The 72,089-nt window shown below is 34.3% G+C and overlaps 3 protein-coding genes and 2 long non-coding RNA genes across 5 annotated transcripts; 2 read left to right on the top strand and 3 right to left on the bottom strand.

The window, feature by feature from the left end:
* Nucleotides 1–12,607: 12,607 nt before the first annotated feature.
* LOC132040934 (uncharacterized) lies at nt 12,608–13,120 on the bottom strand. The gene is made up of 3 exons (XR_009410817.1): nt 13,033–13,120; nt 12,887–12,952; nt 12,608–12,688 (listed from the first exon to the last, which is right to left on the bottom strand). It is a non-coding gene; the product is annotated as an uncharacterized LOC132040934 (long non-coding RNA).
* Nucleotides 13,121–35,611: 22,491 nt separating this feature from the next.
* On the top strand, nt 35,612–47,186 carry LOC132040473 (NADP-dependent malic enzyme, chloroplastic). Its single transcript, XM_059431118.1, has 20 exons — nt 35,612–35,779; nt 36,858–37,129; nt 38,403–38,523; nt 38,632–38,706; nt 39,260–39,411; nt 39,508–39,613; nt 39,782–39,847; nt 40,914–41,009; nt 41,122–41,193; nt 41,278–41,361; nt 41,436–41,534; nt 41,666–41,713; nt 41,831–41,884; nt 41,980–42,078; nt 42,156–42,245; nt 42,338–42,415; nt 42,547–42,621; nt 42,743–42,833; nt 46,614–46,742; nt 46,823–47,186. Exons 1-20 carry the CDS (start codon nt 35,750–35,752, stop codon nt 46,909–46,911), a joined length of 1,926 nt encoding a protein of 641 aa, XP_059287101.1. The 5' UTR covers nt 35,612–35,749; the 3' UTR covers nt 46,912–47,186.
* On the top strand, nt 44,622–46,491 carry LOC132040474 (uncharacterized). The gene is made up of 2 exons (XR_009410696.1): nt 44,622–45,045; nt 45,436–46,491. It is a non-coding gene; the product is annotated as an uncharacterized LOC132040474 (long non-coding RNA).
* Nucleotides 47,187–48,567: 1,381 nt separating the features above from the next.
* On the bottom strand, nt 48,568–53,953 carry LOC132041120 (transcription factor MYBS3). Its single transcript, XM_059431914.1, has 3 exons — nt 53,534–53,953; nt 49,755–49,963; nt 48,568–49,425 (listed from the first exon to the last, which is right to left on the bottom strand). The coding sequence occupies exons 1-3, from the start codon at nt 53,811–53,813 to the stop codon at nt 48,853–48,855; spliced, it is 1,062 nt and encodes a 353-aa protein (XP_059287897.1). The 5' UTR covers nt 53,814–53,953; the 3' UTR covers nt 48,568–48,852.
* A 5,365-nt stretch (nt 53,954–59,318) lies between these two features.
* LOC132039710 (uncharacterized) lies at nt 59,319–62,979 on the bottom strand. The gene is made up of 4 exons (XM_059430223.1): nt 62,704–62,979; nt 61,142–61,243; nt 60,164–61,052; nt 59,319–59,978 (listed from the first exon to the last, which is right to left on the bottom strand). Exons 1-4 carry the CDS (start codon nt 62,908–62,910, stop codon nt 59,746–59,748), a joined length of 1,431 nt encoding a protein of 476 aa, XP_059286206.1. The 5' UTR covers nt 62,911–62,979; the 3' UTR covers nt 59,319–59,745.
* Nucleotides 62,980–72,089: the final 9,110 nt, after the last annotated feature.

Raw genomic sequence — 72,089 nt, 5'->3', positions numbered from 1 at the left:
TCATGATTTAGGACCATTTTAATATATCTACTTTTTTGTCGTAGTTTGTACACCCGTGGCTTGTCCCGATAGTACGGGAGTTGGAGATGCCATTCCTTGCTTCCTTTGTTCCCTTACAATATGTGCCTGATAAAATGATTGAGGGGTTGAAATTAGAATTGGCTGGAGTGACAATCATCAAAAGGGAATCAGTTGTGGTAGATGTTGGTAGTGGTGGTGTTGTTGTTGCTGGTGGTCAACCTGTTGTTGGTGATGTTGCGACAAAAATTGCCGATGAAAAAATAATAGATGATGATGTTGATGTTGGTAGACAAACTCCAATTGGTGGTGTTGTTGGTGGACAAACTCCAATTGGTGGTGATGTTGGTGGACAAACTCCAATTGGTGGAGATGTTAGTTGTGGTGGATTTGGTGGTAGATTTTCCTTTGTTGGTGCCGGCACATCGAAATGTGCTTGTGAATGCACCTATTGCAAGCGGCGAATGGATGATTTGATAAAAAATGTTGAGGAGTTGGTGAAGGCACAAAAAGACACAAATTACTGCTTTACGAGTTTATTATCCAAGAAGGGTGTTAATTCATCGAAGAATGCGACCTCACCCTATACTCCTATTCGCATTCGCAAGAAGGGAAAATAATTTCCAAGGAACTTGCCGATGTTAGGTCAAGGAAATCTTCTACACCCCATAAGGCAGCTGCTATTGTTGATCTTAAAAAGGCAAATGTGTACAAGCATGCAGATGCTCAAAAATTGAAAAAGCTTGAAAAATTCGTCAATGCCAAGAAGATCAAGGGTACGATGTATTCATTGCATGAATTTAAGGCCGATGACTTTAAGATAATGGCAAGCATGGAAGATTGGTGGCTGGCCAGTGTAAGTTTGAAAACAACACTTATTTTTGTTGAAACAAGTCTTATTTTGGTTGTATCAGTTGCAACAAGTTATATATTTGTTGCAACAAGTGGAACACTTGTTGCAACAAGTATTGTTCTTGTTGCAATAACTCACTTAGTTGTTGGAGATTGCTTACAGCAGTTGGATGAAATAGACCACCTTTAGCAAGCAATCTCCAACAACTAAGAGAGTTGTTGCAACAACTAAGAGAGTTGTTGCAACAACTCACTTATTGTTCAGGTGACTGACATTTCTTATACTTTTAATGCAGTATGTTGATGAAATTATGCTCCTAATGCGTGTGAGGCAAAGAGCTTTCACTGAGCACTATGCTTCTACAGATATAATCTTAGATCTCAACCTCTACAATATCATGCTCAAGCGGTACACAGAGTTGTCGGATGAAAGCACACAGCCGGAAGCTATTCCATTCAAGAAAATGCTTGATGATTTTATATGGGATGATGATGTTATTGCTTATTGTAGAGGTACTATACCCGACGGTGGTCGCGAGTGGGTTGGTGCCAAAAGGGTGCTTACTATCGCCAACATAAATGTCAGACAATTTGTCACCCTCGAATTCATAATTGAGGAGGGGGTGATAAATATTTATGACTGTAACCTCCCAAAAATCCAAGATGATGAGTTCTTCATCCACATCCAGCCATCATTGAATTATAGCCGAAGCTCTTTGAATCGAGTGGCATGTTTGAAAACTTGCCTGAAAAGCTGCTCAACGAAGCTTCGGAATTTGTGCGGAGGGAGAATCTCCCCTGCAATGGAACTGCAATGGCATGCGGATCGTATTCACTTGCTTTTATTGAGCACTTGCTTACCGGCACTAACATGATGAAGCCCGAGACTCTATTGTGCAACAACTCAGTGGCGAGGATGCAGTGGCGGGGGCAATGGGTGTGATAGATAAAGTTTTGGAGCCCTGATCTGGCTGTTTAAAAAATTACTACTTGAACAATTTTTTTTTTTGTCCTTGTTATTATTTATGAATGTTGTTGCAACAAATGCAACAGATAGTACAGTTGTTGAAAAAGTTGCAAAAAATTACTAATCTACTAATCTGTTTAGACAAGTTGCCTAAATGATTGCAACAGATCATACAGTTGTTGAAGAAGTTGCAACAAATTACTAATCTGTTTCAACAAGTTACTAATCCATTCCAACAAAATACTAATCTGTTTAAATAAGTTACTAATATGTTGCATTAGATAATACAGTTGTGGAAGAAGTTGCAACAAATTACTAATCTGTTTCAACAAGTTACTAATCTGTTCCAACAAGTAAATAATCTGTTTAAACAAGTTACTAATTTGTTGCAACAGATCTTACAGTTGTGGAAGAAGTTGGAAATTACTAAGTTGCAAGTTACTAATAATTGCTAAGTAACTGCTGTTTAAACAACAAATATGTTTCCTCATACGTTGTGGAAAAGTTGCAACAAATTACTAATGATTGTAGTAAATATATATATATATATATATATATATATATATATATATATATATATATATATATATATTGATCAATATATATGGTTGAGTTTTTATCACTAAATATGGGTTGAATCAAGTAGTTCACAGACGCTCCGTGATCACTCCATTTAGTGCGTATTGGACTTAGTTAATCATCTATCCTGCAACACCATCAATTACTAATATATATATATATATATATATATATATATATATGGGTGAATCAAGAAGTTCACATCAATTCACTCCAATTATCACTCCATTTAGTCCGTATTGGACCTAGTTGATCATCTATCGACCAAAACACCATCAAATTGCTTAAGTATATATATTGATCAATAAATATGATTGATTTTCATTTTTTATCACTAAATATGGGTGAATCATCCATTGTTTATCACTAAATATGGCGATTTCTTAGTTGATCATCTAAACATCAAATTGCTTAAGTATATATATTGATCAATAAATATGATTGATTTTCCATTGTTTATCACTAAATGTGGTTGATATTCATTGTTTATCACTAAATATGGCTGATTCCCTTTATTGATCACTAAATATAGGTGAACCAAGTAGTATCTAGTATGTATCTGACGTGAATTGTAGTATCTGTTGCAGCAAATGAGTAAGTTGTTGAACACGTCCTTACTCTTATTGGATAAAACACAACAAGTCACCCATTTTCTGTAACAAGTCACTCCACTTGTTTGATTTCCATTGTTTATCACTAAATATGGTTGATTTCCATTGTTTATAACTAAATGTGATTGATATCCATTGTTTATCACTAAATATAGCTAATTCCCTTTATTGATCACTAAATATGGGTGAACCAAGTAGTATCATTTACCTTGCAATTTGTAGTATCTGTTGCAAGTGTAGTATCTGTTGCAGCAAGCTGAGTAAGTTGTTGAACAAGTCCTTACTCTTGTTGGATAAAACACAACAAGTTACCCATTTTCTGTAACAAGTCACTCCACTTGTTTGATTTCCATTGTTTATCACTAAATATGGTTGATTTCCATTGTTTATCACTAAATGTGACTGATTTCCTCTACTCAATAATTAAAACTTGAGTCACTCTACTTGTTGGAAAAAACCCAACATATAACTTAGTTGCTGCAACAGGTTTGATTCTACTTAAAAACTCTGATTTTTTGTAATATGTTCAACGACTTACTAGTGGTTGTCACAAGTCCTGTTACTTGTTGGGTTTTAACCCAATAAGTTCTACGGAAACTATTGCAAACAAATTCATTACTTGTTGGAAACTATACAACAATTTATTAACAAGAATATACACGTTAGTGATTTGAACACGAACAACAAATCATATAAACCAAGTTCACAATCACCAAGAATATAAATTACCATGTTAAGAAAGAATAACATTAAAATGTCATAAAGATCCAACAGATAACTATTATTACAACACAATGCAATTTACAACTATGGAGTATTTCGGCTTGGACATGTTGTTTTTTTGTGGCCAATTGTTTTGCATAAGGAGCATTTGTTTTTCCGCATAACCCTCTTTGTCCACCTTCTTCCGTGTTTGCTAGAACTTAAAAGCTTCACATCCCTCGGCCACCACTTGCACTTCAGATGTTCACATCTAAAGCAATACACACTTCGCGAATTGAATGACATTCCTTTATAAAAACCTGTTTCATGATCTTGAACATGGCTGGATTGTGACGATTGTGTAGCACACGGTGTATTACTCGTAAGTTCGGGTATAGGGATCGCTCACCTTCCGTGGGGCTTCGCACTTCCGTTATCCGGAATATCCATATCCACTTGTTGGTCTTGAGCTAGATTATGGTTCTCGACCTTTCAACCACGTATACCCTTAAAATGGGCCTAGCTACATCTTTCAAATAAGTACGCGAACGATCCTGATCGGTTATCTTAAAAGTCAAGACCCTCTGGTTTTCAAAAGAGCTATGCATGTAAGTGATGACAAGGTCTTTTAGTTCACAAGTTAGTTCACAATAGTTAATGATTAAGTTCACAAAATCATCAAACTCAACATCTCTTGGGACAATCATCGCTATCATCTCTAACATGTGACTACCCTTCCATCGCCAAATATATCGATTGTTCACCTCGATCCATTCACCATGGCAATCAACACCTATTACTATTGAGTCCCCCATTAATGGTGCCCGAAGATATTTTGTTTTAAGAAAATCGGTCATGACCGAGCGCAAGTCAAAGGCCACTTAAATTTATGATTAAGTTAATTATTGAGTGGTTTTTTACTGAAATTTTGGACCAAATTAGTTAACTTAATCACAATTTTGAGCGGCCTTTGAGCTTGGATGTTCAAAGGCTGTTACATCTAGTAATTACAACGCTTGAATGTCAAGTGTTGAAATTACTCTAGGTGAACCGGACCACCCCAAGCCCAAAGGCCACTTAAATTTATGATTAAGTTCATAATTGAGTGGTTTTTTCGTGTAATTTTGGACCCAAATTAGTTAACTTAATCACAACTTTAATGACTTGTTGGAACAAATAGCACTTGTTGCAACAAGTAAGTTACTAGTTGCAACTCGCTTATTTGTTGGAGACAGCTTCAGTTTTTGTCTCTGTCTCATATCAAAATGGAACAACTATCTGACTTGTTGGAACAACTAACGTACTTGTTGCAACAAGTATGTAACTTGTTCCAACTACTTGGTAACTTGTTGGAGACAGCTTCAGTTGTCTGTTTCATAACAAAATGCAACAACTAAGTGACTTGTTGGAACAAATAACTGACTTGTTGCAACAAGTAGGTTACTAGTTGCAACAGCTCGCTTATTTGTTTTTGTCCCTGTCTCATATCAAAATGGAACGACTATCTGACTTGTTGGAACAACTAACGTACTTGTTGCAACAAGTATGTAACTTGTTCCAACTACTTGGTAACTTGTTGGAGACAGCTTCAGTTTGTCTGTTTCATAACAAAATGCAACAACTAAGTGACTTGTTGGAACAAATAACTGACTTGTTGCAACAAGTAGGTTACTAGTTGCAACAACTCACTTATTTATATCAAAATGGAACGACTATCCGACTTTGGAACAACTAACTCTTGTTAGAACAACTAACGTTTCACAACAAAATGGAACAATTATATGAATTGTTGGCAACGACTAAACAAATACTTGTTGCAACAAGTATGTAACTAGTTCCAACTACTTGACTTATTTGTTGGAGACAGCTTGATTTTATGTCTTTTCATAACAAAATGGAACAATTATATGACTTGTTGAAACAAATAACAAACTTGTTGCAACAAGTATGTAACTTGTTCCAACTACTTGATTATTGTTGGAGACGGCTTTGTCTGTTTCATAACAAAATGCAACAACTTCATCCAAACAAATAGAATGACTGTAAAAATATATGTCCAACGATTCCACTTATTTGATCTGTTAAGTATCAACATTTGTTGCAATAAATAACTATCATACTTGTTGCAACAAGTAACTCAGTTGTTGGAAAGAGTAGGAGCTCTCCAACAGATTTCACAGTTGTTGCATAAAGTACAACAAAATTGTAAATTATTTATTCACATTTTTAGTAATTGTTGCAACAGATTAGTAAATCTGTTACAACAACTTCATAATTTATCAACAACTCTTGCAGAAACTAGGACTACAACAGCTGATGCAAAAAGTTCAGAAGCTCTTAGACAACAGCTTTAGAACTTGTTGCAACAACTATACTGCTACTGTAACTACGAATCTGGGAAAATCAGCAACTAAGGCAACTATACCCAGATGAACAATTGAAACAAAACAGTATTGTTTAACTTACCAATGGACCGGAAAACACTTATGAAGTAATGCCAGTGCTACACCAATGACATTCAATCAAAAAATTGTAAAATCGGATGATTTTTTTTCTCTTGAGCAATGGCGGATGAAGAAGAAGAAGAAGAAGAAGAAGAAGAAGAAGAAGAAAGCAGCAATAATGGCGGACCAACAAGAAGAAGAAGAGAGCAGCACGAAGAAGAGAAGATGAAGAGATGGGAAGAACAAAAATGGAGAAAACGGCGCTGAAGAGGATTTTTTTCCCCCGATTTTGGTATTTTAGGGTTTATAGTGGTTGGGTCAAAGTGTTAAAAATTAAAACTTTGGGGCAAAGTGTTAAAAGTAAAGTGTAGGGTCAAAGTGTTAAAAATAAAACTTGAGAGCAAAGTATTAAAAATAAAACTGAGGGCCAAAGTGTCAAAAATGAAACTAATGGGCAAGCTCAAAGCCCCTTAATCACTAATCAAATTTTATCACCTCTACTCAATAATTAAAACTTGAATCACCTCCCTTCAATTTTAAAACTAAAACATCACCTATAATGAAATGCCCCTAGTAACTTTGCATTAGGAATGGAGCTTTAGAAAGGAAGCAAATTATAGGCTATACAAAATGAATTAAACTAAATCATATTACAGCCAAAGATCAGTAAAAGAATGGAAGGTGACCTTATGAAACTCATTTTTCCAGAACCTAATGTCTTATCACAAAAACAAACACGAGTTTGGCTAAATGAATTTCCCAGCAAGTCTTCACAAAAGAAAAAAATTATTCGAAATGAAGATATAATTCAACCTTAAATAGTGGACGGAAAAAGTGTGGGTTTACCAATGAAAGATTTACTTTCAAATTCAAATTATATTACAGATAAGTACGATTTTAAAAGATTTTCGTCTCCTATTTATATTCATAATAAAAGATATATTTGTCAACTCAAATTTAAATTGCAGATAAGTATGATAAGAATTAAAAAAATGTATTTATCTTCAATTTGAAATAAAAAAGTTTTTCTTTTAAATCAAATTCAAATTGAAGCTAAGTAGGTAATGTGAATAGTTTAAAATATATTTATATTCAAGTTAAATTCTTAAAATATTTATTTGTCAATTCCAATTTAGATAGCAGATAAGTTTTAGCTAGGTAGAGAAAACCTGATAAGATTAACAAAGATTTCATATTTGACTATTCCAATTCAAATACGGATTTTCTAACAACCACGAAGAGCTGCCAGATTTATGGTAATTTATGTATGCAGAACATTTGATATATGTTAACTTAAGATAATATCTTGATTTTTTTCTATTTAATTCATGTAGTAATAAGCCATAATTCTAAAAGTATATATAAGTATTTAATCAATTTGTTCTCTCTAAAACGATTGTACAAATTATGTTGGAGATATTATTTGGATGAATTTAAATCAAATTAAAATTAAAGAGATAATTTGAATTTGAAAAGTCCTAAAATTACGATGCTAATGATAAAGATGAGTAGTTGTTTTAGATAATTATGCTAGCTTTATATTAAAAAATTTAAACTTTATTTCCAGTTATAAAATTAATTCATCAATTAAGGAATTTGATAATAATTATAAAAACCTTTGTCCTAAAATTGCCAAGTGGCTTGTTATTAGCTTGCCACTTGGCTTAACCACATTACTTATACCTCTCCTATTTTATATATATAGATATAGATATAGATATTGTTTTATTTTTTATTATAATAAAATAATTTATAATCACACAAATATATATGACTTATTTTATATCACAAGTTTCAAAAGTTTTTTTTTTTTTAAATTCAAAGCCAGTCCAACACCACCCTATAAATTAGAAAAGACCAAGTAATTAGTAGAGGTTGGCCATGAATAATGGGGAGGGAGAAATTAGTAGAAAGTAGAATTTTCAGGACTGAAATCCTTGAGCTACAACTCCAATTCTGCAATCCTTTTAAGTTACAATGCAGTAGTTCTCTTTATCAGTTAGTAACATTACGCACGACAGGTCAGATGATCCATATGAATGTGATTAACTTCTCCCTAAAGAAATATTTTGTAGATATTGTCAATTTATAACTTTTGGTGCTTTTCTCAAATGGTGAATAAACATATGTAGGATTATTATGTGTAGAGTGATTGAAACATTTGTACAATAAATAATTCTCTTTTTTAGGAAAAATAAAATAAAAAAGTGTCCCTTACGGGGTTATGCAGCCGAAGCTAATATTTGTGGTCCTTTTATGGATGAGGATGGTGAGTGTACATGCCATGATCCAAAAAATTAAATTTGGACCCTTTCGCATACTTTAACGAAAAATACAACCTTCTTCTCCACTTCTTATGTATTATCGTACTTGCTATCCAATTTCTATATCAGCCTATTTTAGCATCATAAAAGAAAATAATATTGCTGGCCTGGCGTAGCACTATGTGTACAATGACTTTGAGCCTTGCATTTCGGATCATATATTATCTGAAAGAAAAATGTATATTATCTGCATTGACTCAGAAATATCCACCACTCTCGACTCGGATATTTATATTTTCCAAAGAAAATATATGTCACATTTGAAGTTCGTATTTATTGTTAAAATAAAATAAAATAATGAAGTGTAATGATATTTGAATTGCACTTGGATAAGAGTTTTAAATCTACTTCTAATTAAAGAATACAAGAAGCGAAGAAGGGGTTGTCCATAGGAGGTTAACCTATATAGCGATCTAAAAAATCAAAATTCATATTCCAATAGAAATGTATTACGTTGAGTTTTTTTACTCCTGTTCAAATTTTGATAAAAAAATTTATTTGATTTTGTGCCACTGCAACATATTTTATAAGAATACACGATAAATTAGTCAATGTGTCTGTAAACTAACTCGAATACTAAATGAGCAAAAAAAAGAGTTTGGTTATTTTAGATAATAAGAATTTTTATACTATATAGCCACGCACTAAATAATAATCAGTAAGTATATATTTTTTGTATAGTAATTATAATATATATAAAATAAATATTTTATACATAATTAGTGTATATTTTTATATATGGCTTAGAGATTGTAATTATTTTTGGTCAAATGGCGAAATTTGTTAAAAGTCCTACAAAATAATATATTGAAGTTTTTGCGCGGATTTCTTTACGTTTTGTCCCTCGTATTTGTGGTCTTTAATTTTTGTCCCTGTTGCTTATTTAGCGAAAATAGCCAGATCTGCTTCGCTCGGCATAAGTGCTGTAACATTTATCTTCGGAAACTGAATTTTTTTTTCGCACGGCATAAGTTCTGTAAGAATTAAGTTATGCAGTCTCAGTTGTGTAGTACTTTTAGAATTTGTTGTAGGTTCAGAAATTAGAGTTATGTTTTTTGGGACATATGTTCTTTTATCTTTTTTAAGTTGAATAACGTGTCTGGCTTTTGGAGTTTGATGTATTTTTGGTCATTTTTATGTTGAGTTTCAAAAGTTTTGTCGTGTCCTATATAACTTGTAGGATATTATGATACGAAAATACAAACTTATGTCGTGCGATATATAAACTTATAACACGGGAAAAGTGCCGAAGGGCAAAAAATGAAGACTGCCTCGAAATAGAGTCCGCAACTTAAATGACCCCAAAAGTAGGATTTTGATCCAAAATAACCCACACAAAAAAAAAGTTACAAAAGTACCTTTTGCGCACAAAATTAGTGCGCAATAGGAGTTAACTGTGACGGCTACAGTTAAGTCCTATTGCGCATTAATTTTGTGCGCAATAGGGGTTAGTTTTATTTACCCCACACTTTGTATATATAATTTCAAAGTTTTGAAATTCACAACTTTTTCATACTTAGACCAAAGATTAGTCATGTTTCAAAACTCCGGAATATTAATATTTTATATAGAACCTGATATCTTTTTCTGCGAACAATAATGTAGGCTCAATACACCAAGTATACCTAAACGTTTGGATCGTCATTTTAGGGGTTGTAAAGTGCCCCGAAGTAAGTTTTGTTTGGAAACTTGTTATCGTTAGGTTTAAGTGTTTTATTTATAAGGTTTTGATTTAAGCATTTTATTATTTAGTAAGGATTATGACATTATTATTGTGAGTGAGATTTGTGTTCATGTGTGGCAGCTTTGATTATATATTCTTGTTGGCATTGTTATCATGCATTCACTCTTTCACATATTGTTAGGATTAGGTTGCGCGCCGCAACACTAACTGGGATTGGGTTGCACGTACCACAACACTGACTGAGATCGGGTTTCACGTACCGCAACACTGACTGGGATCGGGTTGCACGTTCCGCAACACTGACTAGTGGATCGGGCTGTGCGTTCCGCAGCAGGTACACAGACTTAGCGGTCCCCCATGAGCCATGACTGTCAAGGCAACAAGATATTCCGCTCGAAGCGTGTGTGTATCATTGCATATGCATTGCATTCATACCATATACATGATGCTTTGTATCTTATCATCTCTCATTCTTGATTATGATATGGATTTGTGATTGTACTTCTCTAAGACTTGTAATAATTGGGTTTAGTTGCTATAACCATAGGCTGTGATTGTGATTTATTGAGTGTTTTACTAGATTGTCCATGATATGCAGAAATGACCTAGTGGGCGTGATTATGTTCAGTATTTGAATGGTGAGAAGTTTTGTCGTTCCTTGTTAGCCAAACCTCTCGAATAACATGTTAACTACTAAGTGGTTAATATATGAGCATCCTTGAGGGCAGTAGTAAATGATGTGGGGATTGCGAAAGGTTGTCCTTGTGGCATACTTGTTAAATGTAGGGAAATCTCATAAATGGTTGGTGTTAGTGTCACGCCCCAAAACCCACCCTAGACGTGACTGGCATCCGACGTCATGAACGACATCGGAAGAACCTAAAAGATGCAATAATAACACTTGAACCCGCCAGGTTCAATAATCACCTCCGCTTTATAAAATAAATTCAAACGAATCATGAGATATGAATTAAATTAGCGGAAGTCTTTAATATTATAAAACTAAATCAAACGTATCACGTGCCTAAGAGTTAAATAACTCGACAACTACCCACAAGAATGTATACTATCTATGGAGCTTCTAAGATAGTAAAGAGTGTCTTAAAACATCGGGACGCAGCCCGAAACTAAAATACCAAAAGTAAAGATAGAATGGTGCCCTACAAACAATCATGTGGGCTCACCGAATAGTCTCGAAAGCAACAAGTTCTCTTAAGTCGTAGGCGTATCACGAACCTGCTCCTCAATGATACCTAACATACCATAAAACACAACAATGGTATGCCTGAGTACTGGGTACTCAGTAAGTGTCTAAGGGGCAATAGTTAACAAAACAAGATATGATGAATAAAATCGATAAAATGATATCAATGAAAATATCAGTTCCAAACCCAGGAATAAAGTAAGTCAGCAACATTGAAGAGTCATCACAGAATCCAACAATGAAGGACACATTAACTTAACTCCTTACCATTTACCAGGCCAAGGATTTCACTTACGAATTCACTATCTCCACAAGCCACTCACAGGAAACAAGATACGAAACAAGCCACTCAGGCAACAAGATACGAAACAAGCCACTCACAGGCAAATCAATCAATCGATACTCCGGGTTAGGAAACCACGGAGGCTAATCGTCCTCTGGACTAGCACAGCAATAGATACTCCAACGGAGGCTAATCATCTTCTGGACTAGCACAAAGAACATATGTATCGGGCGACATACCTCGAAGTTCAATCGTCCTCTGGACTGACACAACAATAGATACTCCGGGCTAGGAAGCAATGGAGGTCAATCGTCCTCTGGACTGACACAACAATACTCGTATCGATACGTTAGGATCCATAACGGCTAATCATCCTCTGGACTAGCACAGCTTGCCCATACAGGCCCAAACATAAACAAAATACAAATCATGGCATATTACCGAATCATCAATCATGGCTTAGAGCCGAATCTCACTTCTCAAGTCATCATCTCAAAATAGAGGCATTTCAAGTCATAACCGATTTAGAATCTTATTCAAATCTCTTACTTAATTTCAAGTTCAAGAAACCCATTCAACAACAAAATAAGTTTAAGGTCCAACCTTTAGAAAAATAAGTTCAATCATCCAATAATGGGATAAGCGAGTTTCACAAAGTAGTATAGTTCATATAAGGTTCGATGAGGGCTTGACCCTACACACACATGACCTTCTCTAAAAGAAATCATCTTTAATTCCAAAAGAACTTCCACCAAACAAGAGTTATAACTTATACAAACAATCAAGGAAGGATTCTCAAATACAAATCATGTTTTCACTGTATAAACGTACTTCAAAAGTAGACATACTTGAAAAGACGATTTTTGAAATATAGACATACTTGAAAAGACGACTTTTGAAATATAGACATACTTCAAGAAAGATTTTTGAAAATCTAGACATACTTGAAAAGATGATTTTTGAAATATAGACATACCTTAAATCCCGCTCAAACACACTTTCCAAGATTCAATAATCACACTACAATGGTTTTAGATGAGAAAGATTAGAGCTTTAATCTAATTCTACCCATATACCCCCTTTATAGAAAAACTAGGATTTTCATGTCTAGAACGTGTTCTTGAACACTTCATGAATCAATCATGGATTCTAATCCCATAGGATAACCTACACTAGTCTAAACCCTTTCAATAACATCAGAAAAGTCAAGAATCATACCTTATTGAAGGAATCTCAACGTCTCCAAATGTCCCTTTCTTTTTCTTTTTCTTGGGTTTCAAGAATCTAGGGTTTTTGGAAGATGAACTAGTGTTAATTTGATGCTGGATTGATGAAGCAATGATGGGAATTGATCAAGAACTTACCTTATATGTTTTGGGGAAACCCTAGGGTTGTTTCCTCTCAAAAAGTAAGCCAAAATGAAGTGGGAATGAATATAACGAAGTTAGGCTTTTATAAAATTCGAGAAAAATCGCTTCAGCTATAAAATGGCCTGGTACGTCGCCTGGGGCATCACCCAGGGCGGCGCACACAGTATATATATTTTGACGGCGTCAAAATTTTGAATTTCATGAAAATTTGGCCTGGGCCGCCGCGCACGCCTAATTTTTACACTGCACAGACGATGTTCAGTAAAATAGGCATAACTCCTAGCACAGAGCTCCGTTGGAGCTGGGCGACCTACCGTTGGAAAGGTATTTTGAAGACCTACAACTTTCGTCGAGAAATGTTTCCCAAATTCCCAACCTATTTTCACAAACCTGGCTTAGACATCAGACCGACTGAAATTTAGATGGGTTTGAGAACTCTTACGAACTTCACTATTTGGGTTGACTTCAAAACGACTGCTTATCACCCAAATTCATCCCGAATGGATTAATATAGCTAAAATATAATCTTAGTACTAGTTTTACACTTTCACATCTAACCCGAATTTACGGGGTGTTACAGTTAGGGAAACTAAATACCTTGAACTACTTGCTAATTTGTGAATCAAATTGAGTTAGGATGAAGCTTGTTTTGAGATGCATAGAGTTGGACTTAGAACCTTCCTACCATGGTTATTTGTGATATCTAATTGTCATTATGTTATTATAACCATTGTCGGCCTATGATGCTTACCAGTACTAGTGTTGTACTGATACTACTCTTGCTACATCCCATTCGGGGTGTAGAGTCTTACAGGTTGGTAGCTTGATTCGAGAGTTTCCAGAAGATGCGCGGTGCCTATCTTGAAGACCTCCATCATCCTCATCCCTAGATGGAGGTTGAGTTATCTTTATTTATTTTGAGCATCGTACCTTCAAATCTTAGTCTCTCTTGTACTAGTCTAGACCAGATTTTGGGAAGGTTGTTATGTTTAAGCCACCTTTGTAATTAATTTTGTTTATCTATAAAAAGATTTATTTCCGTTTGATTATGTTTATGACTTAATATTGAATGGATCCTTTTTTATGTTTGAAAATGACACGTGATTGTGTTCAAGGGGTCGCCTACCGAGGTGGGAATGGTAGGTGCCCGCGCGATCCTAAAATGAGTCGTGACAACGGGCTTCTGAGAGGGCTTTTGAGATGGCTGATGAGAGGACTCCTCAGCGGTCTCCCGAGCGGGCCCCGGAGCCGGAGCTGTAGATAGAGCTGGAGCTGGATCCTAAGAAATAGAAAATTATATAATAATCAGTAGAAGTTTTTTAATTTGTTAAAATAATTATTTTAAACACTTACATCTTGCCTCTGAAACATGTCAAAGTCCGTGAATGTGTAGTCGTACTTCAGCTCTTTGCCACCCTGTAGATCACGAACTGACCGCTCACCCTGTGGATGACAAACTGGTGGTCGCGCGTACACCGACGCCTCACCGATCCCCGCCCACGTGATCTGAATATAGTTGTGCCGGTGTATATAGAGGTGTCGATGGTCGGTAAGAAGTCAACGGGCGCTCTGAAGTCAATGGGAGCTCCGAAGTCGACAGATGCTGCTGGGCTGGAGCGGGAACAGTAGCATGCTCGTTAGGCTCATCTACTAGACGCAGGCCCCCACCGCCACCACCTCGACCACCAGCCTCTCTAGCCCAACCTCCTCTGTCACGAGCCCCTCTGTCCCTACCCCCTCGGCCACCAGCCCCTCTGGCCGCATCCCCTCTGATACCCCCCTTTTGCCACCACCACCTCTATCACCACCGCCCCCACGAGCACGATGACGACCCCCAGCTGCCTGAAACGGGATCTCTGGAACACGCTCATGGATACGTCTGAGCTCTTGTGATAGTCGCATACTACTATCAGCTAGCTCAACGATTCGGGCGGCAAATCCCGTTATCTCGGGGGAATCCATATGGTCCATGCCTACCTAGCGTATCGTCTGTATAGTCCGTAGCTGCATTTGTTTACAAATATTAATGATTGAATAAATTTGTAACGTAATATATAAGACGATTAATTAAGTTTAAGTGGGGTAAATTTACCAACGCTTCATACTGTCCCGCGAGTGCTACATATTCCCGGCCATCTGCATAACGCATCTTGGAGTTGCCAATCAAGCTGTGTGTGAACTGTCGGTACCACTCCATGTACTCTAGAATCGGAGTCGTATATCCGACTACCGCTAACGTCCACATCTTATGATCCCAACGTTGGATCTGCTCCTGCATAAAGGCCAGGTATGCACGAGTGATGGCCGCACGCTCGTCCCGCGTATAGTAGTCGTTCTCCCAAAGAACCGGCTCAGGTATATCCTGTACATGCCCGAACTGTCGTAAGACGCGGTGGGGCGCGTGATCCTTAACGATATCCATGTGTATCAATGGATACCATGACCTCCACATGGGCTCACCAGCCCTACAAAGCGCCGGTAATTAATCCAAAATCTGATCATACGGCCTCCATATAAAAACTGTAAAAAAAAATGAATTAGTAAACAATAAAAGACAAAAATAGTAAAACAAAATAAAATAAGATAATAATGTAAAAGACAAAGATAATAATGTAAAATCCAAAAAACTTACCATGTCCGCCGTCATACGATCTAACTGATCCCTAAACGAAAGACATCTGCGGTGCGTATCCACATCTCAGACTACGCCTCCCATCTATCTCCGCGTGTAAGGCATGCCCTCAGCAATGACGTCAAGCTGAGGCTGCACAGCTACGGGCTGAAAAGGCCTCATCCTAGACCACACCCATATATGAAAGGGTCATTAAAGAAAAATGTTTTATTAGTCGTCGTTTCAAAAAGATATATTTAGAATAAAATTACACACACTTAAATATATTACCTGGAGGAGCGCGTGAAATCCAGAGACATCTTTCTTATTACCCATAGACGCTCGACATAATGCTCGATACATGTAAGCTAGAACAGCAGCGCCCCAACTATAACATCCCAACTCGCCCAGATCCTCCAGAAATAGCAAATACTTTAAGCTCACATGGAAACCCGATGTGTTCAGGAACAGGATGCCCCCAAATATGATGAGTAAGTACAGATGGGCATGACGGCCTACATCCACCTGAGGTGTGCCGTTTATAATAGGATGCTCGATGTCTAAGAGGCATAAGCGAGTACAAAGGGCAACCATCGACATCCGAGTCCGTCATCCACAGACGCGTCCGTCACCACAGACGCGTCCGTCACCACAGTCGCATCTATGGCATCCACAGACGCGTCCGTCACCACATTCGCATCTATGGCATCCACAGACGTGTCCGTCACCACAGTCGCATCTATGGCATCCACAGATGCATCTATGGAGAAAAAGTCAGGCATCCATTTCTATAAGTAGCTACTCTGAAGACAAAAATCATCCAATTTTTAGCAAGATACAGGAAAGAGTCTTTGCTGTATTTCTCTTCTTTTTATTTTATTTTTGATTTCTTTCTTACATACTCCTTAATGGCGTAGTTTCTTTTTGTTGGGATAGTTGAAGAAGCTTGGTATGATGTTATAATATTGTCTTTACTTTAATTTTTTTTTTCATGTCTTGATATTCAAATCTTTGATCTTGCTTCTTTTAGTCCTAATTCTCACGGAGGGATTAATTCAAGCTAGTTTATCGATTCAAAAATCTCAATATTATTTATTTTCGTCCTAATTCTCATAGAGGGATTAACTCAAATAATTTTGTTGGTTTAAAATTGTTATCTTATTTCTTTCGGTCCTAATTCTCACGGAGGGATTGACTAAAATAAGTTTAATGATTTGAGGGGTCTCTATCTTATTTCTTTCGCTTCTAATTCTCGCAGGGACTGACTGAAATAAGTTTAGTGATTTTAAGGGCTAATCGCAAGAGGTCTTTATTCCTCATAACACAAATCAAGTCAAATAAATTTTTCTATTCTTCTGTGGAATTTAATAGAGTGAGATTTTATTGTAATTGTACCAAGTGGATTCAACGACTCCCAACTCTTTTCTTTTTAAATTTTCTAATAAGTTGTTTATTTTATTTTAAGTAATTTATAATTTCAAAACCTCTCCTTTCATCAATTTGATTCTCTCAAATAGTACCCAAGATAATACACATCTGTAGCCTAGGTGATTCCAATCTCTGTGGGACGATATCTTAAACTTTACTATAATTTGACAGAGTAAGAGCAGAAAAATCTATACACAGGCCTCGTCAAATTTTTGGCGCCGTTGCCGGGGATTGGTAAACATCTACTTCAGATTAATTATTTTATTACTACTTTGACATTTTATTTTTTTTACTATATATTGAAGTATTTATTTCCTAGTACCTAACAAATGCTAGGGTACTAAAATTCGAAGCTATTATTATTATCATTATTGTTATTATCATTATTATTATTATATGATTATTAATATTGTATTATTATAATATTATTATATTATTATTAGTATTATATTATATATTTTATATATTTTTATATTATTACTCTATATATTATCATTATTTAACTATCTTCATTTTTTTTCTAGCACATAACAAGTGTTAGGGAGAAAGACTTCAGGAAAAACAAATTCCTGAAGAGAACTCATTTCATGCACCTTCAAAATGAATCTTAATCAACCACGTAGAAATCTTGTAGGAAGTCATTGTCAAGTGATTATCACTTGTAACCTTTGTGGTGGGAACCATCGAACATTGAATTGCTCATCAGTTATTTATGAATATGAGGATGATTGCGAACTCTTCGATGAGTTTTCATATGGTGATTCCGAGAAATCAAAAGACATTGAAAAATTACCAATTAGAATCAACCAAAGGTCAGTTATTTGTGGTTATTGTGGTGAAAATCACCTCAGTCATGAATGTCAAGCAGGTAATACTTTCTCATAAGGTAGTTCTTGGAGACTGAAAGACCTAAAAGAATTAGTTGATAAAATAAGTCAGAATTCAGTCACATGTGATTTTTGTAGAGGCAACCACCAAAGCTTTGAATGCCAAACAGGTAGCACAATCTCATACGATATTTCTCAAAAACTAAAAGACATTGAAGAATTAATCAATCAAAGGTCTATTATTTGTGAATATTGTGGTGGAAGTCACCTTAGTCATAAATGTCAATCAGGTAATCCTATCTTTTTTGATATATTTTATGAACAATCTCATGATGTTTCAAGTTCTTACAGATGCAATGATTTTTATGGGTATAATTGCAATTCGGAAAGCAATCAATACCTAAATATTGTGTCGAATCAAAGCAACATGAGTCAACCACTTCCAGAGGATAACAAGAGCTTTGAAGAGACGACTTTACATAATTATATGAAAAATATAGAAGAAAAATACGCACATAATTATATAATGATTTCTGACCTAACAACGCATCTAAATCAATTGGTAAGTCTGGCAATCTCCTTAAGCTGTGATGATGAGCACTTAAATGAAACAACATCATGTGAGGATGGATCAAATCAAGAAGATGAGCTTTATGAGAAAGAGGCAATCACACAAGAAGAAGGGTCAGATCCAATTGAGATGGCTTACAATGAAGGTTTGGTTGAGCTTGAATTATCAGGTGATGAGTGCATACCCAATTTTTTCTATCCGTGCAAATTGAATAGTTTGAAAGAAAATGAAAATGAAGAGGACATAAGCACAAATGACAATAATGAATATTTCTTTGACCATTATTTTTCAAATTGTTTAGATCATTATGACTTTGTGGATTTTGTTATTGGGAATTTTCAGGAAAATACATGGAATGATTTGGTAAAAGAATGCAAAATTAAATTTGGGATCACCATGTATGAGAGATTTTCCCCTCAAGGTATGGCCAAGAAAAAACGAGATTTGAAAAAAAGAAAAATGTTTTATGATGTTCTTAGCCAAATGAACTCCATGAGGAACAGAAAAAGCAAAAAAGAAAACTTGATTCACAATTAGGGGTGGAGTACACAAGTTCTCGGAGAAAAAAAGAAATATTTAAGAGGGATTCTTTACCCCTCTTGTTTTTAAAGTATGTGTCATGATGACACGACACAATTTAAGTGTGGGGGTAGAAGAAAATATTTTTATATATGCACTTTTTTTCTTTCTTTAAATCTTTTTTCTTCTTATATATTTGATTTTTATGATTTTTTTTTTTATCTTCCCGTAGCCATTGAGGGTGAAGCAATGGAACCTTATAAGTCCAGTAAGAAGGAGTGAAAGTGCATTTGATTAATTGAGTTGGTCAATATCCAAATCAATGTACAACCAGAATACAAATGATGGCCTCTGCAAAAACAATGTCACTTATACAGGAGTAACTCCATAGTGATTGGCATGCCTGAATGGCTGGTTAATCAACTGCATTTTTTTTTAAAAACAAAAAATTATTATTGGCACAGGTAATTTTCTAGTTTATATTCAAGCTAGGCTCTAAAAGTTAACAGAGTTAACAAATGAAATTATTGCACACAGAAGGTGTGTGGTTGCAGTTTCTTTCAAGCTTTCTTCTGCAGTTGTATATTTGAAAGCCAAAAAGATTTTGATTTTTTCTTATATATATAGAGAGATAAAAAAAAATTCCCTATTATAATTATACCTTTTGTAAATTGGTAATTTACCAAAATAATTTTTATCATCCTATGTCAAATATATATTTTCTATAGTTACCACATAACTTTCTTGTTTGTGAGTTTATTTTTATGAAGGCAAGAACAAGTATCTTCAACATTTAGTAGGACATTCTGAGATTGAGAAGCATTATGGTCAAAAGCAAGGAGAATTCACAATCTTTATGCTAGAACTTGCCCTGAATGTCTTTCAAGGCGAAATTCTAGACAACACTGATTTTTGAAAAATGAAATTAGGCTTTCTTTGTTTACCTCAACCTTTTATAAGTATTGCAAAAAAAAAAAAAAAAAAAAAATTCCCTTAGCACCCATTTTGAAGACTATAACCAATTTTTTTTTTTTTTGAAAACCTACACATTGCCCAAATTTAAATACACAAATTCATCCTTATAATTTGAAAAGTCCTTTTTCAGAAAATAAGTTTGGAGCTCATTTCGAAAATGAATCAGAATTATTGAAAAAAAAAAAAGAGAGAGAGACGGTTTTATGTACAAACATTAGAAAAGTACCTCGAAAATAAAGAAAAAAAAAAGAAAAAAGAGGGAAAAGATGAAAGATAAAGAAAAAAAATGTATCCGAAAAGGTTGATCTTAGAAATATTGTACTCCAAAGCTGGAAAAGGCAAGTCACTATAAATATAACCTTTATCCTACCAGCCTGAAGCCAACATTACCAGCTAGAAAAAGACCTAAAAGATTTTAAAAATCAGTGTTTAGACTACATTAGTGGAGATAGACATAAGGGCAAGCCTATGGACAAAAGATGAAGAATAATTAGTGTAAATGTTCATAAAATTATCAATTTCGGAGAAGCTCCAAAAAGTAAGAAGATGCAGCTCTTGTTGAATAAAAATAAAAGCAGAAACAAGGTAAAGATTGTATAAGTATAGAAAAATTATAAAGTTTGAAAGTATGATAAATTTTATTTGATTAAATTTTTATTTTACAGGAGTTTATATATATATAAACTCTTCTCCTCGAGGACGAGTAAAAATTCAAGTGTGGGCGAATTTGATGGATATAAATTATTCATGTAATTTTGTATATAAAAAATAAGATTTATAAATAAAACATGAATAATACTATCATATTCCCACATATCTTCTAACAAATCTTGCAGGAAAACGAATACAAGAGAAATAAAGAGAAGGAATAAATTGACAAAGAAAAGAAGAGAACCACTTATGCATCTACAACTCCGTAGACACATCCGTGAAAATTCACAGTCGCATCTATGGCATCCACAGATGCGTCCGTCACCACGGTCGCATCTATGGCATCCACAGACGCGTCCGTCGTCACGTACGTGTCCGTCACCACAGCCGCATCTATGGCATCGCATCTATGGCATCCACGACGCGTCGTCCGTCATGGCATCCACGAACGCGTCCGTCACTATGGCATCGCATCTATGGCATCCACAGACACGTCTATGGAGAAAAAGTCAGGCATCCATTTCTATAAGTAGCTACTCTGAAGACAAAAATCATCCAATTTTTAGCAAGATACAAGAAAGAGTCTTTGCTGTATTTCTCTTCTTTTTATTTAATATTTATAGGAGTAGTATTTTATTTTTGATTTCTTTCTTACATACTCCTTAATGGAGTAGTTTCTTTTTGTTGGGATAGTTGAAAAAGCTTGGTATGATGTTATAATATTGTCTTTACTTTAATTTTTTTTTTCATGTCTTGATATTCAAATCTTTGATCTTGCTTCTTTTAGTCCTAATTCTCACGGAGGGATTAATTCAAGCTAGTTTATCGATTCAAAAATCTCAATATTATTTATTTTAGTCCTAATTCTCACGGAGGGATTAACTCAAATAATTTTGTTGGTTTAAAATTGTTATCTTATTTCTTTCGGTCCTAATTCTCACGGAGGGATTGACTAAAATAAGTTTAATGATTTGAGGGGTCTCTATCTTATTTCTTTCTCTAATTCTCGCGGAGGACCGACTCAAATAAGTTTAGTGATTTTAAGGGCTAATTGCAAGAGGTCTTTATTCCTCATAACACAAATCAAGTCAAATAAATTTTTCTATTCTTCTATGGAATTTAATAGAGTGAGATTTTATTATAATTGTACCAAGTGGATTCAACGACTCCCAACTCTTTTCTTTTTAAATTTTCTAATAAGTTGTTTATTTTATTTTAAGTAATTTATAATTTCAAAACCTCTCCTTTCATCAATTTGATTCTCTCAAATAGTACCCAAGATAATACACATCTGTAGCCTAGGTGATTCCAATCTCTGTGGGACGATATCTTAAACTTTACTATAATTTGACAGAGTAAGAGCAGAAAAATCTATACACATTGGCCTTGTCACGTATCTGTATTAATATTTTTTAATTAATCATTAACATGTAATATTAACTATGTAATCCTTTATCGAAAAATTATACTAACTAACTAATCCTTTAACGAAAAATTATATTAACTATCTAAATTTGTGAATTAATAATTGTTAATTAATTATTATACTAACTATAATTAACTAACTAATATTATATTAATGATATTTTTAATCCTAAACTGAGGATGTTCAATCCTAAACTAAGGATTAAATATTTCTAATTAATAATTGATAATTAATTATTATACTAACTATAATTAACTAACTAATATTATATTAATGATATTTCTAATCCTAAACTAAGGATGTTCAATCCTAAACTAAGGATTAACTATTTCTAATTAATAATTTTTAATTAATTGTTATATTAACTACAATTAAATAACTAATATTATATTAATGATATTTTTAATCCTAAACTAATGATGTTTAATCCTAAACTAAGGATTTTCAATTTCTAATTAATAATTGTTAATGAGTTATTATACTAACTAGAATTAACGAACAAATATAATATTAGGGATTAACTATTTCTAATTAACAATTGATAATTAATTAGATAACTAATTAGCACATGAACACATAAAATTAGATAACTAATTAGCACATAAAATTAGATAACTAATTAGCAAATAAAATTGGATTAACACATACAATTAGATAACTAATTAGCACATTAATAATTAACATGGATTAAACAATTTTACAAATAAATAAATTAAAAATTAGATAATTAACAATTAAAGATATTATTAGGAGATTAGTATATTTTCCTATAATCAAACAATTAACAAATCATTAACAAATAATTAACAATTAACTAATCAGATAATTAACAAATAATTTTTTTTTTTTTAAAAAAAACATGAAAAAAGGGGCTGGGTAGTGCGCAGACAGCCCTATTGCACACAAAAAAATTGCGTAATTTTTTTTCGAAATCCGCGACTATTAAACATTAATCATGCTTAGGATAATAATATATTTAACAATGTAATTAGAAAATTCATAGTAAAATAACTAGATTAAAGGTTGTTTTTGAGCTTTTTGAAATCGAGTTTTACGGCCGCTTATTCGAAATCGAAGCTTAAACTTTTTCGATCAATATACCGAGAATATTGACTTTCGGGTTAAAAAATAACAAGAAAATTACACTTTTGGAACGTGGGACCTCGGAAATTAGGTGTTAATGGCGTAAATATTTTAAATAATGGTGGGGGACCGATGATGGGGAAGAGACGGTCGGGGTCATTATTAAGTGCCTTTTGCGCACAAAATTAGTGCGCAATAGGACTTAACGGTGACCGTCACAGTTAACTCCTATTAGGTACTAATTTTGTGCGCAAAAATCACTTTTGTAACATTTTTTTTGTGAATTATTTTGGATCAAAATCCACTTTTGAGATCATTTAAGTTGCGGACTCCTCGAAATAGGGCATTTGTGCGAATGACCAATGTATACTTGGGTGTGGGCCCACTGTGACATTATTTTTTACTAAATGAACGGAATGAACGAGTCGACGCGGCTGCTCTTCCACCAAGGAAGTTGCCATTAAGTCAGTATCCCAAAAAAGTGGAACATCAATTTATTTATCTATTTAAAAGCTCAAGTGGACGTGACAAATTGACAATTCTACTGTACATTATTTAAATATCGAGATAATGTTTTGAAAGTATATTTCAACTTTCAAATGAGATATTACTTCCAGGTCACAAACTTACTTTTACAAGTTAAGTTCATATCTAAACACAGGTTTAACTTCAAACATTTATTTTTCATTTCAATTATAATACTGTACAAATATTGTCCAAACGCGTGGGTTAGCAAGCAACTTCTTTAGGGTTTCTTTTAATAGAAATAGTCCAAATTGGCTCTTGTACTTTTAAAAAAAATCATTTCGCCCTGCATTACACTTTTGATCCGTTCGTACTCTTATCCTCTTGTCGTTTGTAGATGGTATTATATTTTTCCTCACCGCTGATGGAGTTTCAAAAAAAAAAAAGTGTGGATTTCATGTGTTCAAATTTTTCGAGAAAAAGATTCAAATCAAATTTTCTATAGTTTAATTTTACCCTCAAGTTGGAGTCTGTTTAGGGATTAAGAGCAAATAAAAGTGGTTAATGGAAAAAAAAAAAGGCCATTCAGAAGAAGCCAACCCAGACATTGGCATTAGCTATAACTATGACCCTTTCAGGTGCAACTTCTGAATTAGAGGCCAATTAATAAGCCATATATTCAATTGCCTTTCCACCTAACTTTTCAATGTCTCATCGACCAACCTTTTCTTTTCTCGGAGTAACTATGTTCGATAGAACTTAATAGTTTTGCTTCAAAGTTTATATTTTTATATTAACAAAATTTATTTAATATATAATTAAGTTATTCAAAACTAAAAAAATGAAAAAATATTATAATTCAAAACTCACAAGCTAAAAATCTTGCGGCGCCTCTGATTTGAGGGCATTTAGAACCTACCATATTAACTTTAACGTTAATATCATTGATGTTACAAGATTTAGGAGCATGGATGGATATTTGCTGGCCACAGAAAATGGACCATCAAAAAAGCATTAATGTTAACGTCAGACGGATTCTACGATGTGGGAATTCCTATTTTGTCTAGGTCACACTTTCAAACATGCAAGTCTCACTCTAGGAAGGTAACGAAAAATTTTATGATAGCAGAGCTCAATCAATAAAAGTTGCGTGAGGCTCCACTCATTACTTGCCAAGTGAAATTTCGGGTCCCACAATTAATTTTGTTTGCACACCCTTTCTGTCTCTTATATAGTACTTTTTTCACTTTATCATTTCCTATCCTTTTTTAGAGTTGTTGTGGGATCCACTGACAACTTTGCTCCCAAACCTTTTCCCTCTTTCATCGTTCTCAATTTCGATTTTCCAATTTATGTTTCCTCTCATCTCTCTCTTCCTCATAAAATTTCTAGCATAGGGATAAAACTTTTTCTCTCTATGAAAAATACCAATTATTGTAAAAATATCTTGCATGATTTCCTTTTTGATTTTTTTCACCAAACCATGGAATTTGTTTTAATTGAATTTCACTAATGCATACTTTCAATGTCTCAATTTATATAGTACCATGTCATCTTTAATATGTTTTAAAAAAGAATTTTCTTCCTATAATTTGAAATAACTTAACTTTAAAATTTTCTTCTTTTACCCTTATCGAAATAATTTATAGTCACACAAATGTCTAAAGTTTATTACACCGCAATTTTAAAAAATCTTCGTTTATTTCTTGAACTTAATTTGTGTCAAGTTAAACGATACCACATAAATTGCGACGGAAGGAGTAATTTTTATTAGAATTCTAAAATATGCAAAACTGTATATGCGAAATGCGACATACATGCATATTAGGTTAATTGACGTAATAAATCATTTGAAAAATAATTTTTATCTTAACTTCTTAACTCACATTTGTACGTAGGTGTTTGGTCATAAAAATCAAATATTTTTCACTTTATCTGAAATTTTTGAAGTTGGAGTTAGAGATCGAGTTGTGTTTTGGTTATACTTTTGCAAAGATTATTTGGTTGTTTGAATCTACCGAAAGTGAAAAAAAGGAAAAAAAAAAGTGAAAACAAGATTTTTAAGTGTTCTCAAAATTCCACATACAATTGTATTTGAAATTTTAGGCTAAACGCTGATTTTCAAAGGGTATGTGAAATTTTTTTTTTTTAAAAAAAGAATAATTCTCATGACCAAACGGGTTTGTAAAATATAATTTATAGATCACCTTTCTAAAATATGAGTACAATTTTCAAATCCCATGTCAAAAATGTAATTTATTAAAAGAAATTTCAAATTGCGTTAACTATTCCTTGTGTGTAAACCACTTTTACTTATACGTTTTGCATATATTTAAAATTTTGCAAAAAAAAAAAAACTTCTTTTTTTTGTAGGGTGAGAACTGGAAGCAAATTAAAAATCAATTTATTACTGAAAACTAAATGTTTGGTTGAACTATGAAATTGTATGGCTTGATAAAAAATAAAAAAATCGTACCACATAGTAACTTTTTCTCTTGCTATTTTACTTGAGGTAAAAAAAGAAAAAGAAAAAAGAAGGGACATGATAAAGTGAAAAGGAGTACATAATAAGAGAGAGAAAGGGTGTGCAAACAAATTTACTTGTGGGACCCGAAATTTCACTTGACAAGTAATGAGTGGAGCCTCTATCACCGTAAAATTTTCCGAAGGTAACCCCACAACATCCAGTTGCACGACATATGTTATTCACCGTTCATTTTTTCCCCCATTAAATTATGATGAGTCCGCAACTTTTTTAACCCAAAAAATATTAAAAGGCATCAAAATATTTCACTAAAAAAAAAAAACTAAACTTCCTTTTTAGCGCATTAAGTGTGTGATAGGGCAAGCGTAAATTTACAGATTAATTACATTACTAAATTAAATTAGTCGTAATAGAGGTTTTTTTTTTTACAATTTTAAAGTTTTCAAATTCACATTTTTTCATGTTTTGACCAAAGATTAGTCATGTTTCTAAACTCCGAAATATCAATATTTTATATAAAACTTGATATCTTTTTGTGCGGACAATAATGTCGGCTCATTACATCAAGTATACCTAAATGTTTGGATCGTCGTTTTAGGGGTTGTAAAGTGTCAATAAAGTAAGTTTTGTTTGATTGAATCTTGTTATCTTTAGGTTTAAGCAATATATAGATACTTTTTATGTTTTATAGTGTTCACTAATGCTATTTATCTTGTTTTCTCAAATCGAATTTCCAACATTGAAATTGACATTCAAAACTTCATTACCACGGCATTTTCGGAATATCAATATTTTAACTGATTTCTTTTTTTGCGAACAATAATGTAGGCTTAAATGTTTGGTTTGTTGTTTTAGGGGTTGTAAAGTGCCCCGAAGTAAGTTTTGTTTGGTAACTTGTTATCGTTAGGTTAAGTGTTTTACTTTATAAGTGTTTTATTTTATTAAGTTTTAACTTTTTTTTTTTTTAGTCAAGGCAATTTTATTTTGAGTAAAGGGAGAAAAATCAGTTGTAAATTGATAAAAATTTAAACGGTCATAACTTTGCGATCGATTGTCCGTTTTACACGATTTTTTTTTTTATTTTGGGTATTTTTCCGAGATCTAGCAAGTCAAACGGCCGCAAGGCGGTTTGGCCAGGCCGATTTTCCAAAAAACACCCATTATCTCATTCAATTTGAATTTTCCCCCAAATTGGTGCACAATTTTCATTCTTCTCTGGTAAAAATCTGATGATAAAAAGTAGATTTCAAGATGGAAATCCCGTGGTGATGAAGTTTTGAATGTCAATTTCAATGTTGGAAATTCAATTTGAGAAAACAAGATAAGTAGCATTAGTGAACACTAAAAAAATTAAAAAGTTTCTACATATTGCTTAAATGCCAACTTGGCTTGGTGGTCTAGCTATTTGACTACTTTTTTACCTCAACCACTAGGGATCGAATCTTGGAGGTACATGATAAATATTTAAAAATATTATTTTAAATATTTTGGTATTATTTTGTTATTGTATTTTTGAATTATTTTGAACCTCTCGTATTGGATGAATTATTTTTTAATATAATATTTTTATTTGTACATTTGAAATAAAGTAATGTCTTGACTAAATAATAAGACACTTAAATCAAAACCTTATAAAATAAAACACTTAAACCTAAAGATAACAAGATTCAAACAAATAAAACTTACTTTGGAGCACTTTACAACCCCTAAAACGACAATCCAAACGTTTAGGTATACTTGAGATAATGAGCCGACATTGTTATCCGCAAAAAAAGATATCAAGTTCTATATAAAATATTGATATTTCGGAGTTTTGAAACATGACTAATCTTTGGTCAAAGTATGAAAAAAAACGTGAATTTGAGAACTTTAAATTGTATTAAAAAAAAAAAAAAACCTCTATTGCGCACTAATTTAGTGGGCAATAGAACTTAACTGTAAATTTGCAGTTTGATCCTATTGCACACTAATTTAGTGCACAAATAATAGTTTGGTTACTTTTTTTTTAATGGGGTATTTTGGTGCCTTTTGACACTTTTTGGTTAAAAAAGTTGTGGACTCAAATTATGATGATGGAAAATGATGACAAAGCATTAGCTAATGAGTTGGTTTTCACCTTTTCTTTGTTTCTATAATAAAATAAATAAACGTGGAGTAGCTTTTTCCAAACTGAAACATTAATATGATAGTCCTAGATCTCTTACGCACTGTCTCTATAATGGGATGCTTAATTAGCCTTAATTCTTGTGCACTCTTAGCATTTTGAATTTCACACATGCATCATCCGTAAAATTAAGTATGATGATTGAGATCCTAACCCTCTTCCTCTCGTTCTCTCTTTATATACTCCAATACATACTAGTTTCTCAGTATATACATGAATTGTATATGTATACCAAGTCGGCAAGTCATATAGTATTATTGCAAAACATAAACGTATAAAAAATTAATTTAATATGAATTTAAACGGGTATTCTTAATTTTGGGGGAAAAAGTTCAATTCCTGAGATAAACACATGCTCGTACTTAATAGCAGCTTGCGATGTATATTATATACATGTGCTAGTTTACTACCGAGGATGTAGGCTTGGTTTAATCTTGTTAAATCCTTACGTTGTTTAATTTTCTTCTTCTCTACTTGCATTGCATTATGTGCTAGTTTACCATTGGTATTTCTCAACAATAATATGATTTGTTATAGGCAAAAGACATAAGTTGACACTTAAACTATACCCCAAAAGTCATTTTCACACTTAAACTATACGGGCGACCTATTACACACCTAATATATGAAAAAGTGATATTATTTAACCCCTGACGCACATATAACCAGTCTCAGTGTGGAAGTGTACCACACGCGCGCGACACATCATTTATTATTTCACAATTTTTCTTTTTTATTTATTTTATTTATTCTTTCGCAATTTTGCTTTTTTTACTTTATTAACAAAATTAAAAATTTTAAAAACTAATTTTCCCTCTTCTTTTTCATTTCACCACACCCTCCCCCCCCCCCCCCCCCCCCCCCCGCCCTTCCCTTCCACCTTCACGCTACCCCCCCACCCCCCCCAAATCCTTCACACCACCGTCGCGCCGCCCCCGCCCCCAGACCCCTCTTCTTCTTCTTCTTCTCCCCCCAAATCCTTCACACCACCAACACCACCATCATGCCGCCCCCACCTCCAGACCCTTCTTCTTCTTCTTCTTCGTTTTTTATGCCCCCACCGTCACGCAGCTCCCACCCCCAACCCCCAAATCCTCCTTCTTCATTTCTGCACCGCCGCACTACCGCCCGCCATAGACCACCCACCGTCAATCTTCTACCACATTCCAATCTCTCATTCTAATCTTCTTTCTCTTAGAATGTTCATGGTGGAAAAAAAAAAAACAAAAGAACGCCGGAGACGAGCTAGTCGAACTAGGTGGAAGTAAGAAAACGAGGGTACGGCGTGGTGAAATATGTATATTTAATATGAAGGCGCTGGGAACGCGAGGGGAGAGAGGGGATGTGGTGTGGTTAAATGAAAAATATGAAGGTTTTGGTGGGGGGTGGTCCGGTGGCGTTGTTGTGAAGATGAAGAAGAGGGCGTGGGGGGAGCCGGGGAGGGGAGCCTAAAATATGTATATTTAGCCAAAACAAAAAAAAAATCAACAAAACGCGCCCCTTTTAAAATTATTTTTATATTTTATGCCACGTCAACTCTCAGGGGTTAAATACTATCACTTTTTCATATATTAGGTGTGTAATAGGTCGCCCGTATAGTTTAAGTGTGAAAATGACTTTGAGGGTATAAATTTTTGTCAACTTATGTCTTTTGCCATTTGTTATACACATTGAGAATGTACATAAATATTTGCTGCTTTTCCATATTACTGAATATTTCGATTCCTTGTAGTCTCGTTGAAGAAAAGAATTACCCCTCTGTCTATATTTGTGTGATACTTTTCGCTTTTCAAGATTCAAACTGCATGAATTTTGATCAAAATTTTAAGATTTATTTTTTCACCAAATTAATATGAGAAAAGTTGCAACTTAGAGTACTTTTCAGAGAAAAGGCCATAAATAGTCTCTTATCTAAGAAAGAGGTCTAAAATGATCCCTTAACTATACACTTACGGCTTTAGTCCTTTAACTATCCAAAAACTTATCAAATTTGGTCTCCGTCTATTTTTTTATACAAACAAAAACTCATAAACTTTCGTGAGATTAATCATTAAATCATTCTTCAGATTTATATTTCTCTCTCGCTGCTTGTTTTTTCTCAAGTTTCTCTTGTTAAAAAAAAAAAAAAAAAAAAGAGCATTCTGGCACTGGTGTCGCCTTGAGTCTCTAAAATTCAAAAGACAAACTCGTGCACAAAATTTCTGTAACCATCTCTTTCCGAAATACTAAAAAACAAAAACCGACGAAAACCTTCAATAATTTTTTTTTTTTTAAGAAAATCGACGGACTGCGTCGATTATTTTTTGCACAAAAATGCGCGAAAAAATATAATTATTTGTTATATTATTTTCTAAAATAAACTGATGGAGTCCGTCAGTTTTTCATTTTTATTTTTTATTTTTTTATTAAAAAAAAACCGACAGAGACGGAGTCCGTCGGTTTTTAGAGCGAAAAAACAGTATAAATTAAATCAATGTAAGTATATGAACAAAAAATATCAGTGGTCTAGTGGTAAAGCCCTTAATGCCAACCAACATACCCGGTTTGACTCCAAGTTCCTACATTTCATTCTTTAATTTTCAAAAAAAAAAAAAACCACTTGAGACAGTTAGTTTTTTTTAATTTTTTTTTTTTTAACAAAACCGACGGACTGGGTCGGTTTTAACCAGCGCAGTCCGTTGATTACGAAACGCGAGAGAGAACTTGAGGAAAAAAGTTGAGGTTAAAGAATGAACTTGAGGAAAAAAGAAAGCAGGGAGAGAGAAATATAGGTCTGAGGAATGGTTTAACGATTAATCTCACGAAGGTTTATGAGTTTACGCTCGTTTGTATAAAAAAAATAGACGGAGACCAAATTTGATAAGTTTTGGATAGTTAAAGGACTAAAACCAGTAAGTATATAGTTAAGGGACCATTTTAGACCTATTCCCATAGATAAGGGACTATTTATGGCCTTTTCTCGTACTTTTCATGTAGTTTTAAAATATATAAATTTTAATCTTAAAATATTGAGTTAATTTATTTAATTTAGTTTCAAAGTTTAGTCAAATTGATTATCGAAAAATGAAAAATATCTCATAAATTGAGATGGAGGGAGGAACAAAAAATGAAGGCGACGTGACTTAACGTTGATGTAGAAGCAAGTGGCGTAACGTGTAGCCAAAATGACAATTGAGTAGAAGCATAACTCAAGGAATTTTTTGACATTTCTGTTTTCCCCAAGGGTACTTTCTAACAAGTTTAACATATCTTACCAAAGAGGATTTCTCGCATCGAAATATTCCAAACTAGTTTATCAGTATGGAAAATCACAAAAACTTTAATTAAACTTTGACAGGTCAAATATGTCAGTTTAAACAAGGGGTGCCCAAATCGATCCTTTGTGGCTTTGTCTCATTATTAATGCCCAAACGAATTCTACGATGTGCAATTTCATGGTGTTATATGTGGATGCAGTTCCAAACAATTGGCTTCTTTTTTTTCGATTGCATGGACTCCAATTGTACAACATTACATCTAGCTTACCTAGATAAAATGCCTGGCATGTGTTATTCACACCCCATTATTTATCTATGAAACATCAATGACAATGATGCCAAAGCAAATGAGTTTTTAAAATAATTATTTGTAATTGAAACTTACTGACAATGATAGATGCCAAAGCATCGTCCGTAAAGGCAGAAACGTTTTCTAACTGAAATTTTCAATTTATGAAGCTCGAATTTGAAATTTCTTACTCTGAATTTCTAATTAAGAGTGAAGGATTCAATCGATTCCACCGTATGCATTGGCGGTATTAATTAGTTAGTTTTTCACTTTTTTTTTTTTCTCTTAAGAGTTTAGATACCCGCTTCAAAATTTTATATTTGTTCAGTGAATTTTTGTTTTTATTTCATATTCCTAGTTGTCTTGTTGAAGGAATGAGAACAAAATCCAGACGATGTGGTGCAGCGGATGAGGCTGCTCATTTTTTAATCAGAAATCTCGATTTCAAACTCTTGATAAGGGGCGATTTCCCAAATAAATCCTACACGGTGCAAAGTCAAAATAATCAGACTATAGTGCAGATACCAAACACCGAATTTAAAAAAAGAAAAATCTAGAAGGCAGGCGGAAATAGACATGAGCATGACATACATTGATGTTTGGGCAAGTGGTGCACCGTCTAGCCAAGACGACCATTGAGTAAAAGCATAATTCTAAGGAAAACGACAATTTTTCTCACATCGAAACTTCCTAGCTAGTTTAATACTTTTTCCATCTCATAATAAGTGTCACTTTAGCTAATTTTTTATCCCATCATAAGTGTCATCTTTGAAAATTAAGATATAAATTGGCTAGTTTTTTTTTCAATTCTACCATTAGACAATAAAGTAACTTCTAAATGATGATTAGAAAAGCCACATATTAATTTGGTATTGATAGATTTCCAATGTTAAAAGGTTTACTTCTTGTGCATGCTCTAATTAAAAGGTAAAAATAATTTATTTTTATTATATTAGAATAATTTGGTAAACTTCACATTAAATTATTAATTTTTTAATATGCGTATTTTTTATTAAGGTGACACTTATTATGGAATGAAGGGAGTAACACCAAATCACAAAATCTTTAGCATAACTTTTGACAATTCATATGTCAGTTTTCCACAGGGGTGCACTTACACATCCTTGTCAGCATCATTAGCATCCACCTTTTATTTTTTCCAACCATTGTTCTCCTGATGATGCTCTAAGCAAAATACTCATTTTGTTTGATACTACTAATATTTAAATGAAAGTTTTTATTGTTAGACAAATGCTTATAAAGTCATAAAGCTTCACAAAATTATAGCTATGTAGATATTACATAAAACCATAAATTTTCAAAGTTCTTCTTTTATTATTACTGTGTCAAGTTAAATTATGACAAACATGAAAGGGGGAGTAAAACTTACCTTGGTTTGTCGGTCAATATACGAGAAATTCATAGTTATATACTGTGCGCTCAGTTTAATTGTCTTTAGTTCAATAATCCCAATTTCAAGAATATTAAGACATCAAAATCATTTGTTTTGAATATTTAGATATTTAAAATAGTTGGCGTAAATACTCACTGTAAAATAAGCTTTTACCATTAACTAGACTAGTGGGATGAAATTGGAAAAAGTAATACACTATTAAATATTCTTTAAATTCTTTTTAAACATCAAGTATATAACTATCATAAAAAACGAAGTAAAATTTAGAAACGGAATAAGCACGGATCTCCATTTTCTCCAATTTCTTGTTTAGAGATGTGTGAAACCAATGTTTCTTAAATATTAAAGGTCTAGATTAATTAGTTTCTTAATAAAAAATATATACTAATTAACCATAATTAAAAAGGAGATGTTGCTATTTAAGTTTTCCAATTTTGGTAAGAAAATATCCATCTTCCAAAATTTTGGGACTGAATGGAATTATTTCAATTAAATAGCATTAAATTTTTAATATAAACTGTTTTTCCATATACAACTGTTAAGTTAATGTTTTAATTAATTTTGAAACATTTCATCTGATAAAAGTTTTTCAAACTAAATGAATGTGAATTTGAAGATACATTCTTCATTTAGTATTTCACGTTTTAGGTTATTTGAAAGTTACATGAAAGTTGCATGTATTTTAAGAAAAATTCATGAACCTATTTTAAATCCTATTTAATGAAAACTTTTATGTTATGTAATTTTTATTCTATAAATAGTGTTTCATTCTTTTGGAAAATAAAAGCACTTCAAGAAAACAATTTCCCCTAAAAACTTTAGAGAGACATTGATCAAAAGGTGAAATCACCAATTCAAGAATAGAAGAGCAACTTTCTTGAATAATACTTGTTGTGGCTTAGTTGAATCCCGAAGATAGAGTTGTTATTTATTCTTCCGTTTGCTCGTGGAGAGGCACTCCAACTATCTTCAAGAAACGTCTTACCATGCCTCTAAGCCAAGCAAGTTTATTTTGGATTTCTTTTATTATTATCATCCTTGTTCTAACAATTTGAAGATAGTTGTCTCTATGGCTACTACATCAACATTGAATGGTGTTCCATCTCTGCCTAATCCTAATTTTGAAATATTCGATGGCAAAGACTTTCCTAGATGGCGGGAAAGATGGAATTCTTTTAAGACGATTGAAGTTGGCATATGTTCTTGAACAACCTTGTCCTAATGCTCCTGGTTTTGAGGTAGTAAATCGACGAGGCTACTTTGATTAAAGAACAAATTGCCAAGTAAAGATGATGATTATTTATGTAAGAATTATATTCTTGGAGGAATGTCCAACAAATTTTATGATCAATATTGTACCAAGTGCAAATTTGCTAAGGATATTTGGGACACTTCAAAATATCTATTTGGCGGAAGGGCGAGTTAAAGAAATTTCTTGTTTCAAACTATACGGAGTTCAAAATGGTTGATGATAAGTCAATCACCAACAAGTGCAAGAATTCCAACTTATAGCTAATAAAATTGCTATCTCGAATTGCTATTGATGAAAAATTTCATGTTGGTGCTATTGTCTCGAAAACTTCCTTCCTCTTGGAAAGAATACGAAGCAAACTCTTACACAAGAAAGAAGATTTGACTCTTGAGCAATTGTTGCAACATTTGCAAATTGAACAAGAGACTCGATATCGTGGCAATAATATTTTGAAGGAACCCGTCATGAAAGCTCATGTGGTTGAAGAAAAATCAACCAAGAAGGAATCTGTTAATAAGAAAATTCCAAAGGCAAAGAGAAGTACGAATTTCAAGAGTACTAGTACCAATTCTAAGCAGTTGAATGTTACCACTGTCACAAATTTGGTCACTATGCGCGTGATTGTAAAATTCTTAAAGCTGAAAAGAAGAAAGAAAAGGCAAATAACCATGGAAAAGATGAATTTGTAGATATATTTATCAATCATGTTTACCAACCATTTGTATTAAATATTAATCTGCAAGTTGGTAAAATATATTTACCAATCATGTTTACCGTGTGGAAGGATTATATTAAAAAGTAGTTACATTACTATTCATGTTAAATTTTTTCCTTTTTATTGAACTAAAGTTTGATCAATTGATGTTATATTTTTAAAGCGGCTAAAGAGCGTATCAATTTTATTATGAACTATGATTTACTCATTTGTAGAATTATATAAGAATTAGAAAATTTTTGATAATTTTTACAACTTGTAAGGCTTTTATATTTATAAAGAAATTATAATTTAATAAATTCAAATTACATGTCCAAATAATGAAATATGATTTCATGCTCTTAAATAACAAAAGGTACCTCAAGGGTCGAGAGGGGTAAATAGTGGAAAAAAAGTTGGAAATTTCCTAGTTTGGTTGAGCTACAAAATGCCCTGATCAATTGCAGTCTTCCGAGAACAAAGTAGAAAAGAGAGAGAAGAAGAAGAAAGAGAGAGAGAGAAGCAGATCCAATCCACTCTCTCTTTTTTTTTCCTTCTATCTTTCTTCCCTACTAAATATACTCTTCATCTTTTCTCAATATGTTCTCATTGAATGGCACCACCTTTACGGTAATTACTTACTAACTTATTATTATTGTACCTCATTTTCAGGGCTCTGATTTTCTTGTTGGATAATTCTTGATTCTGGTTGGTTTTCATATATTTCAATCTAGAATAAATTGAACTGAAAGTTGTTAATTGGCCTTTTTTTTGGATACTCTTTTCTCTTTTATAGTATTGAGTTGTCCAGAAAAAAAGAGCAAACTTGCCGTGATTCTTGATTTATTATCTCAGAGAGTCACTTTCTTTGTTGAAGAAAATTGTTTTGTATTATCTGAGAGAGTCACTTTCTTTGTTGAAGGAAGATGACCATATGAAAAATCTTCTTTTTTCCAAAACAAGAAATTGTCAAATTGTTGGCTAATTCTTGATTTATACCAGACCCGTTTTCATATATTTCAACTTTAAAATTTTCTATCAATAAATTGAGCTGAAAATTGTTAATTGGGCTTTCTTGATACTCTTTCTCCTTTATTACTTTTGAGTTGTCCAGAAAAATCTTGATTCAGATGGGACCCATTTTTCATTAACAAAGAATCATATTTATAATTTAGCTGAAAAGTTGTTGATTGTGGGATAAGTTTTTATTCTGGTTGATTTGGAAATTGAGCTGAGAATGGTTAATTGGCCTTTTTGGATACTCTTTCTCCTTTTGAGTGATAGAGATAGGATGAGGAAAAAGGAAGAACACCCAAATTTCCTTGCCCAGAAAAAAACCTTGATGTGATTCATGAACATTCTTAATTTAGACTTGACCCACTTTTCATATGTTAAAGAAAAATCCCATTTTTAGAGTTAAACTGAAAAGTTGTTGCTTGTGGACAATTTTTCCCCTTTCCATATTTTTTAGTCAATTGAAAGAATAAAAAAAAACCAGATTTATATTGCAAATGTGTTCCATATGCTTATTGTTACTGCCTCATTTTCATCGTTCGGCTCAGGATCTGTCGGAAACAGCCTCTCTACCTTCTCAAGGTAGGGGTAAGGTCTGCGTACACACTGCCCTCCTTAAACTCCACCTGTGGGATTACACTGGGTTTTGTTGTTGTTGTTGTTGTTGTTATCTAGTAAAAGTTGTTATTTGCAGAACAATTCACTATGTGGGGTTTCAAGATGCTTGACTCAGTCAAACAGAAGAGTTTCAGCTCCTATGGTGGTAGCAGCCGTGAACTCAAACGGCAAACCTGGAGACAGAAATGTTATGGCGAATGCTTTGACGGAAAACGCTTTGACGGAAAGTCCTGCACCAGTAGAGTTGGAGACCAAATCTACTGTCACTGGTGGAGTTGGAGACGTTTATGGTGAAGATAGTGCCACTGAAGATCAGTCCATTACCCCTTGGACCCTATCTGTTGCTAGGTGAAAGATCAATTCTTTTGATTTCGAATCGATAATTCCTATGCTTTAAAGGGGTTTCAGTTCAGGATTTAGATGAGTTTTAATTAATTGAATGAATCAATGTGTCAATTTGAAAACTAAGGGTGTGCTTGCTATGGAGTAAATGTTTTCCACGGAAAATTAGTGGGTTTCTTGCTTATGTGTTTGGTATGTAAGCAAATTTTTTTTATCCCAAAAGCATTTGTATAAAATCTAGAAAAATACTATGAGAGGTGGGGTGGGGGTGGGGATGGGGCGTGCTGGAGGATGGAAAGGAGACAATCAATGTGGAATGCCACTTGTGGAAGTTGTTATCCCTAATTCCACTAGGGAAGTCCTTTTCCTTATTTTTAAGGAATTAGTTTTCCTAAAGAAAATGTTTTTCAAAAATTTCGACTAACCAAACATGGGAAAATTGGAAAACGCTCCATACCAGACACACTCTAAATGGATATCCATCTAATTCCTCTATATATTCTGTTTTATTTTGATCATTTCATTCCAATGCAAATTAGAAGTTATCTAGTTTTAGAGGCTCTTCTATTGTGACCTTTTTTATGATTTAAAAAAAGAGAAAGAAATTGAGCCTTCATCACAACTAGACTTACGATCTTTGTCTACATTTGCATGATCTTATTTTCTAGATTCTTTTGTTATCTCAATAAAGGCACTTGCTTTTCTTTTATAGTCAAATTATAATCTGTCGGGGAGGAAAGAAAATATAAGAATTTGTCTTCACTTAACCCTTTTTACTATTATTGTTATTATTCTTAAGAGCTATTGGGTTTGTCTTTTTGGTTAATTAGGGTGAACATATGTTGTGTTATACTACATTTTCTAACTATGTTGCCTCTGTGTTCCAACAGTCACCAAGGGTGATGCCAGAAAATTTGGGGCTATTTCTATAACCCTTGCTGTGAATTTTGAGATTTCCATATTAACCAAGAAAATGTTATAGTATATTGTATGTCAATTTCTTAAATTTTGAAGTTGTTAATTTCTGATTGAATCTTTTTAAGATACACAGACGCAGTTTCCTCCTTTTTTCTGCCTTTCCCCTTTTACCAGCATTAAAGGAAAACGGGCTGAACTTCCATGCCGTTTTTTTCTTACAAAGATCATCTCCTTTCAGCATTCATTTAACAACTCCTACTTCCATGTTGATAACGTAGGCACAAGTATTAGTCTGACACTTGACTACCTCAGAAGTGTTTGTTACTTACATGCACTGAAACGTACTTTCTTTTGCTTGCAGTGGTTACTCATTGTTGCGTAACCCACACTACAATAAAGGGCTTGCTTTCACTGAGAGAGAGAGAGACTCCCACTATTTGCGTGGTCTTCTTCCTCCTGTCGTAGTTAATCATGACCTTCAGGTTGGTATATTCTGCTTTTTGCAGATCCTACAATTTCAATGTCTATCTTTTTCTGATCAGATGAAAGCTCAATGTCTAACAACATTGTTGTGCCACTCCTTGTTGCAGGTCAAGAAAATGATGAACAGCATCCGTCAGTATGATGTACCACTTCAAAGATACATGGCCATGATGGATCTTCAGGTAGGGAAAAAATTATTTTAGGCTCTAAATACATTCTGCAATTAAGGGGGTTGTTTGGTTGGGTGTACTAGGTAGAATAATGATGGTTTAAAATTTTAGTACATTGTTTGGTTGCAAATCTCACCTATGTACAACTAATACCAGTATTACTTATACACCCTATTCAGTACTATTCTTATATATAGTAAACCATGACATTAACAATACCAGTACTATTCTTATACTTATACACCCTATTCAGTGCTATTCTTGATAATGCAGTGCATGTTATTTTAATACAACAAACCAGACAGTGAATAAGAAATAATGCCAGCATAACTTGTCTTCGTACCAAACAACCCCTAAAGGTGTTCTTGTATCAGCTCCTTTAAGTTATACTAAATTGAAGAGAACACAGATGATTAGTATATAATAATCTTTCAAGTATGTTGACATTGAGAAATGTAAAACCATTTGTTTGTTCAGCTCAAGTCCAGAAGTCCTTCCGCAGGCATCTGCCACATTTAGAGTATTCATAATACTGTTGCTTATTGTTGTATGTGTTGTGGTGCAGGAAATGAATGAAAGGCTATTCTACAAGCTTCTTATTGACAATGTTGAGGAGCTGCTTCCTATAGTTTACACTCCAACTGTAGGTGAAGCATGTCAGAAATATGGTAGCATCTTCAGGCGTCCTCAAGGTCTTTTTATCAGCTTGAAAGAAAAGTAAGCATTAGAAAATTTTCACTAGATAGCTTCTCAAATTAAAGGCCTGGCACTTCTTATTTCTTGTTAAAACTAACATGTGCAAGCTTTTTGCAGAGGCAAAATTCACGAGGTGTTAAAAAATTGGCCTGAGAAGAAAATTCAAGTTATTGTTGTTACTGATGGAGAACGAATTCTGGGCCTTGGGGACCTTGGTTGCCAGGTATATTGTGTATTGATTTTGTTGAAATTCTTAAACCCTTTTTGAAGGACAACTAAATCCTCTGTCAGTTTAACTAATGGTTCCAGCTCTTATTTTGGACATATATATATCTTTTTCCATAATGTATTTCTCTGTGACTAACATATGATAACAATCATTATTTACCAGGGAATGGGAATACCAGTGGGCAAACTCTCTTTATACACTGCTTTGGGAGGCATTCGCCCGTCAGCTGTAAGTTTCTGCTGGACAGATGTAACAGATACCTTTATTCTATGTTGCTCAGACTAGTGTCGGATATGGGTACGGATCTAGAGGTCGGATTCGGCATAAGCTAAATTTTAAGATTCGGGGGTACGGATCGGGCTAAAATAATTCAAAATTATAAGAAAAATAACTCTATGCCTAGAAATAAAAAACAAAAATAATTTTTTATAGTTATGTTTCATTTATAATTAAATATTAATTTTTAATTAACTTGAAACTCTTCTAGATACAATAAGTGTCCACTCTTCAAGAGCTCTCTGTTTCTTTCAATTTGGCCTCAAATTTTTTTCTCAGATTGGTCCATGGATTTGGTCAAAGTATCCAATGTCGTTTGACCAGATCCGACACGAATCCAGTGTCGGTGTCGTGTCGTGTCGGACACCGGTGTGGCAGCAAAAGTGAAGGGTCCGAGCAACATAGCCTTTATTCAATAAATACTACTGTATTGATATGGAGTTCTAGTATTTCACTTTATCACACTATCCACCAACACCTTGTCATAGACTCATATTATGTGGTGGTTCGTTGTTTAAAATTGTGAATTCCTTCTGATTGATGTTTGTCAAATGAAGTTGTAATTTTGAGAATAAATGTTTTTAACTTTACAGTCTGAGTGGTTTCAGACAGTTTCCCAGTCGTCACCTCTCGTAGTTTCCTGTAATAGCACTGTGCTGTATATGCTATGAGCACACGTTGCTTAAAAATCATATATTTTCTATTTTCCCAATTTGTGTGGCACTATTACTAATTGTAAAGTTGGACAGTCGAACATTTGTTTCTTTGACGATGATTTGCACAAAAATATGTCTTAAATATTAAGCAACAAAAATTATAATTTATAATAATGTTTATCGAGTTTCATAACTGTTTACTTTATTTCAAATATTAAGGATCTTCGTACTCCAAACTCTACCAATCATTGGGACGGTTCGAGTACTAGATTTATAGTCATATAATCTTATCTGCGTGCTCTTTGCTTTTTTCTGCCTATCAGATTAGATCTACTGAAAGCCTGATTATAGTTTCTTTTCAGTGTTTGCCTGTTACCATTGATGTGGGTACAAACAATGAGAATTTGTTGAACGATGAATTTTACATTGGGCTCAGGCGAAGAAGAGCTACAGGACAGGTTCAAACTTTTTTTATTTTTTATACTTGATCATGCTTACTTTACCTTACAATTTATAGAAGATGTAATATCTCCTTACTGTACTTTGGTTGATCCTCTTTTCAATGTTCAGGAATATGCCGAACTTTTAGATGAGTTTATGTATGCCGTCAAGCAGAATTATGGGGAGAAAGTGCTGATCCAGGTAGATGTTTTTCTGGCAAAATAGCAGATGAGTGCACTTAAAGATTTTACTTGATAATCTAACTTTGTTTATCCACATCTCTAGTTTGAAGACTTTGCAAATCATAATGCATTTGACCTCCTTGCAAAGTATGGAACTAGCCACCTTGTTTTCAATGATGACATACAGGTAAATCAAGGACCTATCAGTTTGTTATTGTTTTCTTTTCAATGATGACATATATTATCTTGTTTTTGTTCCAGGGGACAGCATCTGTGGTCCTTGCTGGGCTGATGGCAGCATTAAATTTGGTTGGAGGAACCTTGGCTGAACATACATTCTTATTCCTCGGAGCAGGGGAGGTACATCCATCACTTTTACTGCAAATTTATCTTCTTCTTGCACTTTGAACTGTAACCTTTCTTTTGCCGCTATTTTCTTGAAATTCAGCAATTGTTCATTTTGTGACCCATTCATCTTGTTGTCAATGCAGGCTGGTACAGGTATCGCAGAACTCATAGCTCTTGAGATGTCAAAGCAGGTTCAGACTTAAATAAAACAATTCATCTTTTTACTATTAGCTCTTTCAATTCTAGTTTCAACTCCGTCGAAAATGAAGATATTTGGCAAGCCTTTTACTTTACTCTTTCTTGTGCAGACTGGAATCCCTCTAGAAGAGACTCGCAAGAAAATTTGGATGGTGGATTCTAAGGTATTAAAATTTCCTTTATCAGACTTCTTATTTCTTTCCATCATTGCCCACAGCTTGTATGCTATTAAAGCACCCATATGTCATTCTCTCTATAGGGGCTGATTGTTAAGTCTCGCATGGAGATGCTTCAACATTTTAAGAGGCCCTGGGCACATGAACACGAACCAGTAAGAGAACTGGTGAATGCTGTGAAGGTTGGTACCTCTATTTTCTCCTCCCCCTCCCCCCTCCCCCTCTCTCTCCTTCTCTCACAATTCTTGTTTTGTGCCAGTCAATTAAGCCTACAGTCTTGATTGGGTCTTCTGGAGCTGGCAGAACGTTTACTAAAGAAGTTGTACAAGCTATGGCAACCTACAATGAGGTAAGATAATGAATCCCTACTTGGATAGAAAAAGTAGCTAACATTTGAAACAATAAACTGATTCTTTTTCCCTTCAATTTTATGTGTTGCAGAAACCAGTTATTTTTGCCCTCTCCAATCCAACATCACAGTCTGAATGTACTGCTGAAGAGGCTTATAACTGGAGTGAGGTAAGATACTGGCCAGTTTACTTTGCATGTTTGAAGTTCGTCGCTTACACTATCAATATTTCTCTCCCATGTCCATATGCTTGTGTTATGATTTTTTAAGCTGTGTAATTATCTTATCATGTCTCCTTCAGGGGCGAGCCATTTTTGCTAGCGGTAGTCCATTTGCTCCAGTTGAGTACAAGGGGAAGGTCTATGCGTCCGGCCAGGTCAGAGATTTCAACCTTAGCTACTTCCCATTATCACCTTTTTTTTCTTTTTGATAAATCGCTTTACGTTATGAGTACTCATAAAAGATCCGTACTAAACTTATTTCTTTTCCTTGTCTAGGCAAATAATGCATATATCTTCCCTGGGTTTGGTCTAGGACTGATAATTTCTGGTGCAATTCGCGTCCACGATGACATGCTCCTTTCAGCCTGTAAGTTGTGGAAATTGTTGTGTTCAATTTTACCCCCTCCTCTTTTTTCTCAAAAATACGTAAATGAGAGAAGAGAGTCCAACATTTCTCCTAAGCCGTGGTAAAACAATTGACAGCCAATAGCACCCAAAGGTGTAGCCTAGAGGTTAATGAAGTAAAATTTCACTTTTTTCCGGAATCAGCGTTTGCCCATGAAAATTCCAAATACAACTGTATTTGGAATTTGAAAAACCAAGAAAAACTTGTTTTTCAAGTTTTTCACTTTTTTCACAACCAAAACAATTACATTTCAACAAAAAAATACAATTTCAAAAACTATGGCCAAACACAACTCCCAACTACAATTCCAAAATTCCAAAAAAAGTGAAAAAGTTTTTGATTTTTATGGCCATACGCCTACTAAGTTTCAGCCAGCAGAGACAAAAGCACTAGGTGAATAACAGTAGCTTCTAAGCACTTTGGCTTAAAAGCATTTTTGAAGTCCTGGGGTGAAACTAAAAAACAAGCAGTTATGTGTTTTGATAGAAGTGTTGAAACTGAAAATTAGCAGTTGATGTGTTTGGTAAGATAGTGCTGATTAGTGATTAGTACCTATTAACACTGAAAATGAATTTATACCTGTTAACGTTTTAATATTAAATTAATTCAAATACAAATTAGTTTATGTCTCAAAATTCACTTTTAAGTTATTGATTTAGATAAAATTATTTTAATAAAATTGATTATTTTTTTTTAAATAACATACAATAATTAATAATTCTTCATAAAAAACATACATTGATTAATAATTTGACCAACATTTGCAAGTAAAATGACATACTTAAATAGTTCAAAAGATCATATAGAAATTATAAACTTTCAATAGTACAAATATCATTAGTAATTACATCACTAATAGCGATCATTTACAGTGTTAGAACTCTTCTCATGTTTAGTTTTTCAGTGTTACCTTGTTAGTAATTGATCAGCATAAACATTCAACATAGACATTTGAATAAACAAAGAAGAAAAAGATATTAAATATGAAATGAACAAATTCTGTACTTTGATTTGTATGACAGACGATCATCCCTTTTTTGCCCCTAAAACAGCCAATAAATTAAACAAATAAAAAGACAGTGAGAGATAACTGCCATTAGAGTAGACCTTGAATTTGTATTTTACCAAAAGAAAACAAAAGGACGCCGAGTTTGTCGTTCAAACCTACTAGGCAAAATATATCAAGGAAAGATAAGTACCGTAGTGCAATCATCAGTTTATAGCAAAAAAAATGAGGAAACAATTCTCTAAATGAAGTATCGAAGCCCTTCTATGGCGCAAACAGTAACTACAAGAGATGGAACTGGAAAAGAAAGAATGGCGAGTTAGGACTGAAAAAGGGTTCTTTAGGAATTACAAACATGCTTAAGGGACAGTGTGGTAAATTAGATGGTCAAACTTAAATCGCATTTAAGCTGAAAAGCTATAAGTTGGGGTTGTCCAGCTTAGGGATTTTGGCTTGTTTGAAGCACTTTTTAACTTGCTTTAAGCACTTTATCAACATTGCCAAACACTAAAAAAAGCTAGAAAGAGCTTAAAAGCTGGTTTGACCAAGTGTTTGGATTGGCTTATTTTAAGTGCTTATTGGCTTTTAAGATCTTTTCTACTTTTTGTGGTGTTTGGGAAAGATAAAAAATGCTTTTAAGCACTTAACTTTTAGGCAAAAAAAGTACAAAAATAAGCCAAAAGCCAAAAGTTGGGTATTCCTAACTTATGGCTTTTAGCTTTTGGCTTATAAGCTACTTTTGTGGATTGGCTTTTAAACTGGTCAAACCAGCTTTTAAGCTCTTTTTAGCTTATTTGAGTGTTTGGAAATGTTGATAAAGTACTTAAAAGCAATTGGCTATTAAGCCAAAAGGCCCAAAACAAGTCAAAAGCCATAAGTTGGGATTGCCCAACTTATTGCTTTTTAGCTTAAAAGTTAACTAAGTTTGACGAACTAGCTTACATTATTATCCCTTATAATTTTTCTAATTTCAAGAATACCCTCAGAGACAAAGCCCTGATCTACCTTTCATTTCTTCTGTCCTATACTTCCATCGCTGCCTCATTCTCTGTCCTTTCATCGCCAGTTTTACCTTGCATCTCCATGGCTCGTCTCTGCTATGCAAAAGCTGAAATTAAATGTGATAATAATGTTATTGAATTTGCTGAAAAGAAAAAAGTAGAAGCAGTGTTATCAAAGGCGCGCTTTAAGCGCGCTTAAGCCCTGAAGCGAGGCTCAAAACATGTTGAGCGCTTCGCCTCGCTTTATGTGCGCTTCAGTGTTGTCATCAAGGCTCTAAAACATACTTTTCCTTGCCAATGAGCCTCTCTTGAGGAGGTGACACTAGATGATTGATATTTCACTTTATCTTAATATTTTTACAATTTCTTTGTCCATATATTTGTTATTCATGCTTATTATTAATCTTGGACTAAACATATGTATATATTTGTATTTTTGCACCATTGCGCTTTTTTTCATTAAAGCCCACGCTTTATATGCGCTTCACGCTTAAAGCCCCAGCTGACCTTAGAGCTTTTTTCGCGCTTTTCGCTTTTGATAACACTGAGTAGAAAGTGTGTGTAACCTATTCAAGTGAATTCTTGAATTTGCTGGAGTGTAAAAAAAAAAAAAAAAAAAAGAGTAGAACAACGGTATTATTTGGTGCCACATGTCCATGTGCCGAAAATATTAGAATTTATAAGAGTAATACTTTGTGTACAAAAATATAAGAATATAGTGGAAGAGTTCAAATATATAAGTAGTGTTTCCAGAAAATGTTCATAAAATTGAAATCAATTGAAGCTCCCAGATTCTAGAAATTTTTATGTTGCTAATGTTTTTGTTGTTGATTGGGTTATTATTTCTTTTCATTTTTGTTATGAATACATACGTTTCCTTTTTTAAGGGCATTTCAGTATAAAAAAAAATGCTTACTAGCACTTTCAAGCATTTTTTTACCAAACAACTCAACAACCTTTTTTCAGCTTCAACACTTCTATCCAAACACGTAACTCTTTATTCATAAGACTAGCTCCAGCACTTGAAAAGTACTTTTCAACACTTTGCTTAAAAGCTACTTAAATTCAGCCAAATCCGAACGGGCTCTAATTGCCAAACCAAACACTCTAAGTCTTGGTGGGCAGAAATACTTGTACATGTGCTGGTGGGAGGTAGGGTCGGGACACCACTGTTACAAAAAAAAAAAAAAAAAAAGGCCAAAAAATTGCTTCTTATTTTGTCCATGGAATTGCAAAAAGAGGTCCTTCTTTGCTGTTTGATGCTATTAAGTTGCTCATCTGTCTAGGTCTTCGGGATTTACATGTTTCCCTAAGCTAGCTGTTATTTGTGAACCTCTGCATTCTAGTTGATGCTTTTGGATAGTTTGAATAATATACTAAACACTATCAAGGAAGATTTTGCAATCAAATTCACAAGGTCATAGTTAGCTAGTAGTCCAGAACTTGCTTCCTATGCAGTCAAACATGGACCCACATAATCAAACACGACACCTCTGGCAAATTTCATTTAAATCTTAAGTTTGGAAGGACAAACCACAACAAGCTTTCTGATGTTATGAAGAGGTTCCATTTCAGTTTTGAACTTCTCGCTTCTGAGTTAGGTGCACAGATCTAGCTTCATTCCCACTGTAATTTGCAGTTCCTTCTAGCCATGTTTTATGTTTTGTGAACTTCTCTTTTTTTCTGCTTCATAAGGTCTTACTTTGATCTCTCCAACTTCGTTCTTTGAAACAGCGGAAGCTTTAGCGGAGCAAGTTTCTCAAGAGAACTTCGAAAAGGGACTCATATACCCACCATTTTCCAACATAAGAAAGATTTCAGCTCACATTGCTGCCAAAGTGGCAGCTAAAGCATATGAACTAGGTATGTTTCTCCTCTGGAATCTTGTCATTCACATGCTTAACTCAGATTTTTTAAACTTTGTCCATTTTGTTGCTTAATAGGGTTGGCCACTCGTCTACCGGAACCCAAGGACCTAGTAGCATACGCAGAGAGCTGTATGTACAGCCCCGCTTACCGCAGCTACCGTTGAGTCATAGAAGATATTGTTGCTTCAAAAATTAGTCGGTCATCGTTCTTTTAAATTTAGTTAGTTATTGACGTCATTCCTTTCTCTCTTTTTAATTTTTTTTTGCTGAAAAGAATTACGGTAGCTTGCAGATATGGTGTACTCATGAAATATTTCATTATGTTAATTAAATATAGGGAACTCTGCAGCGTAAAGTGTTAGTGAGCTTCATTAATTTTGTTAGTTGTGAACGTAACTGTCTCGGGGTGATTCTATAAAACGTCGAAAGCCTTGTATCATTTGTTGCCAGTTGAACAAGTAGAATGTATTTTTGTGCAAGTTGAATTGCTTAGTTGTGAAACAAGGAAGAGGAAAGATGAGCACTGAAACAGGAAAGAAATACCATTCAGGTAATATTTCCGAAGGGGTGCAAATGGATCTGCCGGTTCACCAATCATTGATGGTTCCATCTTGCAATTTATGAGTATCCGGGGCTTCGAACGATTTCGTTCTGCACAACTGACTCTCCTTTCTTGTTCAATGGTCTGGAAGTATTGTGAGTTAAGGTGTATTGGTACCCTGGAAGTCATTTTCCAGGGGATGTATTTTCTTGTTGGTGAGTGAAAAATATTTTTAAGAAAACATATATGGAAGAGATCAATAATAATAATAATAAAAATTAACAATTATAATGTCAAAGTGTTAAATGGATTATTTGATATGAAACTAAATAAGATATCTCTACAGAAGGAGCAATTTAGATAATGAATGGTAAGCAGCCTACCGAAAAATAATTTCCTCATGAAGTATTATTTTCGATGCGACTTTCATTTTAAAAAGACTTCCGTTTTTTTTTTTTTTTTAAAGTAATGTCTCTCTCCAAAGAAATGAAAGACAAGTTTGGCTAGTCGCCTGTGTTCTGGATTCCCTTCGACAATGTCCGTTCGAACATAAAATGATTATGCTTTTCTCTAGGAGGTTTGAACAAATAACATGTAACCTCCAAACGGTTGATATTGTGCTACTTAAAACTTGAAATGTAATGATAGGTGCAATCTTATTATTTCTCAATTGATAGGTGGACAGTACATCAGCAGCTTGTCAGAAAAGAATAGGTAAGTTAAATATATGAGATGGAACCAACCGCCGAATCGGAAAAATTGAGTACTACTATAAAAGTTTTGTATCAGCTAAGTTCACGAGTTATAGATAAGCGGACTCAAACCGCTGACACCTGCCGCAGCGGCGGTCTCCCAACTGATTCTATCATAGAGGCCAACGATAGACATTAACTCCCCCACAACACAACTTACATCATTCATCATAGTGTGCTCTCCAAAGAGCAGCCCTTCTCAAACCATAATTAAGGCAAACTAGAAAGGAGGCAAGTTTATTTAATTGAGTCTTGGCTTACATTACTGCCTCTCATAGAATTAAAACCCATTGAGGCACTGAACAAGAAACATCATTTTATTAAATGGGGTGGAGGGAAGTAGATCTCACTCGGTACTTCAATGTAATTTCTTTCTAGCAAAATTAAAGTAGTAATTTAAAGATAAGCACAACATGAGACATTTTACACTAAGGATTTTACCATACTCTACATGCATAACATATGACAATCAATTCTATAACAAAAGTTACAATAATTGGAAGTAAACTATGCCAAAGACCGATCCCTCACACTGAACAAGAATCAGTGATCCCTTCTTTTCTCTTTATTTGAGAAAATAAAAGCAATTACAAAGATGCCAACAATTTACATAAAACACCAAAGTATTAGGTTTTGTTAGACACACTAGTTCTATACAATGACAAAGAATGAATTTCCAGCTAAATTCACCTACTTGCTGCTTCCTTAGAAGTACCTATCCTATCTTACATAGATGAACAGGAAAAAAACATGTCCTTACACCCTTGAGAGAAAATAGAGAGAGATAACAAGGCAGACTCATCCTAATAAGTTTAAAGTGCTTGAATTGGAGCGGTTTCGCCCTTGGTAATCTCTGAGCTTTTGACTGGTGTGCTAGCATGAAAAGCTGATTGCCTTGATGGTTCTGCTGTTAATTTTAGGGAAAGTGGAGAAGGCTCAATATGGCCAGAACAAGCGTCTGCTAAAGTGAGCTGGGACATTCCCACTAGCTCATCTACATTCACGGGTTCTTTAGGGACGGTTGGAATTGGCTTGACGACCTGATGATGGGATGGTTCTGCTCCTCTATCTTGAGCGACCGGAATTGCATTTGATGGCCAGAATGGATATGGAACTGGAATGTAAGCTGGGAAGAATGCTGGATATACTGAAGGAATCTGGCTAGTTGTTGTATTTGGTGTCGTTTCTTCAACAGATTCACTTGGAGCGGTTTCCATGGATTCAAAATCTGACTTGAGAGAGAGATCTAAGGAAGGGAGTGAATCTGCAAAAGCAGTTTCTATTGCTTTTGTTGCAGAAGGTGCTAACTGTTCCTTATCACTTTCCATTGCTCTAGGTGGGAGCATAAATTGTTCTTCAGGAAGTGGATGAGAACCATCAGTAGCCTGTTTAACATCATAAAAATAAAACATCAAAAAGGATCAAAACGAAAGTTAGAAGAAAGGAGCCAAAAGCCCCGCATAACAAAGCAAAACATGGAAATCAGGAAGGTCAAGTTTCACTCTCGGAAACTGGAAGAAAGCTTTTCTCGTACGTTGTCTGATGGATGACCAAGTAACTAAGAGCAGACATGTCAGCTCACTTGTTGTGCCTTTGCATTTGTTTGGGGGTGGGGGATGGTGGTTAGTTTTTAGGCCTTAACAATTGTGCACAACACGCCTATGGCCACAATATGATCATTATCCAAAGCTTAAGTTTGAGAAGCAAGACGAACCGTGTCAGCAACAATGTCAAAAAGACTGGATCTTCTCTTTCTCCGAGAAGCATTAGTCTGCCGAATAAAATACTTCTGGGCATGGCTAGCTACTTGGGTGGGAGTCCTTGATGTCACAAAGTTTCGTGATATACCCCGCCAATCTCCTTTGCCCAATTTCTGTAGACCAATCAAGAAAAGCCGGTGCTCTTCCTCTGTCCAGGGAATACCTACAAACACATCCAACAAACAAGTTCACAACCAACTTTCCTCCGTGAAACTAAGTGATAAATTTACCACCCAAAGTTGGAGCTAATTACAACTTCCTTAAGAAGTCATCTCAACTAACAAAAGTGAGATCCAAAAAGGAAAGGGAATACCACAAATTGAAACAGAAATAGCTTTCTACTCCTTTTGTTTAAGATGATATGCCATGGATTCTCATGCATCTCTACACAACTCTAAGAATTTGGGCGATTACATTTTAGTCATTGACAGAACTTACCACCGCATCAAATCAAGATGGTACATGACATCATTAGTTGAAAGACGACATGCTATGTCCAATTATTAGGGAGTGAATTGAAGAAGACTATTTGATAAATGGACTTGAAAATATTTGCAAGAGCACATCATTTCTTCTTTAGCAGCCTAAGAGATAACGAGTTAAAGTATTACTGTTTATATGAAAGACTACTCAATCAATGACTTGTATAACAACTCTATTTCTAAAGAAACAACTTGTTACTGCAAGCAATATTGGTGGGCTCACATCCTAGGTCCACCATGCTTGTCATGCTGATCTTTTCAGTTTTATCTTTTCCCCTAGAAGAAACCAATATCTTGATTATGGTCATGATGATAAAGAGCCTGCCCTACATTTCTCTCTTTCTGTAATTAACCAGCAACTGTAGGAAAAGCTAGCGAACTAGATAACACTATAAATCACATTCAATGCATTTGTATCTAAAGTGAATAAGAAAGTTGCCCTTTTACACAAATGCAGTAACCACGCCAGAAGAAAGGGTACCTTTGTATTCACTTGATGCAGTAACCATACAAGTGAGAAGAAAATTTCCCTTTCACACAAATGCAATAAACACACCAGAACAAAAGTATATTGATAACTGCTTTCCAACATCATTTTTTTTACTCGTCAACTATTGCATCATACTAGAACTCTATAGACCAAATTCACTATTTTTATCAACTCCACCCCTACCACTCTAAACGTCTTAATCCAAAGACCATCACATTCATTAATATCTGCAGCAGGAAGCAGTAAATTCTCATTTCCATTTACTTACTGTCAACAAAGTTGATTCATTGAGAATGAAAAATGACAGCAAAAAATGAAAGGATTTATTTAGTTACACTCCCCTAGAAGAGACGTTTACCAAGAGTGTGCATCCATTTTCATGGCTAACTAGGAGATAATTGACGTTTGGAGTGTGATAAAGGTATTAAGTCATCCAGTCTATATATATGTGTGTGTGTGTGTGTGTGTGTGTGTATTTTGGAAATATTGAAGTCATCCAGTATATTGCGGAGCATGAAATAGAGGATACTGAAATATGGCGTAAAGATATGGCATTGTAATGCCTTGAAAAGAAGGAGAAAGAAAATAAAGGTTTTAGAAGCTCTGCATCAGACATCCAAAAAGGCAGCTGGTCTTTATTCTTCTAGGCGATGTTATAAGAGCTTTTGATTTGAGGAAAGGCAGCTCAATTCTCAAAATAGAAAATTGTATAGATGTGCGAAAATGATAAGTCAATTAAAGTGAATATGCAAGATGTAATTTTAGGAGGGGAGCTAAAGTTCTCTGGGTGTTACTTAGGTCATGGGTTTGAGCCGTGGAATCAACCACTGGTGAGCCTCAGGGTAAAATGCCTACCCCTTTAGGGTGTGACCCTTCTCCGGACCCTACGAGGACACACAATTTTGTGCACCAGGCTGCCCTTTCTATTATGCAAGACATAACCAAATTCTTCCACAAGAAATATTTTCTTTCGAAAAAGGAAAAGAAAAAAGAAAGACAAAAGTAAACAAGAAAGAGTTTTGCAGCTCTTTTACCAATAAAAAAAAAATGTAAGAGCTTCCACTAAACCACTTATCTGGACTTTTGATAGGAACTGGATCACCTAGTGCGAGTATATAGCCCACAGCTTAACTTTCACGCTGAGCGCACCAGAAACGGGATGCAAGTTTGCATATAACGAAACTGCTCCCAGATTAACTTAGGGACAATCCAACCAGCAAAAACATGAGACAAAAAAGCAACAAATATTGACCTAAAAACAATTATCTGCTTGTGCTTAGGAAACTCAAAACTGTTGGAAAGAGGGAATAGATTATTCTAGGGCATTCTCACTTATTGAACTAGCGCTTTTGGGATTGAGTTAGATCCATCAATCATTTTGTTTCCATATGTTATCAGAGCCACACACATTCATTTCTTGGTTTATATGATGTGGGGCCCTCATATTATGTTGTCTACGCTTTAGATGTCCAGTCCTATTGTGCGGGGGTGTCAAAGTGTCTCACATTAGTTGAGGGAATAGACTGCTTTCTTCTTATATGGTCTTTGACAATCCTCACCTATTTAGCTAGCATTTGGGGTTGAGTTAGTCTCAAGGTCTAGTTTTCTTTACAAAAACTGAATTTAGTTATTGAATTATGAGCCACAAAAGCCCATCCCTGACACAAACACACAACACAACCTGTAAGATAAACATAAATGTAAAGCACAACAGCAATACATATCAGCAAATGCAGAAACAAAGGCATTAAAACCTAAAACGGGAAAAAGAAAAAAAAGGAACACATATTAAAACCAATTTTTGAGAGAAGAAAATACCAACTAAGTGGCAGCAATCAAAGATGCAAACTGAACAATCAACCTCTTACCTCCCTCCCCCTGCCCCAAGAAGACGAGTAAGCAAAACACTTAAAGATAATCTCATTTTTCTGGAAAAAAACAAACAAATTAAAAGGAAGACAAAAAAGGGAGGGGGTCTATCAATCATTTATATGAGTATTGAATTTTTGTAATATTCAAAGAATTCATCGTAGTCGCATATCATGCACAACATAAACCCAATCATCCTACCTATCCAAATCAATACAGAAGATATCAATCAACTATAGAGAGGGCAAAGTGTAAAATTGCAAATAAAAAAAAAATTAAGAAACATAAAACCAGACTTTCTTATTTTCTATAAAACAAACAAAAAATAAAAGGGAGGAAAGGGGGGGTAAAGATGAAAAATCACCATCAAGCACTAGGTAAACCTAATCAATTAAGCCTCAATCACAAACTAGATGATAAGTCAAATAGCATCAAATCCAAAGAGGGTAAAAACGTAAAATTGCAAATCAACTAAGCCTCAATCACACAAACTAGTTAGAACACTGCTTCATTCAGCCAAGGAATAAGCTAGCTACCTATGTTTGGCAAATTAACAAAATTAAGGCCCCGTTTGGTATGACTCAGAATATTTTCCGGAAAACGTTTTCCCATTTTCCCTTGTTTGGTTGCACTAAATATCTTGATAAATGTTTTCCTCAAACTAGGAGAATTTCCAAGATCAATAAAAACACACCAACGCATCCCAAACCCACCCACCTCATAGTGTTTTGCTTCGAATATATGCAAATGCTCTTAAACTGACATTTTACAACTTGCATGTCAAACACAAAGAAAATGAACAGGACAATCACTTATTTTCCAAGAAAACATTTTCCGTCATATCAAACAGGGCCTAAGAATTAAGTAAAATGAGAAAACAAAAACATCACACCTTTTTTCCTTTCAATTCTGCGATTAGGAGAACAAGAAGCATGTGCAGGATCATCAGAAAGATAACCATCAGGCAAATCAGAAGAAGGTGAACCAGGATTAGATGAATGATAGCCATGAAGGGAAGACAAATTTCCCATACTAGCACTTTTCTTCATTATTGATCCATCTGTTAGCCTTACACCAAATAGCCTCACACCACCACCACCGTCACCTCTGGTGGAGGGACAAGTACGGGAATTGTGGCCATTGTTGTTACAATGGCTACACCGCCGAGTCATCGTTATTTGACTCGGCGAATGGAGGACTCGGTGAGTTTTGGATAAGATTCTTTTTTTCTTTTTTTTCTTTTTTGAAGGTGAAGGGTTTATAAATGGATGGAGTAGTGGATAAGAATATTGGCGAATAATAAGGGTGGAAGTGGAGGGAGATAATAAAAGAGGTAAAGACTTTTAAGTTTGTGTGGATGGGAGGAGTGTACAACAAAAAGAGGCTTCCGTGTGTTTTCCTTTTTAGGCTAATCAAAAATATCTTCTACTTCCTTTTATTATTTTTTCAACTTATTGATGATTATTTTTAAAAAAAAAATAAATAATATAGATTAAATTAAATTAAAAAGTGTTGAAAAATAGGCAAAATCAAGAAATTGCTCAACCCCAACTTATTTTCTTTTTTGGCTTAAGAGCCATTTTGGTTTGACCAATAGCTTTACCCTTTTATCCCTTATATTTTCTGTTAATTTCAATACTGCCCTTGCTTCTAAAAACCCTTTAAGTACTTTTATCCAAACACGTAACTGCTTATTTATATGATAACTTTCAATACTTAAAAGTACTTTAAGCACTTATACTTAAAAGTTACTTTTTTTCAGCTAATCCAAACGAGCTCTAAGTGGTGTTTTAGGCTTTTCGTTTTATTTCAAAATAAGTGGGGCTTTAGGGATTTTAAGAAAAAATTGATTCTTATTCTTCCAAAACTACCCTTATTTACATAATCAAGATTCATTAAGTATCTTTTCTAGGAAAGAGGTAACTTGGAAAGATGTAAAATTTGAATAGGGGTAAGTTAGTAAAAGCACTCCTAAATTTTTTAGGAGTAATCAAGTTCTTAAATGGGCGTGCATGAGTTAAAAACGCCACTTATTATGAAATGGAGGGAGTAGCTAAGTTTATTACTCCCTCCGTACTAGATAACTTGCCCACATTATTTAAAATATCTGTACCAAATTACTTGTCCATTTACAAAATCAAGATCAAATTAATCAAATCTTTTCTATCTTACCCTTAATATCAAATGTTTTTGAAAATAATCAATCTTGATTAGAGTTCATTTATGGAGAGGTATAAGGGTAAGGTAGTAAAAGTACATCGATTATTTATTATTTCTTAAGAGTCGTGTAAAAAACAAAGTGGACAAGTAATATGGGATGGAGGGAGTAGCTAAGTTTGTCCTTAGTTATAAGGTGGTGCTATTTATATTCCTGTCGTTACCAAATTTAACAAAATTACCCCTCAATTGGATGGAATCCCTCAAATCAACCTCACTTCCCCAATTTCTATTGGTTTTGGAGTTTAATTTCTATTGGTTAAATTAGTTTAGCGAGTTGGATCGGGTTATAAAAGGGAAATAAGGTAATCTTAAGTGAAATTGGGAATTGAGGTTCATTTAAGGGATTCCATCCAATTAAGGGGTAATTTTGTTAGCTTTGGTAACGACAAGAATATAAATAGTACCAACTTATAATGAAGGACAAACTTGCTAATAAAAGAAAGTAGAGGGGCATTTTGACCCTTTTCCCTTTTTTATGATATCCGGGTCCACTTGCGCCCTCCTTAATTAATTTCACGAACTACATTTTAACTTCTACCTACACATGTATCACGTTAGTCTGTCCAGTTTAGATAAATAGAAACAAATTACAGTTGTATTTCTTGTTTTTACTAAGATTTAAATTTTGAGACCTCATGATTCTCATCTCTCTGCTTTATGCAATTTAAATAAATAGAAACAAATTACAGTTGCATTTTTTATTTTTATTAAATTTAAATTCGAGACCTTGTGATTCTCATCTCTTTACTTCATGTATTCTAGATAAATCGAAACAAATTACAGTTGTATTTTTATTTTTATTTAAATTTAAATTTAAATTTAAATTTAAGACCTTGTGATTCTCATTTATCTGCTTCTATGTATTTCAGATAAATAGAAACAAATTTGGAATATGCGCATAATAAGGTGGAGGTGGAGGGAGATAATAATAGAGGTAAAGACTCAAAGTTTGTGGATAGGAGCGTACAGGAAAAAGAGGCTTGCATGTGTTTTCCCTCTTTTCTTTACTATCTCTGTTTCAAATTATTTATCGTGATTATTAAAAATAGTTATCTCAAATTATTTATCATTTTACAAGTTCAAAACATAATTAATTATTCTTTTTCCATTTTATCCTTAGTAAATTTTTTTCATTAATGGGATATCAGACATGAATAGAATAAGCATGTAATGGAAAGAGATTAAAACTTAGACATAAATAACGATAAAGTTAGTCAAATACCACTCTTAATTAATATTTCTTACGGGGTGTGTAAAACAAAAAGATGACAAATAATTTGAGACGGAGGAAGTAAATGATGTCTAAGTCCCTTTGTGCCCACCTTAATTAATTTCACGAACTATATTTAGCTTCTACCGGCACGTGTATCGCGTTACTCTGTCCAGTTTAGATAAGTAAAAACAAATTACAGTTGCATTTCTTGTTTTTATTAAGATTTAAATTTTGAGACCTCGTGATTCTCATCTCTCTACTTCATGTAATTTAAATAAATAGAAATAAATTACAATTGTATTTTTTGTTTTTATTAAAATTTAAATTTGAGACCTCATGATTCTCATCTCTCTACTTCAAGTATTTTAGATGAATAGAAACAAATTATAGTTGTATTTTTGTTTTTATAAAAATTTAAATTTGAGACCTCGTGATTCTCATCTCTGTAATTCATGTATTTTTGTTTGTTTCTTATTTGTATTTATTTATTTTTACTTTTTGGTTGTTGTATTTAGCATTTTGTAGGATTCATTAGGGCTGTCATTTGATATTTTGGATCACCGATAAAGTAAGTATCGGGTTCGGATCCAACAACAACAATAACATATTCAGTATAATTTTACAAGTGAGGTTTGGGAAGGATAGTGTGTACCTTACTCCTATCTTGCAAGTAAAAAAGTTGTTTCCATAGACTCTGGGCTCAAGGAAAGTATAAACACAACAGCTATGAAAACATAAGCGTAACAACACCAAGATAGTAAAAAAATCGAAACAGAATATTGGGTTCGGATCCGTTCATTCTTAATGATAAATTTCTTAATTAGGAGATTTTACTTTTCATAGTGAACCTAGACAAATTTGTATTAAGCGGATTCGTAAACAAATTGGTTAAACAAAAAAAAAAAAAAATCATTTTGGACCCAATTAAGACTTTTTACATATAATCTATAGTCCATCGAGAATCTTCCATATCCATTTTGGGTATATCCATTTGCCAAAATAGAATCAATCAGCTAGTGGCGAATATCAAAATGTTAAAGAAAATGCGGGTCCAATGAAGACTTCATTATATTAGTCCCTCCAGAACTTTCCATTTATTTAGTTAGAATTTTATATGGTGATTATAATAACACTGCAAAATGGTACCCGCTGAAAGAGTTTTTCTGTAAGTTGTATTTTATTGATGAGCTATTGTCTCTATTTATACATGAAAGAGTACATTGACATGACAAAGGAACGTATTTACAAATAAGGAAAGCTAATAATGTACATTAAGAGGGAGAACATATCTTCAAATAAGGAAAGCTAATAATGTACATTAAGAGGGAGATATGACTGTACACCAAGTAAGGAGATAACATTAAAGAGGAGGATTTGCAGAATAGGAATACGGAATATTCCTGATACTCGCGAATCGGGAAAATCTCATGAAAAGAAGATGAAATCGCATGTCCAAACGCCTACTTAGTTACTTAAAAATAACGATAATATTAAAAAAAAAAAATCTCTTGATTTGCTATAATAGGGAAGTTGATTTTTTTTTTTTTTTTTAAATATAAGGATAAAGTAAAATGAAACAGAAGGAAGACCTTTAAATTCTTTTATATTGTTTGGCACTATTTGTTATCTCGAATTTATTCAATATATTTTTAATGTTAAATAACTAAACTATCTCATCTTTAAAGCAAAAATTAAATATATAAAAACTATGCAAAAATATTACATCTTGCCTAGAGTGCTTTAGAAACCTCTGATGTTCAGAAATGAGAGCCAGATTCACAATGTGGCTTATCAATGGGAAACTCTTAATTGTAGGTAGACTTGTTTAATGGGTGCTTAATGTTGATTGTTTATGTTTACTATGTAATCGTCAGATGGAATCTAGAGATCGTATGCTGATTGCAAATATGGATGAACATGTTACGAGACAACAAAGCAATAACAACGAAAAGAACCAATACACAATTTTAAATGGAAAATTCTCAACGGGGAAAAAAGTCACGGCCAATCACCAACTCTTTATTTCTCAATGAAAGATTATTACAGGATACATAATTATGTGGAAAAATCATGTATATATAGGCTGCGAACCCTCCTGCAATCCTCACAGTCAGGCCCACAAACCTAACGGAACAAACAAGAATGCAATGCCACTTACAGGTGGTTCAGATGGTTTATGCAGAAGCTTGTCAATTGTCATGCTATTTGGCTGGAGAGAAATCAGAGGATTTTTTAAAAGAATAGCAAGGATGTTGAGTTTACTGCCAGAGACATTGCGTATTCTTGCAACATTTGAGCATCACCTGGATTAAGATCACTAGTTCAATTTTGGCTCTTGTAATCTCTATGGTTGATTGTTAGGTAATTAGTTGATTAGTTGAGTACAATAACTGAGAATAGAAGAAATCCTCCCTATGAGGTGTGTTCCTATTCTCACTTATGTCTTTTTTGATGTTGCTTTTTATCATTTGTTTTAAAATAGTTTGCTGTGATAGCTTCAGCTAAGTTTTGTAAGTTACTTCTTGGTAATTAATAAAATGTTAGTTTACTTTAAAAAAATAATATTTAGACCCAGTGACTAATTTATTGAGAGGTCCAGTAGCATTTGGTTTAGAATAGTTGGTCACTTGGTCTTACCGAAAATATAAGAATAAAACTTGGGACTAGTATAAGCATACTTTTTTGCTTTGAGATAAACCTCCTGATCTACTTAAATAGTTTTAAATTTTTACTTCCTCTTTTGAGCAAAATAATGATCACCAAATTACATCCTGGTGAAAACAATTACAATAAACTGTAAATCAATCCATGGTTAATGTCTAAACTAAGAAATCCTTAAACTCATGCTTTCCAACTGAACTAAGCTACATTGGTACTAGTTAGTGACTAGTGATTGCAGGCCAAGCCAAGTGTGGAAACTCTCTTAATTATGTTATTGATGAATGATGAATTAATTGGGTATTACATGGAAGAAAATCTCATATCCCAATTTCTATGCATCTTAGGAAGAAACTTATTTGTAAAATCAACTTCAACACTCTAAATTGCTTTTCTATAATTATTATGCTTATCAGCTATTCACAAAGCTGGACAGATAAAACATTTCAAAGCTGGACAGCAGTTCAAAAGCTACTTTCAGGGTTAGACATAAGAACCATAAAAAAGAAGAAGAAGAAGAAGAAGAAGAAGAAGAAGAACCATAACAAATAAATGGAACATAACATATATACTTTTGTCTGCAAGGAGAGAAATAAAATCATCTCATCATCTTCTTTTTTTCCTTTTTTTCTGTAGCATTGGAGCCAAGAAGGTCTAATATGTGCATAAAGTTTTAGGGCATACTGCAGAACAGGAAATGGCGAAGGCCGAAGGGGTAATCTTTTTTTCTACTTCAACTCAAATATTGTTCTAACGCCTACTAGAGAACTTCAAATTCTTCATTCAGAAATTACAAAAATTTGCACTTGGACTACATTTGAAGCCCTTTTGCTATGTTCATCTTTACTTCACAAAAGAGGAGTGAAGAAGGGGGTGGTGGCGGTATAGGGGAAGTTGATACAAGTTTCAAATTTACCCAAGATACATAATTCCTTTTTTTTTTTTTCTCTGAATAAGATAGCCTCCCTCTTCCCTGCATACTCCGGCATCAGAGGGTGATGATATCAACCATCTTAGACCCCTTCATCATCAGAAGCCTCTTCCAATCTCTCAAGGAAATCTTTTTGGATAGTTTTCTGGACAGTAGAAGGATTAAAATGGATGCCATCTCTCGACGCTTCTTCAAATTTTATCCATAGTTCTTTCTTCAAAGTGTTTTCACCAGGATGCTTTCCCTTTACAAGAATGCTCTTGCATTCTGTCATCATGGGAGTGCTTTCAACTATATCTAATTTGCCACCAGTTTCTGTTCCCAAAAGAAAGAAAGAAAGAACAATAAATATCAGAATGATCATGTTAATGAAAACCAAATAGAAACATCCAGATTGCATGTTTAAAATTTTTTCAGAAAAGGAAGATCTTGAATATCATTTTTGCATTTTAAAAGATCTTGAATATCATTTTTGCATTTTTTTGGCAGTGGGTACTCACCAGCTGCAGTAGTCAACGGTTCTTCCACAGGTGGCTCCATCAGAACACAAGTCTTAGGTGGTGAAAAAAGCAAGTCTGGTGATTCATCATCTACCACCTTCCCTCCGTTTGTCAAGTTCTGATTTAATCTGATTCCAAATAGCTCTGGATACTTCATCGACAAATGTTCAGCAGCTTCAGAGCTGGAGGATTCTGAATCCTCCTCAGACATGCTAGAAAAATGACGTGAAACAGGAAACGGTGTCATTTTATAAGCCCCATGCTTGTCCCTACAGTTGTACTCTGATGAAGGTTCAAGAAGTACACAGGTCTTCGGCGGTGACATTTTCAAGCATGGAGTCATTACTAGTAGTGATGAGCTGTCAATTTGTGAAAGTTTTACAGGGGAAATAAGATCACTTTTCCGGGTGACCTCATTGATGGTCATATCATTATCAGAAACTTTGTTCAGAATTGACTTCACTTCATTATTTACATCATCAGAAAGGGACGGTGGTTGACTAGCCATAGATTTTGTATTCTCAAGAGTACCATCTTCCATATTTCCCGTGATATCAAAAAGAGGGTGTTTCTGCACATTCGTATTTGATGTATACTTATCAAACTTTTTAGAGGATTCCTGGCATTTGGATGAGAGCACTTTGCGAAGAGGCAAAGGTGTGAGCAGAAAAAGTTGTCTGCCACTCTCGGTCGTACAGCCTGCCCGCCAGGACACAAGGGGTGATGGGGAAACTAGTGAATCCCATTTGGATTGGTCAGGGCTATCAACAGTATCGCTTATATTATCAGCTACCACGGGAACTTCCTCACTAATTCGAGACTGTTCAGGTGGATAGTCGGGCCTCGTGGATAGGTCAGAAAGGGCTTTCTGGAATTTAGGAACCCATGGCTGCATTTGTCAACAGAAAATATATATAAAATACGGTGCAATGAAAGACTCTAATGAAGGAGCAGAGAATATGACCGAAAAAAGAGAACCTTCAAAGAAGCTTGCATTTCAGACAAGACATGTGCGAAAGATTCAATTTCCTTTCCACTCTTCTTGCCTCCTAGTTTGAGCACTTTAACAAGTTCATCAATCTGCAGTTGATCATGTAAATAAAGATGTCATTAACCTCTTTATTAAAACATTGAAGTAGATACAGGGAAAACAAACTTCAAACAATTAGTATCTGTTACAGTTCGAGCAAGATGTAAATATGCTCGTTTGAGTGTAAAGCACTTGTGAATGCAAAATGCTTATATGTCAGGTAAAGATGACCATAAGTAAAACTCCTAAATCTAAGCAATGTCAAAAGAGATTGAGCTCTATGCTGATGATGGTTAGGGGAAAAAGGATAAAAAGGAAAGCAGGAAGGGTCTAACTTTTTCACACGAGTCTTCAATTTTGCTCCATTTAGCAGAGTAATAGGTCCAACAACTGACGTTCATCGTATGATTTTGAGGTAACCCTATGAATTTCCTAAAGAACATCAATAACAATTACGTTTCAATTCCAAGCCAATTGGGGTCGGCCATTTGAATCCTCCCAAGATTATAAAAAGTTAGTTTCTCTAACACTAGAACTCTAAAAGTTCTCTACATTTTCAAATGGCATGTAAGTCTCTAACATGAGTCAAAGACTCCTATGAATATTGGATCCAATGAAATGTACTAACATGACTATAACTTAATCCCAACTAATAGGGATTGCCTATGCAGATCTATGGATTTCCTAAAGAACATTAAGTCGAAATAAAACAACCTTATCCCAGCACCAAGAATTAGCTACATTATCCCTCTCTTCCCGCAATTTTATCAAGGATCCCTAAAATTTCCGTTCATTTGTAGACTCATCTGTGGCAGCAGTAGCCAGTAACAGCAGACAGAGACACTCAATGGACGAGTACTAAGACACGAATTTCTAATAAACAATGTGAATTCCTGGAAACCTCCTCCTCCACCCCAAACAAACCTAAAGAAAAAAAGCAGGAAAAAAACTGTTTGACATGAATAAAGTTCGGTGACAATGCATAAACTGATCAAAAGCGCCTTTGGGTTGCACTTAGAAGTACCCAAACTGGTGACAGAGACGAACTTAACACTTGGTGGGGCAATGTAAGTCACTCACTAGAAAACTGGGGCAATCTGAAGAAGTTTAAAAAATCAAGTGAAATTACAACTGCACTACTTATAATATACGACACAAATCATCTATGGCTGTGTAACAAAATAATTCAATTTTAATAAGTAAACAAAATCCTCGTTTGGTTAGCTATATGAATCACAAGAGGCATTCCACTTCCACATTGATTGTCTCCCACCACCACCACCCCTACTCCACTAGTATTTGTCTAGATTATACACAAATGCTTTAAGGATAGTATTTTTTTGCTTACGTACCGAGCACAAGAAAATATGTAAGAACCCCACTTATTTTCCAAGAAAACATTTTCCTTCATACCTAACACACCCTAAATCTCACAACATACCTAATTGAATACTTGTTGAATTATTGAGAAGGCAAATTATACTTAGTCTAAGACAAGAATTAAAATTACCTGATGAATGACGGAGGAGAAGTCGGAGCGAATAAGAAGAAGACGATCGACAACATTATTTTTGACATCGTCGTTTTGGAGCTTCTTGGTTTTAAAGGAAGTAGTTGCTAATGGCTTTACATTATTTGAAGAATTGGAAACATCTCTTAGTGGTTTTCTTGTGGATCTTAATTTCCCGGCGGTGTTCTTCAAATTGTTCATCGGCATATCTCTGCCTTTCGCCCAACGGTAACTTTCTTGCTTCTTTGAATTTGAATTTGTTTTCGGGCTTTTGGGAACTGAGATGATTTATATGGGTCGGTTTAATCTCAAAGTAATCCGACTAATTTACAGGGGTCATTGGCACTTTTGCCCTTATTTAGGAGCAATAAATAAAAAGACAATTTTATTATATTAGCCCAAATTATTATAAATAATTGAAGTCAATCAAATGTACTTTAAAAGTTGTACAATTACTAACAATTTCTTGTTTTCAACCCAATAATTAATAATAAGGATAAAATAGGTATGATATGGTAAATTATCTCTTAGTTTTCTATGATGGATAAGTAAAACAGATATCTATTTTTAATATACTGGACAAATAAAAATAGACGGTGAGAGTAATAAGGGTGAACTTCTTTTCCCAATTATATAGATTGTAACATACTTATTCTTCTGCTCATTGTCTTTGTTTATTCTCTCATTTTCATCATCATCTAAATAAATCCCTCTTGCTAATTTCGTCTCTATCCTCTATTACAGTATATATTTTCTATTCGTTTATTACCTTTTTTTTTCCCCCTTCCTCTGTCCTACTACATTTACTCTAAAAATAAGAAAAAAAAATTATTTTTTCCATACTTACAAATCTCTATTTTCTTACTCTGAGACATCAAATTTATTGCTATTTCAATATTTTCATTACTCGCCCTAAAAATAAAGAAAACTACATCTCCAAAAAGAAAAAAAAGAGATGCAAATAGTTGGAAAAAGCAAAAGAAAAAAACTTACATTTTACGTAATTTATAATAAATTTCTTTTCAGCAAGAATATTTAGTATTATTTTTCAATTTATATTTAGTCCATTAGGAGCACCTCATATGACAATAGTAGATTGAGATTGTCACCGGTTCCCTTCATTTTAACTCCAACTGTGATCAAGAATTTACCTGAAGATATTGCTGATATTCTTATAAATGAATTTTAGTTTATTAATATGATTCACTCTGTTAATTCTTTTGCTAATTTTTTGAAAGTAGAAGAAATGAACAAAATCTTTAAAGAAAACGCAAATGGTTCTTCATACAATAAGAAACACCTAAAGAAGGGCGTATTTCAATATTTAATATATATTCCTTTTAAGCAATTAGTAATATTTTTTGACTTCGTTAATAATTAGCAGATTCTCAACAAAGTTACAAAAAAATATTTTGAGCCTAAACGAAAATATAGACTGGTGACACTTAAAATTAATAAAAACTCAAACTAAAGAAGTTTCATAGAGAGAACACACAAGAAAGTAAACAGAAAGAAAAAAAATAATACAACACACACATCTTCCTTAGGACCTCAATCATAAGAAAATAGATGAAAGGAGAATTACAGAACTAATGCACAATTTTTCGGGCTCTTTACGACATCTTCTCCTGCAAACTGATCAACATTCAAAGGCATTCTTCATCGAGTCAAGATAAAGCATAAACATAACAATACAATAATACTATGAGAATATTTGTCACGACCTAAATAGCCGGAGTTGCATCCACACAAATCCCCTAGTGGGCGAACCATCTAATTAACCAACCACCCAAACGATTACCACATTATTTAGCCAATTTTAAGACATTCAAGGATATAACAGATATAAAATCTGCAAATGTCTAGTCATGCCATAAATAAATAAAATCTATGGAAGTCTAACTATTACAACCCCAAAATCCGAAAGTCATCGTACAAGGACTCTAAAACATAACCGTCTAAAGAATGAATAGCTGTCTAAAATAAATATAAATGTCTGAAATGAAATAGATATCTAAAATAAGAAAGATCTTCAAGCGGCCTGGCATGGATAAGAGCTCACCCTCGAATCTGTCGGGAACTGGCCTCACGCTAAATATCTCATAGATGTCTCTGGATCACAATCCGCACTCAAAAGAACGCAGCAAGGTAGTATCAGTACAAACACTATGTACTGGTAGATATCATAGGCCAACTAAGATTAGTATCATGCATACAATCACAGAATCAATAAAATAGGTAGATAGGCACAACATCACATAATCTCAAGAACTATCAACAGAAATCATCTAACATCGAAATATCAGCCAACACAGGGATAAGGTAAATCCACACAAGTAGAAATCAATAAGAGTAACTCAATCCATGTAATCACAAACACAATCGTAAATCACAAATTATCTCTACTCTGTCACATATCCGCACACAAATGCTAAATGGTAGTGTTTGTGTTGGGCTAAAACGGCCTAAAGATACTCTTAACATGATGTGATATTGTCCGCTTTGGGCTAAGCCCGCACGGTTTTCCCCACAAGAGATGAAACAAGCAAAGTTAAAGAGATGTGTTCATTGCTCAGCCGGGAAACAGAAAAGAGTTTCCTTTCAGAGTCATTCGCCTTCAAGAAAACTTGATTTGCTGGAGCTGGTACATTCTGATTTGTATGGTCCTTTTAAAGTAAGCTCTCGTGGTGGTGCACTTTACTTTGTGACTTTTATTGATGATCATTCTCGCTAACTCTGGGTATTTCCTTTGAAGTTCAAGGATCAAGTACTTGATATGTTCAAGACTTTTCAGACCTTGGTTGAGAGACAGACAAGGAAGAAACTAAAATGCATCCGCTCATACAATGGTGGTGAATACATTGGTCCTTTTGATAATTATTGTAGACGAGCGGGGTATTCGCATCGTCGAAAACTCCTCTAAAAGACTCCTTAGTTAAATGGTTTGCAGAGAGGATGAACGGAACTCTAGTTGAGAGGGTTAGATGTTTGCTTTCGGATGCTAAGTTGCTGTATTCATTTTGGGCGAAAGCACTTAATACTTCGCTTATGTTATCAATTTATCTCCCACTGTTGCTTTGGATGGTGATGTCCTTGACAGAGTTTGGTTTGGTAAGTATATCTCTTATGCTCATCTGAGAGTCTTCGGGTGTAAGGACTTTGTGCATGTTCCTAAGGATGAGAGGTCAAAGCTGGAAGTTAAAACTAGGCAGTGTATCTTCATTAGTTATGGTAAAGACGAATTTGGGTATCGTTTCTATGATCCAGTTGAGAAAAAACTTGTTAGAAGTCGTGATGTTGTGTTCTTTGAAGACCAGACAATTGAAGATTTTGACAAAGCTGAGAAGGTTGATTCTCGGAAGCGGAGAGGAGTTGATGTTGATCCGGTTCCGTGACTATTGTGCCTGAAGAAAATCTTTAAAATAATGAAGCTCAAGTTGATAATAAAGATAATGATCATGTTCGTAAATGACCAGCATGATGTTGTTGATACTCCGGTGGAAGATGATGTGGTTGGCCAACAACCGAAATTTCTATTGATGCTCCGAGAGAGTTCTCTCGGAAGATCTATTAGAGAGAAAGTACCTTCATTTCGTTATTCTCCCAATGAGTTTGTACTTTCTTGATCGACGGGGAGAACACCGAAAGTTTTGATGAAGCCATGGATAGTGAAGAAAAAGAAAGGTGGTTTGATGCTATGCAAGATGAGATTAAATCATTGCATGATAATCATACATTTGATCTGGTTAAGCTTCCTAGAGACAGAAAAGCTTTGAAAAACAGGTGGGTTTTCAGGGTGAAACATGAAGATGGTAACCCAGTGCCACTCGATGTAAAGGCTAGATTGGTTGTCAAGGGCTTTAATCAGAAAAAGGGAGTTGATTTTGATGAAATCTTTTCTCCAGTTGTGAAGATGTCATCCATTCGGATTGTTTTGGGCTTGGCTGCAAGTCTAGATTTAGAGTGTTGCTTGATCGCAGGATGGCGGTCTCCTCCACATAGTCGGGAAGGGGAGAATTGTTGGGTTTTTGGGTTTTCTCTTCCTATATGGAATTGTATTAATAAACCCAATCCAATTTGGACCAGGCCACTTTTGCCCTAAAATCCTCTATATATAGGATCAAATTAGGTCTTATTTTTATAACACAAAGAGTTATTTTATAGCAGCCATATAGAGAGAAAAAGTGAGAGAGAAGTGCAGATTCTTGACCAGAAATTTTTTACTACAGCAGTCCGTTTTAAATTGTGTTTCCTGATTCGTTAACCGTTGGATCGTTCTCAAATTTTAACTGGAGATTCTTAACATCTGGTTCTTCTATTTCAACGGTGGGGATCGAATTCTGTAGTCTGTAGTTCCAGTTTTGAATACGAACAGTAGCTCACTTTTGGGGGTCATTTCTCTCCTTTCTTCACTAGTTTTGGTGCTATCTTTTATGTATTGTTGCTCCGTGTTTGGTTTTGATGTTGTAGCCATTTGGAGAACATTGTTGTAACTCTTGTTGATTTTAGTGGAGCTTTTGTGTTCCGGAGGTCCCATGGATGTTTCCTCTTCACCTTGAAGGGGTTTTACCACGTAAATCTGGTGTCTCTTGTATTGATTTACTTTTGCTTGCTTTGCTATTTTGTTGTTGGTATAGTTGTTGTCCGGATTTCCATTTGTGCTAGTGTTTATTGTCTTCTCTTGGTTCAAATAGTGTGGGAAGTTTTGACTTGGGTATTTCTTATGTTGTTACCTCGTCGTGCAATTTGGTTGTTGCTTGTTTCTTCCCAACAGTTTGACCCATTAGCCATGACCTGCAGGAGACCCATGGTATCCATGTACCACTTGCTCCGGAACTGACCTCGGATCACGAGCCCATAACTAGGCCACATCCTCACCCCCTATCAAATGTGCCTTTTCATATTTATAATATCTTTCTCATCACAATGTATGTCCGTTCCACAACCAATAAGGAATGGGAGCAATCAATAAATCAATATCAAGGAACACAAGTCATCATGTCACAAGTCATATCAAGACTCAACAATCAATAACATGAATAAGGGAATCCTCCAAGTCAACAAGAAGAGTATTTATGAACTCATTCTTTATCATTTCATATAAGTTCATCACATAATTAATCAATCAATCAATATCAAGCTGAAGGAATTATCAACCACACTTGATGTCCGAAGCCCTAATCATGCCTCTCCTATCAATTTCGTAACACACATAATCAACTAATCAATGTCTAACTCAAGTAGACGATAACCTACCTCAAAGAAGAACTGGAACAATGTAATCACTCCGCGATAGCTTTTTCCCTTCGCAAAGCTTCCGAACGTTCAAAGTCTAGAAACATAGAGCTATATGAGCATTCAAATCATCTACTCAAACAATACAACGCTTTGGGGGAAAAGAACTCAACTACTCCTACCCTTTCAAATGGGTGAACTATCACTAAGCATTATTTCATCATAATATCAACCCCAATAATCATATTCTATCGTTCATGGGTTTTCTAATCGTTCCAACCCTTTTACAAGCAGCTTTTATGCCAAAGTTATCATTTATGAAACCTTAGGTCTCATTCAACAAGTTCCATCATTAATAGACAAGTTCTCATCCTAGGAAGTGGTAACCTATACTTCTAGATGATTAAACAGCAATAAAATCGACAACCTATTCATTATTCAAGGGTTTTAGCCCTTTCATTCACCTTTAACGGACCTTTAACTAATCATGGAATCTATCATGATGATGGAATTAAAAATGTCAAACATTGAGACTTACCTTTCAAGCGTACTTTAGCCCTAGCCTTAGAATTTTGCCACAACAGTTCTTGGAAACTGTTTTGGTGTTATGTGGGGAATGGGTTCGGAATAAAGGATATAAAACACAAATTTTGCCTCCCATCGACCGCTGCAGCGGGCGGACCTCATTAAAGTCCCACCTCCCTACTGCAGCGACCCCCTACCGGCTGCGACGGACCCGCTGCTGAGGTCCCACACCCGTTGCAGCGGTCCATTTTAACCAGTAGCTCGGGTTTTTGCACCAGTTTCCACCCAAAAATCCCAACACCAATCTAAGACCCTATAGATGCAAACAAAACATGCACAGACATCTAAAAACACGCTTCGAACTCACCCACGGCCTCGAAATTCCTAACGGAGGTCTAGTTTTCTAAGTCACCCCCATAACGATCTAGCGGGTCGTTACAATATTACTTCCTCAATATGTAATGAAAAGAATAATCTTGAATAGTGGTTTCATGAAACAAAAAGTTGTGAATTTATATAGGGAAAAATTGAGAAATACCATAAGGTATCTTAAATTTGAAAATTAAATAGTTGGTGGTAATGAATATGAAAACTTAAGAATCATGGAGTTAATGACATTATTTAGAGTAGAAATTCAATATAAGTTATGGAGGTGAAAATTTGAATTAAAAAAAAAAAAAAAAAAAAGAAGAAGAAGAAGAAGAAAGACAAAAAGATAACTGAAAAGATATTAAGTGCTATAGCCTATAGCTACATGAGTAAGGCAAAAGAAGATGTTCAGATTTCTTTTCCCGTAATAATCCAATGTGTTTAATAGATTGAAGCAGAAAAATGAAAAAAATGCCCAAAAGAAAGGAGATTAATGGGAGTAGTAAATGTTGAAACTCTTACTTTCTTTTATAATAAATAATAAAAATTAGTGGAGTAGTAAATTTAGAGACATTTAAGTATAAACATAAAAGAATAAGAATGAATAAAGGAGTAGTGATTGACACATGTATTTTTGTACAATAATAAGTAAATAAAAATTAGAGAAATATTCAAAACAATGAGCAAAAAGATAAATAGAAGTAATGGTCATAGAGAGGTGTCACATCACTTCTCTAATGCCTAGCTTTATATTATATATATTTCAGTCCAACCCTCTTTACTATCTTGGGGCAACTGATCATACTTACTGTGTATGTGTTGTTGTACTCATATTATATTTATTGTATTTTTTTGTACAGACTCTAATCCTATTATCAATTGATACATTCAAATTACACCCTTAAAATAGGAGTAAAGCGGTCGTTGGTCAAATATAGAACCCAACGAGGTTGGGGTCGAATCCCATAGGGAATACGACGAAGAAATGTACTTGGCAAGTGTAATGCTCAACTAATAGTCTATATTTCTAGGGAAGGGGGCATAAATAATATTTGATTTTAAGGTTGTCACACTAATTGTTAGAGAAATCTTGTTGTGAAATTTAATCTATTGGTAAAAGGACTAAGGTTGTGGTTCCAAAGGAAAGTAATGCATCTGGGTACCAATTCAACTTATTTATATCCTTAGATGTAGTAAACAATAGGTTGCTTAGTTTTACCAAAAGTCTTTCAACCAAATTGGTACATCTCATTATTAAGCTTTTCCAAGCCTTAGAATGTTACAAAGGTGAACACCGTTTATAGTTTCAAGTAACTTTCCTATTTCTAACTCAAGCTTTAAATGGGGTTTAAAGCCCCAAATTCTTGCTATTTAACTCTTTTCCTAACTTCTACTTTTTTTTCCAAGCAAAGCAAAAGTACTTAGGCATAAATAATGTTGGCCACCATTAAAAGTAGTTCAAGCATGAAGAGTTAATAGAAAACACCTTTTAGCATACAAATATAGTTGGAATACAAAAACTCAATCACATAACTAATACATTTGGTCCCACAACTCTAGCTAATGGGATTAGCTACTCATTTTCATTAAATAAAGACAAGAGTAAAGTAAATATTCATAATGCTTACAAAGATAATGGAAGATGATGACAAAAGTACAAGATTCTTCTTAAAGTCTTCAACAACCAACACTAAATGCTTTTAATACTAAGAGACAACAAACTGAATAAAGAATGCCTTTTCCAAAACCATAGGAGAGTATTTATAACATCCCAAAAACGTTCCCAGCTTTGGACAAAAATACTCCAGCGTGCATAATATGCGAGCCGCAGGTGGTGTCGCAGGTGCAACCGGCGAACCGCGGGTTGCACCAAACTTCCGCAGGTCGTGCAATCTTCACTGAGTGGGTGATAGCATCTGCGGTATCAAATATGGCTCGCAGGTGGCACCTACGTCTCGCAGCTGCTGCCTGCAATTACTCAAATTTTTCAAAATGGTTGTCACCTTCTGCGTCTCACAGGGATGACCTGCGGTTCGCAGGTCATGCTTCCTACACTTGGCCTGTTTTGCTCTATTTTGCTCCGTTGTGCTCTCCGAACATCTTATCCTACAAAGCGACACAAACACAAGAGAAGTAACACCAAAAGTACTTGAAGAGTCACAAAAGTCTAAAGAATTAGCATCAAATGTGCCGTAATTTTATGGCACATCATCAGTCGATCTGGGGAGTAAATCAAGAGATGTTCAGAGATTGTCTTGATGAACTGCTTGGTCCCTTTCACAGCGCCTTGGGGTCCCTTCAATTTCTGCCTTATTATTTTTTATTTTGAGACAGTTGTGTTGATTTTACGTAGTCGCTCATGACATGTATTACTAGATTCTAGGGGTATTTTTGTCTTTACATACTGTATCAATTTTAAAATTTAGAGTAAATTACATTAAACACCCCTAAAATATCATATTGTAATTTGATGCTTTTGAGTTCGTGTATGCCATTGCATCTTAGACATATCGCGTCGATCCAATAAAAATATTCCAACAAAAATAAGTAATTAATTCCTTGTAATCGTGCTGACTATAGCGCATCGTCGCATAGTAAATGCCTGGATGGTTGTAGATAAGGGTGTACATGGGGCAGTTTGGTTCGATTTTTATCAAAACCGAACCAAACCAACTATATCGGTTTGAGTCGGTTCGATTTTGTCGGTTTCTTTGTCTGATGACTGCTATTTCAATCTTATTTTTTTTTGGAGTATAAATAAAATTTTAATAAATCGATATATTTTCAATAGTAATTGACTAATTGACAAGCATATGACCAATATTGAGGCGGGAGGGCGAGGGGAGACGTTTTATGCAGCACGGGGCGAGGCATAAGCCCCGAACACGGAGCGTAAGTCCCATGAATCTACTGGGCGTAGTCTCATGTTCTTCAATTTTATTATTTTATTACTAAGACAATACGTAAAAGTAAAATTTTCATTAAAATTCTGCAAATAATTTTAAATAAATCACCAATAATATAAAAAATATTAATTATTATTTGAGATACTAAGACAATACGTAAAAGTAAAATTTTCATTAAAATTCTGCAAATAATTTTAAATAAATCACCAATAATATAAAAAATATTAATTATTATTTGAGAAAAGTAACAACACAAAAAATGATAATACTCGAGATGATCTTTAAAATGAAATCATCATCGATCTCCGCATCTACTAGTCCTTCCCACTCTCAACTAATTGCATTGATTTT

Source organism: Lycium ferocissimum, chromosome 12 (genome assembly GCF_029784015.1).
Source record: "Lycium ferocissimum isolate CSIRO_LF1 chromosome 12, AGI_CSIRO_Lferr_CH_V1, whole genome shotgun sequence".
NCBI lineage: Eukaryota > Viridiplantae > Streptophyta > Magnoliopsida > Solanales > Solanaceae > Lycium > Lycium ferocissimum.
This window is presented reverse-complemented; position numbering and strand designations above follow the sequence as displayed.

Excerpts from the sequence above, each read along its gene's own strand:
- LOC132039710 (XM_059430223.1), bottom strand. The coding sequence starts at position 62,910 with ATGCCGATGAACAATTTGAAGAACACCGCCGGGAAATTAAGATCCACA. Across the intron at positions 61,244-62,703 it reads TCTCCTCCGTCATTCATCAG|ATTGATGAACTTGTTAAAGT; the intron begins GTAATTTTAATT and ends GATCAACTGCAG. Across the intron at positions 59,979-60,163 it reads ACCGTTGACTACTGCAGCTG|AAACTGGTGGCAAATTAGAT; the intron begins GTGAGTACCCAC and ends TTTTGGGAACAG.
- LOC132040473 (XM_059431118.1), top strand. The coding sequence starts at position 35,750 with ATGTTCTCATTGAATGGCACCACCTTTACG. Across the intron at positions 42,416-42,546 it reads AGGCTTATAACTGGAGTGAG|GGGCGAGCCATTTTTGCTAG; the intron begins GTAAGATACTGG and ends TGTCTCCTTCAG. Across the intron at positions 42,834-46,613 it reads TGACATGCTCCTTTCAGCCT|CGGAAGCTTTAGCGGAGCAA; the intron begins GTAAGTTGTGGA and ends TCTTTGAAACAG.
- LOC132041120 (XM_059431914.1), bottom strand. The coding sequence starts at position 53,813 with ATGACTCGGCGGTGTAGCCATTGTAACAACAATGGCCACAATTCCCGT. Across the intron at positions 49,964-53,533 it reads CAGAATTGAAAGGAAAAAAG|GTATTCCCTGGACAGAGGAA; the intron begins GTGTGATGTTTT and ends ATGTGTTTGTAG. Across the intron at positions 49,426-49,754 it reads TTGACATTGTTGCTGACACG|GCTACTGATGGTTCTCATCC; the intron begins GTTCGTCTTGCT and ends GATGTTAAACAG.